The sequence below is a fragment of the Phodopus roborovskii genome, unplaced genomic scaffold (assembly GCF_943737965.1).
Source record: "Phodopus roborovskii unplaced genomic scaffold, PHOROB, whole genome shotgun sequence".
Lineage (NCBI taxonomy): Eukaryota > Metazoa > Chordata > Mammalia > Rodentia > Cricetidae > Phodopus > Phodopus roborovskii.
In genome coordinates this window covers 35,212,842-35,278,756 of record NW_026126480.1, presented here as the reverse complement: position 1 = coordinate 35,278,756, position 65,915 = coordinate 35,212,842, and the positions used below count along the sequence as shown (strand labels likewise).

The 65,915-nt window shown below is 43.0% G+C and overlaps 2 protein-coding genes across 3 annotated transcripts; one reads left to right on the top strand and one right to left on the bottom strand.

Moving 5' to 3' along the window:
- Positions 1-21,852: 21,852 nt before the first annotated feature.
- LOC127228335 (sulfotransferase 1A1) lies at positions 21,853-26,187 on the top strand. The gene is made up of 9 exons (XM_051192967.1): positions 21,853-22,000; positions 23,540-23,691; positions 23,785-23,910; positions 23,994-24,091; positions 24,726-24,852; positions 24,945-25,039; positions 25,507-25,687; positions 25,809-25,917; positions 26,016-26,187. Exons 2-9 carry the CDS (start codon positions 23,544-23,546, stop codon positions 26,035-26,037), a joined length of 906 nt encoding a protein of 301 aa, XP_051048924.1. The 5' UTR covers positions 21,853-22,000; positions 23,540-23,543; the 3' UTR covers positions 26,038-26,187.
- A 90-nt stretch (positions 26,188-26,277) lies between these two features.
- Positions 26,278-65,650, bottom strand: Sgf29 (SAGA complex associated factor 29). Of its 2 annotated transcripts, XM_051192969.1 has the most exons (11): positions 65,468-65,650; positions 38,625-38,667; positions 36,995-37,091; positions 34,231-34,306; positions 33,216-33,288; positions 28,350-28,414; positions 27,432-27,561; positions 27,219-27,365; positions 26,994-27,029; positions 26,749-26,911; positions 26,278-26,487 (listed from the first exon to the last, which is right to left on the bottom strand). In XM_051192969.1, exons 3-11 carry the CDS (start codon positions 37,067-37,069, stop codon positions 26,371-26,373), a joined length of 882 nt encoding a protein of 293 aa, XP_051048926.1. In that variant the 5' UTR covers positions 37,070-37,091; positions 38,625-38,667; positions 65,468-65,650; the 3' UTR covers positions 26,278-26,370. The 2 variants fall into 2 exon arrangements, with proteins under 2 accessions (XP_051048926.1, XP_051048925.1); XM_051192968.1 differs by lacking the exon at positions 38,625-38,667.
- Between the last annotated feature and the right edge of the window lie 265 nt (positions 65,651-65,915).

Below are 65,915 nucleotides of genomic sequence, written 5' to 3'. Positions count from 1 at the left end.
GGGCTACAGAAAACTGATTGGTCTATAAAGTGCTGGCTTGGATAGTTTAAATTGATTGGTCTGCACCATGCGTGCACTGGATGCTATGAGATGATTGGTTTACGATGCGCGGGCTTTGTTTTAACCCTCTAAAAACTGTCTCAATTCTGCACTCAGGGTCCTCAGTCCTTTACCCCTGCGTGGCACATGACTGTGGACCCCAGAGCACTTTGAATATAAAAGACCTCATGCTTTTCCATCAAGACCGCATTACAAGAGATTTCAATTAAAGATGTTCTATTTCCACAAACGAATCTTGGTCTAAAGAAAAGGAGAGCTGAAAGATGTATGTATGTTCTGTATGTATGGTGTGGCCACACATGAGTGTCTGAAGTGTGATTGTGAATGTGTGAATCCCAACAATAGGTACTACTTGAATTGCTTAGGATACAGTAAAAAAAAGAGACATCAGGTCACTGTCTTAATTGAAAGGGTTGGAGATCTGTGCCTCCCGTGACTGTCTTGCAGAGTGGAACAGCGGGAAATGGTCAAAGCCAGCATGGCTTGAGAGCCAGAGAAATCTGTATGGATGGTTCAAAAGAGTTTAGCAGAGGAGAGAATACAGAAATCTTCCTAAATTTTGGTGGTTAAAAAAGAAATCCAAATGGAGGTTAATATAAGATTTGAAAAAAGCTATTGAGAAAAAGCCTCAGGGAATTGCAGCCCTGTTAGGCCCCACCTAGAAAGGTGTCAGTGAAAATGCAAATGAGACCATATCAGCTAATGAAAGCTTTACAGGTCAGAGTAAAAAGTTTTCAAAAGTATTGGGGACTTATGTTACATCCTAAAGAAATTAGGCCTCAAAAATTAGAAATTAGAAAAGATAGCTTATGATCATTGAATGATTTTCAGAAGTTATTAGGAAATATTCCAATGGTTACGTCCTTTTTTAAAAGCACCTACTGGTGATTTGAAACCTTTACGAGATATCCTGAAAGGAGATAGTGGTCCCAATTCACCCAGATAGCTAACTGAAGAGAGTAGACAAGTTCTCTTACAATTGGAGAATGCAGTCCAGCATCAGCAGATATGTTATATTGACTATGCAAAACCATGGGAGGCTTATGTGCTTCCCACAAAGCATAGTCAGACTTCTGTTGGGGGGACCATTGTTATGGTTGCATTTACCTGTTTCCCCAGCCAAAGTGTTAAATCCTTATTTTGAAGCAGTTATGTAGTACAAAAATGCCATATGGAGTCTAGGAGATATTTTGGCAGGGAACCAAATGTAATTCATGTTCTCTATACCAAACAGCAAGTTGATTGGTTATTTCAAAACAATGATTCATGAACAACTGCTTTTACTCAGTTTTTGGGAATAATTGATAATCAGTTTCCAGTTCATAGACTGTTGCAATTTGCGTTAATGCATCCTTTTGTATTCCCTAAAATTGTAAGGAGTAATCCTGTTTAAAATGCTATATTAGTTTTTACTGATGGTTCTTCTAATAGAAAAGCAGCTTATGCTATTGATGGAAAAATATGTAGTATGGACAGATCCAGCTTCAGCTCAGATAGTTGAATTATGAGCTGTTGCAATAGTTTTTCAGCTTCTAATGAATGATTCATTTAACTCATAAACTGATAGTCATTCTGTTTTCAGAGCTCTTCAAGTTATAGAGAGGGTTCCATATATTGGAACTAGTAATAATCAGGTTAAATTACTGTTTGAGCAAATTCAAAGTGCCATTCATCAAAGAAAGGCACCGTGCTTTGTGGGTCATATAAGAGCTCATTCCAACCTTCCCGGCCCACTGGCTGAAGGTAATGAATGAGACAGTTGATAGACTGACAAAAATGGTCACTTTATCTCAGGCAGAATTAGTTCAGCAGTCACACAGCTTTCATCATCAAACTAGTAATAGTCTAAGAAAACAGTTTGATTTAACTAGAGAGTTGTGGAGGGCCATTGAGGTTACTTCCAGTCCTATAACCTGGCCGGCTTTTACCACTAATTTGTGGGGACAAGACCTCTTACAAGAGATGGGAGTTGTCCTTACTACCCAAACCCTTGCCCAAGGCACTCCGCCAAGAAACAAAGCTCTCGGGATGATGTGTAAAATGGGCTGGGACAAAGGATGAAGGTAAGCTGGAGCAAGGAGAAGTTCGCCCTGTGGCCACTCTTCCATTAGAAACTCAGGCTCCAGGCAATAGAAAAGGATTTGGCCATTTTTAAGGAGGGTTGCTTTTGCACCGTCAGCCCCCATTCCTATTACATAGTTTTCTGACGATCCAGTGTGGAAAAACTTCTGGCGGCTTCCCAGCTAGTTCAAGAACAATTAGATGCAGGACATGTGATCCCCTTCACCTGCCCCTGGAATTCCACTATATTTGTGATTAAAAAGGCTTCAGGAAAATGGAGATTGCTCCAGGATTTGAGGGCCATTAATGCAACAATGCAGCCTATGGGAACCCTTCAGCCTGGCTTGCCCTCGCCCATGGCTATTGCTAAAGATTGGCATCTAATTGTTATTGATTAAAAGGATTAACTCTTTTCCCATCCGCTGCACTCCTGAGATAGCCCCAGGTTTACATTTAGCCTTCCTTCAATTAATTTTCAGGAACCACTCTTCCCTTTCAATGGGTGGTGCTCACCCAGGGATGGCTAATAGTACTACAATATGCCAGGCTTATGTGGCTGCCTGCCTGGATCCTAACAGGCACAAGTTTTCTGATCTTTACATTATCCATTATATGGATTATATTCTGCTGGCAGTGTAAGGATGGAAAAATTTAGCCTAACTCTCCCCAGACCCTATCCCCTAGCAATGAGTAGGCAAAAGGTCACATTCTTGACTGTTTACGACATGGCTGTTTACGACAGCACTTATGAGTGAGTGAACACAGGAAATGAGCCTTGTCACCTCACCCAGAAGCCTGCACAAAAGCAGACTTCCTGGGCTTGGACAGTTCAAATTGATTGGTCCGCACTGGATGCTATGAGATGATTGGTTTGTGGTGCGCGGGCTTTGTTGTAATCCTATAAAGGCTGTCTGAACCTTGTACCAAGGTTCCTAGTCCTCTACCCCCACGTGGAGTATGGCTGCAGCCCCCAGTGCACTGGAATATAAAGACCTCATGCTTTTGCATCAGGACCATTTCTAGTGAGTGATTGGTGGGGGGGCGCCTTTCCTGAGTCGGGGCGTGAGGCTCCACGTGCTCTGTGGGTCTTTCAGCAGCACTTGCTGAGGAGAGATGTCTTGAAGCGTTTGCTAAATTGCAGGAGCTCCTGGAGGCTCACGGATTTATTTCGGCCCCAGAGACGGTTCAAAAGAAACCTCATTACACCTATCTAGGCCATCAAATCCATCAGACCAGCCTCCGGCCTCAAAGACTCCAAATTGAATGTTCAAATTTAAAAACTCTTCATGATTGGCAAAAGTTTTTGGGAGATGTTCAATGGATCTGCCCCTATCTTTCCATTAAAACAAGAGAGCTTAGACCACTTTATGATATTCTTCCGTGGGATCCAGCTCCAACCTCTCCCAGACAAATTACACCGGAGGCCAAGGGGGCCATCCAATTGCTATTAAAAAGCATTGAAAAAGCCCATCTTTGCCGTCTAGATTATGAACAACCCCTCCTCTAGTTTTTCACCCACTGCTGTTTTTTGGCAAAATGGCCCTATATATTGGATTAATTTGTCAGCCTCCCCTAAGAAGGTAGTGTCCCCCTATTACAATTGTTGACCACTGGACTGAACTTAACCCATAATTTGTCAGTAGAGATTAAGGAGATTCTGGCAGACTTTTGTGCCTGAGTTGGCGGACATTTGATGTTTGATGGCGTTTAATTCTGAGATTATCCAAGCTGTTAAGGCAACTGTTTTTCAGGACCTGGCTCTCATCCTGACCCACTGCCAGAGAGCATTGATGCCGGTCCATCTTTGGGGCCTGGAAGACATAGCGAGAATGTAAATGTGCGGGTGTCCCACCCCCTGGAGCTTGCCGCCCAGCTGCCAAGAGGTTGTGGGCCAGGTAGCAGGGGCGGAGCCACACCGGAATGGATGGGCAGGGTTATGACCCTGCCACTGTGCATATTTGGCTCCCCCCAGTGTCGGGTGGCCAGATTACAACCTCCAGTGCTGTGCCTCAGATCTTTGTAATTGGAAAGCTAGATCTTTGTAATTAAAAACTAACCACCCCCACCCCCTCACCCCTGTCTCAGAGGGTCGCCAACGCCTCACGGGGCTGATAGAGTCGCTTATGTTTTCTCAACAGTCAACAGTCTGCTGCAGATGCTCTTCACAACTGAGGAGTGGGATACTATTGACTTGGGATTTCCTTTGGCTCGCCCCAATTGGGACTGCAACACCACAAAAGGTAGGGAGAGCTTGAAAGTCTATCACCGGGCTCTGATGGCGGGTCTCCGAGGTGCCGTGAGACAGCCCACCAATTTGGCTAAGGTGAGAGAAGTAATTCAGGGACCAACCAAATCTCCCTCGTTGTTTCTTGAAAGGCTCTCATGGAGTCCTTCAGGCAGTTTACTCCCTTTGGCCCTACCACAGTAGCCCAGAGAGCTTCGATGACTCTGGCCTTTAGAGGGAAAACAGGCATGACAGAAGTCAGGAAAGAAATTTGACTAAAATCTTGGCCGCAGTAATTAAAAAATTTTAGAGCAGGCCCTAGACTGTCAGAAAGCCTGGGCAACAGGACCCCTCCTGACAAAGACTAATGTGCATATTGTAATGGGTGCCACAGGGCAATAGCAGTATTCATGGACTACCCGAAGAACAGTGGACCTTGGCGAGGGCCGGGTATCCCACTCATTCCTGGTTATCCCAGAATGCCCTTACCCTCCATTAGGAAGAGACATTCTGTTAAAAGCAGGAGCCCGGATTCATTTTGACTCTGAATAGCCATCAGTAACCGATAAACAGGGAAGGAGCTTGATCCTGTAGCCAGTGGATGGTCTGGCTGTCTAAAAGCTATGGCAGCCATGGCTGTACTGGTCAAAGATGCTGACAAGTTAACTTTGGGGGCAGAAAGTAACTACAATAGCCCCCCATGCACTGGAGAGCATTGTCTGGCAGCCCCCAGACCGATGGATGACCAACTCCTGCGTGACTCACTGACGCACTCACTACCTACCACTCTTCTGCCTGAGGAGACTGATGAACCGGTGATTCATGACTGCCATCAACTGCTGGTTAAAGACAGTGGAGTTCGCAAAGATCTTACGGAGTTCCCTCTGGCAGGGAAAGCACTGACCTGGTTCACTGATGGGAGCAATTACCTTCTAAAAGGTAAAGAAAGGGCTGGGGTGACGGTGTAGATGGAGCCCACACTGTTTGGGCCAGAAGCCTACCAGGAGAAACCTCAGCACAAAAAGCTGAGCTCATGGCCTTAACACAGGCCTTGCAGCTGGCCAAAGGAAAAAAATCCATAAACATCTACACACATCTACACGGGCAGCAGTTATGCTTTTGTAACTGTACATGTGCACAGGGTTATCTGTAAACAAAGGGGACTTGCTATACCTCAGATGGAAAGAAGATTTTACCCTACTCAGAAGGGTTAGAGTATGTCCAGCAGATACATCGTCTAACCCACCCAGGGGCTAAACATCTGCAGAGACTGGTTAGAACATCCCCTTATCATGTTCTGAGACTATGGGAGGTGGCCGACTCAGTAGTAAAACACTGTGTGCCTTGTCAGCTGGTTAATGCTAACCCTGCAAGAATGCCTCCTGTGAAGAGACTGAGGGGAAGCCATCCAGACGCTCACTGGGAAATGGATTTCACGGAAGTAAAGCCTGCCAAATATGGTAACAAATACTTATTAGTTTTATAGACACCTTTTCAGGATGGATAGAGGTTTACCCTACCAAGAAGGAGACCTCAACCATGGCTAAGAAAATACTGGGGGAAATCTTCCCAAGATTTAGAATACCTAAGGTACTAAGATCAGACAATGGTCTAGTTTTCGTTGCCCAGGTAGGTCAGGGACTGGCCAAGACGGTGGGGGTTGATTGAAAATTACATTGTGCATACAGACCCCAAAGTTCAGAGCAGGTAAAAAGGATAAATAGAACCAGTAGAGACCCTCACTAAATTGACCGCAGATACTGGCATTAATGACTGGATAGCTCTCCTAACCTTTGTGCTTTTCAGGGTTAGAAACACCCCTGGACCATTTGGGCTGACACCCTATAAATGGCTCTATGGGAGGGGGCCCTCCACTGATAAAAATTGCCTCTGTACATAGTGCTGATGTGCTATTTTCCAAGCCTCTGTTTGCTAGGCTTAAGGTGCTCCAATGGGCAAGTCAGCGAGCATGAAAGCGGCTCCGGGAGGCCTACTCGGTGGAAGGAGACTTGGAAGTTCCACATCACTTCCAAATTGGAGATTCAGTCTACGACAGATGTCACCACACTATCACCCAGGAAACCTTGACACTCAGAGAAAAGGCCCACTTTGTGATCATTTCTCCCTGTGCCACTGGAGGTTATAAGACCCAGGAACAGCCTCTTACAACTGCTCATTTTTATTCCTATCTTGTTGCTCACTGTTAAAAAATGTTACTTTTGTTAGGGAGTGAATGAATGCGGTCCAAATTATAGCCTTTTAGTCCTCCCAGTTCTAAGATTAGAACTATTAACAAGAGAAAAAGCCTAACTCTCCCTAGACTCTGCCCCATAGCAGTGAGTAGGCAAAAGGTCATGCTTGACTGTTTATGACATGACGGTTTACAACAGAGAATGAACACAAGAAATAAGCCTTGTCACACTCCCCAGAAGCCCTAGGGAAAGCAGACTTCCTGGGCTAAGTGTGGGCTTGGATAGTTCAAATTGATTGGTCCGCATTGGATGCTATGAAATGATTGGTTTGTGATGCGCGGGCTTTGTTGTAACCCTATAAAAGCTGTCTAAACCCTGTACCCAGGGTTCCCTGTCCTCTACCCCACGTGGAGTAAGGCTGTGAACCCCAGTGCACTGGAATATAAAAGACCTCATGCTTTTGCATCAAGACCGCTTCTCGTGAGTGATTTTGGGGGGGGGGCGCCTTTCCTGAGTCGGGGCGTGAGGGCCCACGCGCTCTGTGGGTCTTTCACTATGTGGCCCCTAAATCTGGGCCCCTATGCTGGAAGTTCCCCAAAATTTTGACTTGCATAGGCCCTTGCCTTGGGGACACTGTGCTCCACATTTAATGGGTCCTTGGGGAACCCATCTCTCAATTGTTCTTCCAGAACCTGCTTCCTGAGCAACTGCTGACCCCCGACGGACACCGGTGTCCAGGTAGTTTGAGTTCCTGCCCTCACCCTCATGGTGATGGAAGACAGACATGGGGAAGAAGAGATTACCCTCTACCACCAAGAAGGGACTTTGATATTACTACTGCCATCATTTCTGCAGGGGTTGCTGTCCCTCAGTCCGCCACCAACGCAGAGACTGTTAGCCACCTGGTGGGCAGAATCAGCGAAGCTCTAGCTAGGTAGAATGTCCTGCCTGAATGCTCATATTCAGTTTGGACTCTCATATTCAGCTCGGACTCCTTAAGTCAGCAAACTTCAGGAACAAGTTGGTGTATTGTGGTTGGTGTAGCAGGCTTCCTGCTCACACTTTGTCACTCCTCTTGTGTCACCTTGTTTGAAATGCAGATGTCTCTGTAGGGGTCAACCACCTCAATGCGTACTCGGTGGGCCTTGTCTTTTGTAAACTTTACCAATGTTTTGGCTCATCAGATAGTAGAGGTCAATAAGACCCAAGAATTATCCTATTTCAGCAGAGGGCTGGTGGAATGCCATGGCCCAGATTGGAGGTTGGATACAGCTTTGGGGTGGCGCATTGTCTCTAGGGGACTTGGGGTTGGTAGTGGCCGGGGCAAGGATTCTTGTGCTATGAAAGATCTGACAGTCCTTTTCACAAAAGGAACTCAGTCTGGCCCGTGGCTCTCCCAACAGTCATGAGCTCTAGTTACAGATACTGCAGAAATGAGGATCTCCTATGATGGGCAACTTGTAGGAAAACCTCCTGGCTAAGACATGGGGTCGCCAGGTCCTTCAAGGATGGGTAAGGGATGGCACACCCTACAGGGGTCTCTCATAGAAAATAAAAAAGGGGGAATTGTAGAAATTAAGACCTTGGCTAAGAATTCACTTCCCCCTGCTGCCCTCAGGGCAGGCAGCTGTAACCGCAGGAAAACAAAAAACATGTTTTCTAAGGCAAAATTCTCCTTTGGTTTCCACAATCCTGAATGCGCCCTAACCGGTCTTTGGAACCTGAGATGACTAACTGCCCCCCTCTGCTTCCCCCTCCTCCATCTGGTGCTGGGGTATATAAGCCCACCCCCCGCCCAGAGTAAAAGAAAAAGCCTTCCTAACATCAAGGAAGAGTCCCATGTTGTTAGTCCCGATACCCTCCGCAGAAGCTCGGTACCCTTGTCGTGCAGGAACGGCAGTTAAGACTGTGTTTATTAGCACACACAGAGCAGGAAATGGAGGGCAAAAAGCTAGTAGCTAGGGCGCTTTACAGAGCCTTGAGAACGAGGGCGTTGATGCAGCTGTGGGGCTATTTTGGAGCTTGAAGTCTCTTTTCCCTGGAGTTGTTAGCTTTGGACAAGATGATTATCTTGGGACACAGGCTCTCTCTGTAAACATTCCTAACTGAGCTGAGTAAAGTTGAGCAAGGTCAGCTATAATCTCTTTTTAAAATTATTTTTAATTTATGTGCATAGTTGTTTTGCCTGTATGTGTGTGAAAGTGTTAAGATTCTTGGTGCTTGAGTTCAGACAGTGGTTAGCTACCATGTGCTGGGAATTGAACCCACATCCTCTGGAAGAGCAGCCAGTGCTCTTAACCATAGAGCCATCTATCTCTCTGGGTCCCTACTGTAATTTCTTAAGAATCCCACTTTTTTACAAAGCAGGAGGCACTCACTCTGTCACAGTGAGTGTGCTGTTTACCTGGGCATGGCCATATCAAGGACTCATGGGAGAGGCAGGTTCAGCTGATGCCAAAGCCTTCCTCCAGAGGGCAAATGTTGACACTGTTTGCAGAAAATGTCCACTCCGACATGTTTACAGCCTGCAGTCAGACCTCTTACAGAATGTTCCTACTATGATTAGCTAACCCTGCCTCCCTGTTTATCTGATGTAATAATAACCCACCTCCTTGTTCAATTGTAATAAACATGCTGATCTGGAGTTTTAGCTAGATCCAACGCTAGCTTTTCCATACATTTTTCCAGGGTCCTTTATTTACTCCCTCAAAAGTACTTAGGGACTTAAGCATCCTTAGAGGAGCATAGCTTGGCAAACCACAGGACCATAAAGCCACTATAAAGAAATCTATGCATGACTAGTTTTTAAGTAGCTCACACCCAGGTCCTGGGACTTCTATTATCCTTTTCCTATGCAACTGTCTCAATACTTTATAAATTCACTAACTGCTTCATTCTTCTGACTCACCCTAAAATTCTTTCCTGGAGCAGTCAAGGGTCTGACCTTACTTAGTGGTCATCCTTAAGGTTGAAAGCAGCACCTCAGGGTATGGTGGCTGTGTTGGGATATCCTCTACCAGTACTGACAAATCCTTACATTTACTTGAGCCCTCTCTTTCTCTCTCTCTCTCTCTCTCTCTCTCTCTCTCTCTGTCTGTCTGTCTCTCTCTCTCCTAGAGGTTTGTCAATCTTGTCTCTTCATAACCAACCACTGGCAGTTTCATCGACTCTGTTCTTCCAGGCTCTATGTCTTTAATCCCTGTTTTCTTCTTTCCCCCTACCATTTGTGGGTGAACTTCTTTCTAAGCCTTGGGATGCATGAATTCAGAGCCTCATGAATGCTAGGCAAGAACTCTACCAATTAGCCATATTCCCAGCCCCAATATTTAGGAATTTTTAAATGTCCCTGTTCAGTTGGTACCTCCAGCTCCTTCTGCATGATCTGGAAAGCCCCATTCCTGTCTCTCTTCAACCCCCACCCCCTCAGAGAGACTCTGAAGTACCAGTGAAAGACTTAAACAAACAAAGAAATGAAATGGAGCCCAAACGAGGGAACTCCCCCAATTGGAGGGAACTCCCCCAATTGGAATGCAGGGCAGTCTGACCCAGAAAGCTGACCAAGGCACTGTGACTCAGTTCCTGGAATTTGCTAACCAGCTGCTACCTCTCCCTTACAAGGCCCTAAAATAGCCAGATACCAAGAATTTCCAGATGGTCACCCTCCCCCAGGGAACTCAAGGGGGAACAAACTGCCCCTCCAATCATTGTGTCAGCAGATAACAAATAGGGTCCTTGAGAAACAAAGAGATAGCTGCAACTCCTGTTTGCTTAGGCAAGATTTATTAGCATACCCTGAGGTCTGCTGAGACCTCTGGCCTCAAAAAGATAAGGAGCATGCTAGAGCCCAAGACTCTGGTCACTACTCAATGGTCAGATGGTCATGGCCCCTCCCTAAGCTTGTGGGTTTTGCCTTTAAAAATGCTTGTGCCTGGAGATCTACGCTTATCTCTAGCCTGCGTGCTGAGAGGGCCTGTTTGAGCAAATACTTCCCATTTATTAAAGCCTCTTGCCTGTTGCATCAACTGGACTGGTCATTGAGTTCTTGAGGGAACAGACCAGAACGGGGAGACTCCTCATTCTGAGGGTTTTACACTAGTACCAAAAGCCCAGTTTCAAATTTTTAGTGGCTACTGCAGCTTCCTCCCCTGGAGGTGCTCTAGCTAACCAAGTCCCTGCTAAAGTGCTCAGCTTTTGACCACCCTTGGGCACAAATCCAGCTTGTGGTAGACAAGTCATCACTTCTCATCTACCACCTGTATTCTCCCTGTTTTTGTTTATGGGTAGATCTTCTCCAGCCTCGACCTCTAGACTGGAGAACACACCTTGGAGTTTTTTTTTTTTTTTTTTTTTTTTTGCTCAAATAAACCTCTTGTTATAATTTTTCAATTTGTCTTCATCCTATTATTGAGTCAATGGAGAAACCTACTATGGGCGTAGGGGAGCAGAAAACCTATTAGTCCTCTTGGATTTCTTCAATGAACATTGGTGATTCCAAAATCTATTGTTCAATTTCCATGTATCTGTATAGTTCCTTTGTTTGAGACAGGGTATTTTTTAAGGCAGGACTAGAACTTTTTTTTTTTGTAGAACAGACTGGCCTTTAACTCAGAGATCCACTTACATGTGCCTCCCAAATGCTAGGATAAAAGGTGTGCACTATCTCACTTGGCCTGTACAGTTTCTGTAATCTCTTGTCATTTACCTTGTTTGATTTCCATTCTGATCTTAGAAAATACAAAAGAATAAAAAACAAAAAACCACCACCAACAACAAAAAACAAAACAAAAACTTTAACCAACCAACCAAACCAGGTCACTGAGATGGCTCAATGGGTGAAGGCACTTGTCCCCAAGCCAGACAATGTGATTTCAACTCCATGACCCACACGGTGGGACCTACTTCTGCCAGATGTCCTAACCTCTTGTACATGTGCTCCTGTGCTGGCCTTCATGTACACACAATATAGTAAGATTCATTTTGAGAGACACAAAAAAAATTGTTCTAATTATTCTTTATTAAGGCTAGCTTTCAGACTAAGATGTTTTAGAGATCCCATGGGTTGCTGAGAACGTGTATTCTACAGATTTGGGCTGGAATTTTGTATAGTATAGATGTCATTTACATGTAACCCTTAATTTTTCTTGTTCATTTTTAGTCTGGATGCCATAGCTACTGGTAAGACTGGGTATTGAAGTCATCTACTATGGACCCATCTGTCCTTTTATACCCATTAGTACCTATTAAACCGGAAGGCCCAACATTCGGTGCATATACATTTGCAATTGTTGTATTTTCTTTATTAATACATACTGGCTTCTTAACCTCATCCTTTCACATTCAGTCTCTGTGTATGTCATTGCCAATGAGGCGTTTCTTAAAAACCAAATCTTATTTATTTATTTATATATATATTTTTAAGACACAGCCTCAGATGTAGTGGCACACAACTGCCTGCACTTGGGCAGGCAGATCTCTGTGAGTTTGGGGCAGCCTGGTCTACATAATAGTTCCAGAGCTACAGAGACCTTGTTGGGGAAAAAAGGACAAGAGTCTCACTATGTCACCCTACCTGCCTCTTCCTGAGTGCTGGGATTATATGCATGCTCCCCTTGCCTGATTATAGTTTCAGAGTGCTGACTGCTAGTCTAGACAGGTTGTTGCTTGATCCCCCCAAACCCACATGGCAGTTCACAACCATCTGTAATCCCAACATCCTTTTCTGGCCTCTGCAGGCACCAGGCATACACAGGCCAAATAACCATACAGACATAAGAAAGCTAGCTCAGTAGGGCTGTGGTGGCGCACACCTTTAACCCCAGCACTGGGGAGGCAGAGATAGGAGGATCTCTGTGAGTTTGAGGTCAGCCTGGTCTACAGAGTGAGTTCCAGGACACCAAGGATACAGAGAAATCAAAATAACAACGAAAAAAGCTAGTTAAGCTTGAGCCAGAGTGAAGCCAGTCAGCAGCACTGTTCCACAGTTTCTGCCTCTGTACTACTTGAATTCCTTCCCAGAATTCCCTTAGTGACAGGTTATGACCTGAAAGAGTAAGGGAAACAAACCCCTTCCTCCTCAAGTTGCTTTTGGTCATGGTGTTTATCCCAGTAGCAGAAAGTAAACTAGGACAGTTCCTCTCATGCATGCTGCTTTTTTTTTCTTTCTGTGCTCTCATGAGTGGCACTATCTTCCTCCTCTGTGTTTAGGAGTCCTTCTAAGTGTCTTCTGCAGTGCTGACTTAATAGTCATTAACTGCTTTAACTTGTACTTCACTTAAAATATCTACACCTCCATTATAAAGGATAACTTTGTTGGACACGGTGTTCGGTGTTCCTTTATTCCATCAACCAGTAGGATACAATGATTCCAATGACATCTTAGGGTACATTTATTTCAACTAATATTCAATTTTTCCTAAGATTTACTTGGAATACAATCACTCAAGTGAATTCTTCTGTCTCTGCTTCTCAGGAATTAAAGGTATGCAACAGTATACTGTCAGGTTTGGTTTCTTGACATTATCCCAAAGTTCTTGTAAGCTGTGGTTATCCATATATATTTTTTACTCTTTATTGCTAACAATAGTATTCCTTTGACCTTGTCGTCCATTCCTGATAAGTCTTTATCATTGGTCTGTTACTTGGCAGTACTTTCTACTATTTTTATTTGATTCATCCATTTTTCATTTCTAACATCTATGTTCTTCATCCACAACATGCCTTGCTGAGTTTTGTATCCACACAGCTAACTCTGTTCAACTCCTGAATTATTTTCTTTCTTTGTCTTCTGTTTTATTTTACTTATTTTTACAAGTAAACTTAATTCTTTTTCTAAAACCAGGACATATCCCTGGTGCACGAAAGGACTTTGGGAGCACATTCCCCATGGAGGGATACTCCCTTTGACTAGAGGCAGGAGGGAGGGCCTAGAACCTACTCCAAATGACTTGACAGATTTTGATGATCCCTCCTGGAAGGCATCACCCTCCGTGTGGAGTGTGTGTGGGGGTAATGGGAAGGGAGGGGGAGCCTGGGGGGGCATGGGAGGGAGGGGGAACTGGTATCGATATACAAAATAAGAAACAATTATACATATTAAAAAAACAAAAAAATTTAAAAACAATTATGTGTAGAAATGTGTGTCTGCATGTGAGTGCAGGTTCCCACAAGAGAAGCAGCATCAACTCCCTGAACTATGATGTGAATTGAACTCAGATCTTCTGGAAAAGCAAGTGCTCTTAACTACTCAACCACTGCTCTAATCTGAATTCTTCCTGTAGCACTTTACCCCAGTTTCAGTATCTTGGATCTGACAGTGGAGGTATTATGTTCCTTTAAAGGGATCATGCCACCTTGTTTTTCATGTTTTTTGGTTCTGATCTGTGAGTCTGTTGGGATGGATGTGACCTCCATCTGAGGACTCAATCTTCAGTATTCCTCAGAAAAAACATAACAGTTGAACAACCAACCAACAACAATAGCAAGTCAAGCCAGATAGAGAAATGCACTTTAGCTGGGAGGTGGTGGTGCATGCCTTTAATCCCAGCACCCAGGAGCAGAAGCAGGTGAATCACTGAGTTGGAGGCCAGCCTTGTCTACACAGTAAGTTCCAGGACAGACAGGGCTGCTACACAAAGACACTGTCTCTGGGCAAAAAAGAAAGTACTTAAACCTACTAAAGTCAACTATGACACCACTAATAACTACAGAAAATAAACTGCCAAAAATCAGTGTAACTGGACATGGTGGTATATGCTTTAATCCCAGCACTCAAGAGGCAGAGGTAGGGATATCTTTGAGTAGCCAGGACTACATAACAGACTGTCCCAAAATACAATTAAAAGATAAAATAGGGTAAAGGTAGAAACAAGAATTGAGTCAATAAAATTGAAGGGTCCAGAAATAGGACTACAGAAACGAAGGGTCCAGGAATATGGAAATACAAAATTTGTAGGCCTAAACAAAAAGCTGACAGCCACTGTTAACCTTTAAGAACCACTTTCTGCCTTAAGAGCAGACATCCCAACAGCCACTGTGTACAGATAAACTTTTAACAATTGTCACCCACCTCCCAGCTTCCAGCTAGGCTGGTATGGCAGACAAAGGTTGGCTTCTAACTATTGCCTCTGTGCTGTATTCCCTTAATTTTTAACTGTCCTCCTAAGTGACACTAGTCCTCCTGTATTCTTTCAGGTACAGTGAAAAGCAGCTGTGTCAGCCACAGGCTTTTACAAGTATCCTAAGTTAATGTCCTAACATCCTAGAAACAAAAGTTGTAAAATTAACAATGCAATGTGACTTTAAGCCTGACCTCCAGGTTGTAAAAGCTCTTTGACCCAAACCAGTCCCCAATGCCACACCTTCAGAAGCCAGAACTCTGACTGTGCTCATGGCTACAGCTGACAGGTTTTTGTCCTCATGGAGACTTTTTTTTTTCTTTTCCTAGAATAAAGCTTGCTTCTGGTTTAATAGACTTTGGTGGCCTGTCCCCCATCATTGTACAACCCCAGACCCCACATTTTTTTGGTGCCAAAACTGGGACCTTTAGCAATCCTGGTTCTGGGGGGACACATCCCAGTCTCTGGCAAACTTTATTCTTCTGGTTTTGACCAACTAGTAACCTTTCTCTGGTTTCTGGTGTACTGACAAAGGAAGGCTCAATAAAAGTAGGCAGGACATACCAAGACCTCTGAGCTGGAGGGGACCTGGGATGCCTTGACTCCTCTTCTGGCCATTGGGTCGCTCATCTGCTGCCCTTGGGGACTGGTTTGGGATTCTAAGTCCCTATGCTCAGCGTTCTTCCTCCTGTCTGTCTGTCAATTCTGTTTAATTGTAGTATTGTCTATAGTCAGTCTCTTTGTGGTGACTGTCAGTAAATTAATGTCTACTACAGGCTAAGGTTCTTCTGAGCCTCAAGCCATGTTCTCTAACTTCCAGGATTTCAGGAAAGCAACAGAAGTTTTTTTTTATTTTATTTTTTTTATTTTATTTATTTATTTTTTTTTTTGTCAGCTTTCCCTGCCTCTCTCTGCCTCAGGAGTCCAGGTTCCCCAAGGTGGGGGGGGGGTCCTGCTTGTACAAGCAGTGTTGGCAGCCAGGGAGAGGACTGCCCTCCCCTGCAGATACCACAGTCCCTGGTGACCGGGCAGATGCATAACTGCAAGGCCAGGCACCTAAGGTGTTCACTGCCAGCTACTTCTCCGGGATGACAATTTTTTTTAGAACTCACAAAATGACACATGCTCCAAAGATGTACAGTGAAAACCACCAAGGCCGACCAGCGGTGGGAGCAGATCCTTCAGGAAAGTACAGAGGCCAGTTGCCCTTGCCCCTGCCTAAAAATTCAGCTGGAGAAAGTAAGAAAAGTATATACGTCCATATGGCCACTAAATGCTAATTCCTAAATGTATGAGTCAATCATGTTCAATGCGTTCCGGCTGCAGCCTTTACTTACAACCCAAACTTAAAATTTATCTCTGGATGTTCTGGTTATTATATCTGACATAATCATAATAAGGATTAATAATAAAATATCTTTTTTTTTTTTTGAGGCAGAGTTTCTCTGTGTAGCTTTTTAGACCAGACTGGCCTCAAACTCAGAGATCCACCTGCCTCTGCCCCGAGTGCTGGGATGAAAGGTGTATGCCACCACTGCCCGGCTTAATATCTTAAAATTATACTATAATCTCTTATCTCAGGACTTGTAGATTATTCATGACATATGGGTTAAAATCTATATAATTTATAACAAAATTTGGCTTTAAGCTTATAACAAGTTTATTTATAAACTTTCATGCATGAATGGATGGATGAATATATATATATATATATATATATGGTTCAACTCCTGTTTAATAAACACATATACATATATGACAAATTTAACTCTCTCTGTATATATATAAATATGAGCTGGATTTAATTATGCATATATATGCTTATAATTTAGATCCAACTATTGCTTTAAATATGTGTATGTTATTTAACATTACTGGGTCTTAATAAGCTCTCTGTGTATTATGTCTCCTCCTAGACTAAGAAAGCAACAAGTCTCAAATGTTTTAAACTGATATGAACTTTTATATGATAATATAAATATATGGTTAAATGCATTACAACACACAGTATATGTAATTCAATTCTGGCTTAAAATATATTCAATGTAATGATAAAAATTTAAGGTTATAAAGGTCTATTCAGATTAACAGAAGCTGACTCAGAGATTTACACCTAAATATTTATGTCTTTGCCAAATGTTCAACACCAAGCTTCTAAAGAATTTAAGTAAATGGTACCATATAGCTGATAAATAAAATATACAATAAATATGTTTTATAGTAAGATATCTGGTTCCCCAAGAGGGGCCCCCTTTTTTTTTTTTTTCAGAGCAATGCTGGCCTCTGGGCTCCCTCAGTCCCCAACCCATAAGCTCATTTTTCTCCTGTCCCCATTTTCACCCTGAGGACCTTGCCCTTGTCACTTTTCTATGCCTTCCCAGGAGACAGTCTTAACAGCTTGGTACAAACTTGTTCTGTTTTTACTCATGGAATGGCTATTTTGGTTTCTTTACTAAGCCTATTATCTATGATTAAAATTTTTCATTTTGATACTAAAAGAGTTTCAATTCAAAATCACTGGGCAGAAGAAAAATGTACATGCTTCTAACCCAAATCTGTAGTTTTTGCTAGGACTCAAAGGTATAAGTCTATTTCTGCTGTTTTACAGATACCCATTATCTTCTTTTTCTATAATAAAGATTTCAATACAGATTGGTAATACTATCTAAAATTTTTATGTCTTTTTGTGAAATAAAAATTCATATAGGCTTCAGAGGATCAAAAAGTCATAAAGCTTGGATCCACTTCTCATAAGTCAAAAGGACTCCAGATAAGTACAGTGTGAGTTTTCCCCACCTGTATGTTCCTGAGGATGGAATTTTCTCTCTCCTGAACTTGGGACTCATGCCCTTCCCGATTGCCAAGACTATGGGACTAGAAGTTCTAATTAAGTCCGAATGCTGAGCCCTGGACTTGCTAAAAGCTGATGTGGACCAATCCAGCTGTTATCAGTGCTCCTTGTCGCCAACTGGGACTTATCAGGTGCTTCTGATAAGCGTCCCATTGCTTAAATTCCCACCATAACTTTGACTGGCCTTTCAGCCTTTCTGGGCCCTGATCATCTATGCCCTGTTTCAGCTTGAAGCAGCTATAGAACAACAGAGTACATCATCCCTGCCCCCAAAACAGGCTGAAAAAAGCCAAGTCCAGGCTTTATGATGATCAAAATGAATTAAAGATTTGATTCTGGTTATAATTCAAGGGGGAAATGAAGAGTCCAGAAATAGAAATATAGAAATGAAGGGTCCAGGAATATGGAAATACAAAATTTGTAGGCCTAAACAAAAAGCTGACAGCCACTGTTAACCTTTAAGAACCACTTTCTGCCTTAAGAGCAGACATCCCAACAGCCACTGTGTACAGATAAACTTTTAACAATTGTCACCCACCTCCCAGCTTCCAGCTAGGCTGGTATGGCAGACAAAGGTTGGCTTCTAACTATTGCCTCTGTGCTGTATTCCCTTAATTTTTAACTGTCCTCCTAAGTGACACTAGTCCTCCTGTATTCTTTCAGGTACAGTGAAAAGCAGCTGTGTCAGCCACAGGCTTTCACAAGTATCCTAAGTTAATGTCCTAACATCCTAGAAACAAAAGTTGTAAAATTAACAATGCAATGTGACTTTAAGCCTGACCTCCAGGTTATAAAAGCTCTTTGACCCAAACCAGTCCCCAATGCCACACCTTCAGAAGCCAGAACTCTGGCTGTGTTCATGGCTACAGCTGACAGGCGTTTGTGCCTCATGGAGACTTTTTTTTCTTTTCCTAGAATAAAGCTTGCTTCTGGTTTAATAGACTTTGGTGGTCTGTCCCCCATCATTGCACAACCCTGAACCCAACAAAATAAAGGAAGCATAGAAAAGAAATTAGAATCTATAGTTAAATCAAACAAAGAGATAAGAGAAGCATGTTATGAAGCAGGAGAAGAAACAGCAAATCATAAAATAAATGCACAATAAAGGAGAGGTATGTGAGCAAAATTAGAAACAATAACAAAACCCTATACTTAACAAAAAATAATAAGATCAAACTGGGAGTGGTGTCACATGCCTAGAATCCCAGCAGTTGGTAGTAGTAGCAGGAGGATCAAGAACTCAAGACCATCCTCAGCATATGCTACACAACACCCAAAAAAAAAAAAAAAAAAAAAATCAAGAGTGTAGAAAAAGGGAAAACACAAGGGTGGAAGGGTGGAGGGAAATATAATGCAAAAAAATAATGCAAAAAAGTGTCCTGGAATGAGCAGCTGCTGCTCTTAAATTTGGAATGTGGAACAGACTAGACAGGAAAGGCAGGCAGTTACTTTAGAGATTTTCCTGTTTTATCCTGTTTAAACTGGTACTGAGCCCTGAGTGTTCAGAGGTTAGCTGCTCAGCAAAGCTAAAATTCCTCAGACTTCCCTTCTTTGTATACTATGAGAAACTGGATTCTCATTCCATTTGACTCCGAAGTTTGTACACTTCAAGGCTGCTGATGTCTAAGCCAAAGTGTGCTCGTCTCAAGTGACTGAGACCTATTCTTAATGCTCTCCACTCTAGCTGAGCAGGAAACACCCCTGCAGGAAGGTACTCCCTGAAGTGACCTAGAAATCTGCACAGCTAAGGTAGTCCTGGAGTTTATGCCATCTGTTGCCCTCTGTCTTCATGCTTCTGGCCTCCAGATTTATCCAGCTCCCTTTCCTACAAAACTGTATATATATATAAATAAAAAGTTAGGTGATGTCCCTCCTCCCCCCCCCTAAAGCTGGCAGTCTTCAATTGTCAGGCTACCAACAGTCAAGCTTCTCATCGAAGCTGTCCAGCTTTCCCCTAAGCCACAACTCCTTGTACAGCCACTCTCCTCCAGGAGCTGAGGCTGGGAAAACCCTGGGACAATTGACTTGTGATTATTTCCTGGTTTTAGTTCCAAAGTATCTTGGTCCCAAGCAACATGGCTCTTCTAAGACAGAACCAGGGTACAGACCTTTATGTATGCACAGTGCCAGGATGTACTTCCAAGTTTTGCCTTGTCACACAGTTCTCTCATACAAAATGCTACAGCTGGATTTAAGGTTTAAACTTTTTCTGGGGCTAGGAGAGACTGTTTTCAAATTTTTAAAAAAGTACATACACAGCACACATATGTTGTGTGTGTGTGTATAGGCATGTGCATTCATGCCATGTGTAGGTCAGAAAACAACTTGTAGGAGTTAGTTCTCTCCTTTCACTGTAAGAGTCCCGGGGATTAAAAAAGCTTGGCAGCAAGTGCCTCCTTCCTCTGAGCCATCTTGCTGGCCCAAACTACCTTTTTGGTCCTCAGTCTTCTAATTCCTCCCTGTTCATTGGCAGCAGGTGTACTGGCAAGGAAACTTCCCAGAGTCAGTAACCTGCACGCAAAATGTTGGGACTGCTATAGTTTTGAGTTGCAACTAGACACTGTCCCTCCACAGATGCAATGTTGTTAGTAACTATCTCCACAGGCACCAAGTTCTGAGAGGGGACCCTCTCTGCACAGATGTCAAGTTCTGAGAGGGGATTCTCCCTTCTAGGTGCCAAGTTTTGTTAGGTGCGCCCCTCTCTACAGGTTCCTGTTAGTGGATCCCATGCCTCTAAGGCCTGGCAATGGATCTGAATGCCCACCCACAAGAAAAAAAATGACATAATATATGAAGAAATGAATTTACAGTCGTCTATAGACTGGAGGAGCCAGAGCTAGGAGAGCACATAGTATGGCGGTCTCTCTCCTGGGACACTTGTGTTCCCATGCCAGGGCTCCTCCAGCAGTCCATCTTCATTCAAAGCATGGAACTTTCCCGATGAGATGGTGTGTGGTGCTACATACCTGTGACCCTAGCACTTGGGAGCTGGGGCAGAACTGACACAAGTCCAAGGCCACCTGGATCACATTGTGAAATTCCTGACCAGCACAGGCTGCAGTGTGAGACCTTGTCCCTGTCAGGTCCAAATTCTGGTCCAAAGCCAGAATTCCTTAGGAACCTGTAAAGCAGTTCCCTTATAGCAAAGGAGCCATTTCCTTACCCCTGGCAGAAGGGACAAATGGCTGCTGCCTGTGGCACCTCTTAGCACACCAGAGCACACTGGCCTCCAGGCTCCCTCAGTGTCACAAGTTCCCGTGACACATTTCAGAGTCCACGCCAGCGTCCCAGCCCTTCTTATCGCAAAACCGACCCTAACCTTCCAAACCCAGAAGCTCCCTCGGCCTTTCATTGTCCTCACAGCCCTGCTACTTGTGCTGTGCACGTGCCCTGTCTTCCTCTCTTCTGTCTTCATTCCTTGCTGTCTCACCCCAAACCCTACTGCCAAGTCCAGTCTACTTCTTTCTCTCTGGACTCTCCTACATGCCTGACTGTACTCTCCCTCACATCTACAATAAAATCCTCCCCCCTCCAGTCATACCTTGGAACAGTTTTTAGACAGTTGCAAACAAACAAGCTTTGCCCTAGAGAAATGGAAATTCCTGTCATCCTGGAGGACTCCGTCACCTGCCTTTCCAGAGCTCTCCTGAGATGACAGCTTTGTAGGGGTCTGTAGATGTTAGATGTGCACCTGTGATGCAGTGCCTCTAAAGCCCCAGGGCAGCCTCATGCAGTTTCTTCCCTCCAACAGGAAACAAAGATCAAGAGGGTGGGGTTCTTCTCCTTCCAGAGGCCTTAACACTCTCCCAGCTGCAGCCTTTTCCTGTCTTTGTAGGACTGCGTGCAAGTCCAGAATTGGGTGAAAGCCCTCTAGAGATTGTTTACCAGTCATGTGTGGTACTGGGTGAAGTAGCCCAGCAGCTGTGAGGCAGGTGCATGCTCCAGGGCCTTTAGACCCCAGGTCTTTCCCCTGAGCAGCTTTCCCTACTCTGCTGTACCTCCAGTTCACTGACCTTGGTGCCTCTCACCATTCTGGATTTTCCCTGAGGTCAGCCAGAACTTCCAGTTCTGTGGGTGATCTGATTAAACCCAAGGTGTCCTCAAGGTTGGCTTGAAGCCAAGCAGGAATGTGAGCAGCTCTGTCCCCATCTATGCACTGTCTTCCCTCTGCTACACTGTCAACTGTCTACTGATTTACCCCGAAGTTTAGTTAAGGAGGAAGAAACCACAAACAGTGCGAAAGTGAAACTCCCTTCTGGCTTTCCCCTTGTTTTCTACAGTCCATTGTGGGAGTAACAGAGTTCTGCCCCATCTCCACCCACTTCCACCCCACTTTTTTTTAGCTCAGCCAGTCCTAGCACTGCTTCCACTCCCTCCCACTCGGGACCTACAAAATCTTCATCCGCTCAAAGACCAATTCTAGGTTCCCTACGCTGCAACACCCACACAAAGATCCCTACCACTGTGCACCGGGGAGGAGCTCAGAACGCAGGATCAGGTGAGTGGCAGAGTGGGGTGGCCACCATTGCCCTGCCCAGCTACAAGTTCCAGTATTCAAAGCCAGCTAGTCCCTATATCTTGACTAGTCTATTTGACCAGAGGCCTCTAGCCTGCCTGCTCTTTCCCCTTGCAAACTCTACCTCAGAAGAGCAACTGTAGCTTGTTAGAGCTCCCTGTCTTCTCTCTTCCCTGGCTGGTTTTAGAATTCTTTTTAATAGAAAATCTTTCTCCTGCAACAAGCTTAGTAGCTAAACTGGCATGCTTGCCTTAGAGCAAAATAGGATATCAGGTTTGAGGCATTTCTTCCTTCCTTCCTTCCTTCTTTTTTTTTTTTTTTTTGGTTTTATTGCTTTGGATCCTATCCTGAAACTAGTTCTGTAGATCAGGCTGGCCTCGAACTCACAGAGATTCACCTGCCTCTGCCTCCCAAGTGCTAGGATTAAAGGCATGCACCACCACCTCCTGGCTAGGTTTAGATGGTTTGGGGCATTTCTGAAGGTAATAGGAACCCCAAGGAGGAAAGTGGGGAGAGGCACCCATATGCCATAGGCTGGCACCAGTAAGTATAAGAGACACATGGCTAAATACTGAGCCGAACTCCTGAAATCCAATTGCAGAGAGGGAGGAGTGATAAGCAAAGGGATCAAGACCAGGCTACAGAAATCCACAGAGACAGCTGACCTGAACAAGGGGGAGCTCATGGACCCTAGACTGATAGCTGGGAAACCAGCATTAGACTGACTCAGACCCCCTGAACATGGGTCTTAATTAGAAGGCCTGGGCAATCTACAGGACCTCTGATACTGGAACCAGGATGTATCCCTGGTGTAGAAAAGGACTTTGGGAGGATAGTCCCCATGGAGGGATACTCCCTTAACCTAGAGACAGGAGGAAGGGCTTAGACCCTACTCCAAATGACTTGACAGATTTTAATGATCCCTTCTGGAAGGCCTCACCCTTCCTGTGGAGTGGGTGAGGAATGGGATGGGAGAGGGAATTAGGGAGGATAGGAGTGAGAGGGAATTGGGATCAATATGTAAAATAAGAAAAAATAATTACGAGAGAGAGACATAGCTGGTGCCTAGAGTTACCTGAGTACATGCTGGTATCTACCCGAAAATACCAAACACTGTATTGGTTCTACCTCAGAGTGCTTAGACATCTGGACTATGCTTGGGCACCAAGTTCTGTAGGTGAGGATCAATGTAGCCACTGGAGTTAGACTTGCCTTTGATGCCAGGTCTACCTGCCATCTCAGTGAGCTGTCAGAGCCTCAGGAGCCCAATTTTTGTTTGTTTGTTTTTTCGGGACAGGGTTTCTGTGCAATTTTGGAGCCTAGTTCTGTAGGAACTAGTTCTGTAGCCCAGGCTGGCCTTGAACTCACAGAAATCTGCCTGCCTCTGCCTCCTGAGTACAGGGATTAAAGGCATACCCTACCACCGCCTGACTGGCCAGGATAAAAATCTTAAAGCAAGAATTCAGCACAATATTGTGAACTTGTTAGAAATAAGTGAGCTTTACTCTGTTCTCAATGCAGCAACATGGAGTTGATTAATGATGTTTTGCGTCCACCACTGGTGCATGTGAAGGGCATCCCGCTCATCAAATATTTTGCAGAGGCTCTTGGGCCACTGCAGAACTTCACACCCTGTCCTGATGACTTGCTTATCAGCACATACCCAAAGTCTGGTAAGCGGGTGGGGGGGGGCCCTAATGTCATATAGACCTCATTTTGGAAAACAGGTCCAGACTCCTGCTCACTTCTTGTTCCCTTCTTTACAGGTACTACCTGGATTAGTGAGATCCTGGACATGATCTACCAGGATGGCAAGCTAGAAAATTGTCGTCGGGCCCCCATCTATGCCCGGGTGCCCTTCCTTGAGTTCAAATGCCCAGGAGTTCCCTCAGGTATGAGCACCGGGGTGTTAAGACACAAATAGAGAGAGATAGGACCAGGCCCCATCTTAACAAAGTTTTCTGCTCAACTGTAGGTCTTGAATCTTTGGAAGAGACACCATCCCCACGGCTCATTAAGACACATCTGCCCCTGGCCTTGCTTCCTCAGAGTTTTCTGGATCAGAAGATAAAGGTAAAAACAAACAAAAACAAAAACCACAGTTATAGTGGTACCTTCCAGTATTTGGGAAGTAGAGGCAGAAGGATCAGGAGTTTAGGGCTAGCCTTTGCTACACTGCAAGGTCAAGACTAGTCTGAGCTGTTTCAAACACACAGGGAAAAAGAAAGGGAGGGAGAGAGGGAAAAGGGGGTAAAGTGAGAGGGTGTAAGGGTCCCTGGGGTTAGCCTAGCTTTGATTTATTCTGCTGGGAATTATGGGGCTACTCAAGTCCTCTTTCATCTTGTATGAAGGATCTCTGGCTGTCAACCTGGGACTCAGATAACAAGGCAAATAGAAGATGCAGAGTCCAGGTGCTCACAGGACATAGATGAAGGGACTGGTGGAACTCTGACCTACCATGTGGATGTGTTGACAATAAAGGAGTCAGATAAAATAGTTTATGGAATAGCCAGGACTTGGGCATCAAAGGTGTAATCTTAGGTCAGTGGTACCCTACTATGAAATCTCAGTAAGTCAACTTCTAGTACTGTTTTCTCTACTGCCACCCCAAAGAGTTCTTGAGTGCTAGAAGGTACCACACCTCACTGGCTCCTGTGGTGACAGGAAAACAGGAGGAACCAGAACTAGGGATTGTCTGCCCCCACAGACGATCTACATTGCCCGAAATGCAAAGGATGTGGTCGTCTCCTATTATAACTTCTACAACATGGCCAAGGTGCACCCTGAGCCAGGCACTTGGGACAGCTTCCTGGAGAACTTCATGGATGGGAAAGGTGAATCTGAGTCTGTAGCAAGGAGGGGGCTGGAGCTGAGGGGCACAGCTGGAGCTAACCAGGCCTGTGTCTGTGCCTGTCCTCTTTCCCAGTGTCCTATGGGTCCTGGTACCAGCATGTGAAGGAGTGGTGGGAACTGACACGCACTCACCCTGTTCTCTATCTCTTCTATGAAGACATGAAGGAGGTGAGATTGCCTGCCCCCCTTCCTTCTGTGTCACACAGGCAGGAACCTCATTCCCCTGGCCCTGAGCCCATCCCTATCCCAACCCCACCCAAGACCAGCACCTCCCATTACCTCCTGGCTCAGGACCTTGGCACAGCTCAGGGGAAGACATTGCACAGCTCTTTTCTTGGGGTAGTGTTGATCATGTGCCATTATTGATCTGGTGGCTTGCTGCTCTTGCTTCTCCCTGCTCCAGAGGTACCAAGTGTGGGTACCAGAGATCAAAGTCTGTCCCTGTCCTCTCCCAGAATGAACCCACTGGGATAATGCCAAGATGGCAGGGTAGGAAACTACCTATTTTGCATCAGGGTAAGAGATTCAGAGTCAAGGTATCAGGTGAAAATTCCTTGGTAGAAGTGGCCCACTCTCTGTGGGTGATTCTCTAACCTTATCCCAACGAGCATCCAAAGATCATCTCTATGCTCCAGAACCCCAAAAGGGAGATCAAGAAGATCCTAGAGTTTTTGGGACGCTCTCTGCCTGAGGAGACTGTGGATATCATTGTTAACCATACATCCTTCAAGAAGATGAAGGAGAACCCCATGGCTAACTACAGTACTCTCCCCTCTGAAGTCATGGACCATGATGTTTCTCCCTTCATGAGGAAAGGTAGGTAGCAGCTTGGATGGGTATTTGGAGGATTTGGGGAAGAGAGGTTAGATGCAGCCAACAAAACCTGAAGTCACATGGGTCCTATAGCTGGGACTGTAGAATCTCTCTCCCTCTTCAGGTATCACTGGGGACTGGAAAAACACCTTCACTGTAGCTCAGAATGAGCTCTTTGATGCCCACTACACCAAGGTGATGGCAGGCTGCAACCTCAAGTTCCGTTTCAATCTGTAAGTGCATATGGTTATACTGGGAATGAAGGTAAGCTAACATAACCCAATATGACCTCAAGAATAAAATATGATGCATCCATGTTCTATGCCTACAGGAAATCTGAGCTCAGAGAATGAACAGGTCTTGGGCAGTTCCTGAATGAAGAGGATTTTATCAACATGTATCAGGAAGGAATCGATCCGTGCACTGAAAAGGAATCCAGACATGCAAGAACAGAAGACATACATTGTATTTTACCTGAAAGAATAAATGTCACTGAGAGCTGACTGGGCCTTCTCCCTCTAGCAGCCATCAATCCCATGTGCCTGATAGAGGAAGGCCAGAGGGTCTGAAGCAGTGAGGCCCAGGAGACTTGGTGAGAGGGAAGAGTATTTATTTGATTACAGGAACTCCTTTGTTGCCTTCTCCCATGAGGTCGGCAGTGGCAGACTCAAGCCTGCCAGCCAGCTTCACTTTTTCTTGGGCTCCTTACAAGCCACCACGTACCTCTGCGCCACATTGAGAGGCGGGGAGTAGCCATCTGCATAGGAGGTGTCTTCAAACAGGACTGAGTAGTCATCCTGAGGCTGTAGGACACACACAGGAAGAACTGATCAAAATGCTTCTAGGCCAGGGCAGCCTCTCCTTGCCCAGAGCCCCAGATGCATCTCCTTGCTTCTCCTGCTCTCCTAGCTACCGTGGAGTCAAGGGGTCTAGTGCTACCAGGAAAGCCTATGTTTAGGAGATGAAGGACAACAAGAAGGTAGCAAGCAGGCATTCTGAAGAATGATGGGGACCAACCCTTAAGATTCTGGTGTCATCAAAGGCCTTTCATGGTGGCTCCTTACCCGCTGTGGGGGGGTGTGGATCAGAGCACGGTAGAAGCAGGTGGTCTGGGGATATAGGGCCAGCACCAGCTGCTCCTTCTGAAACAAGGCCTCAGGGTCTGTCTCAGGGTTAGCTTTCCACTGGGGCAGTGGGATGATGCGCCGCCGACTCAGGGTGTGTCTCCTGGGGGAACAATATAGGCCATGACCAGGAGGGTTTCTCCCAGAATCTTGGTGACTCCACTGTTCCCCACCTGGACACTCACTCTTTGCCTTCTTCATCAATGTCGTCTACCTCATATCTGTGGGCAAACAAAAAGGGAAACAGTGCTGGGACAAAGGGTGCAGTTTGCATCAGGCATAAGGATGAGGGAGGACGTAAGGGGATGGAGAAGCTTGACAGAGCACCACCCAGCACCCTCTGGGGGGAGTTTTCCTCCCAAGCTGCAGAAGGTGGAGTGGTGAGGATGCAAAGCCAGGCACACACTCACTTGTTGGTAGCATGGCTGTAGCTGACGACTTCAGCTAGGATCCACTGCTCATCCCCATCCACAGCCTTCACTCTAGCAGCCACTTTGTCTCCAGGTTTGGCCACGTAGTCCCCTGAGGCTGGAATGGCTCCACAGAGGGGTGGGGGCCTGTGAGAGACAGCCTGTTAGTCTGGCCCCCTGACACCAGCCCTCTCTGGCAGTTCCTGCCCTCACTTGTCACCAGGCTTCCCGATCCAGAGGGGCAGGGTCATGGCTGACTGCTGCAGCAGTGTCATCAGCACCCCTCTGCGCATGGTCTTCCGTGGGGGCTCCGAGTCATTGTAGAGACCTGCGATCTTGGCCGCTGTGGGAAGCAAGTGAACCCCTGAGGCCATGTGGGTGATGCCTGACCCAGTCACACCCCAGAAACTGCTCTGAGCTGGAGAACTTTATCCCAGGATCCAAAAACCACCCATGCCCCTTCTTAAGGTCAGGAACTGACAGGCCTAACTCAATGGGTGAGATGTCAGGACAGTGGCCACCATGGTAGAGAGGAACTAAAAAGGAGGGTTTCCAGGATGCAGGTTACATTATGCTTCCTGTCCAGGGTGCTGGGTCAATGAAAATTCCTAGAGTGAGATATTTATATATATATCTCCTTTCTACTAGTGTGTAATTTCAGCAAAAGTTACACAAATTATCTAGTGTAGATCCTTGGCCTCATCAGTCATGGCTTATCACACTCTTCAACTGAAAACAAAAAATGGTACCATGATCATGCTATGTGGTAAAGAGTTGCATCTGGGGCAAGACAGAAGCCAGGAAGCCAATGGCACCTGAGGAGACCTACAAGGTAAGGGGCTAAGCCAGCTTACATGTGGCCACCAAAGCACGCCACAGAGGGAGCAGTGGTAAGAAGGAGAGATGACCAGCCCTGGCTAGAGTGAGCAGAGCAGTGTGAGTAGCGGAACAAAATTTCCTGGGTCTGGATGGGAACTAGGCAAACCCTTTGCCTCTGAGTCTGTCTCAGACAGCTCTGTCAGGTGACTCCACCAAGTTATGTCCCATGCTCCCCTGCCGATGCCATGACTACTTTCCCCCAAGCCCCCACCTTGCCTGGTCAAGAAATACCTTGCATTTTCTCCCACTCACCTATCCGTCTCTCTTCCAACAGAGACTTGATCTCAGCTATCTTATCCAGTGCTTTTCGGAGGATGCTAGGCAGGGAAGGGAGAAAAGAGTGCTGGGTGAGGCATCAGCATATGCTTCTTGGCAATCTGGGTTCCCCAGATCACATCTATGGTGAAAAGTACAGATCCTGTTGGGTGTGGTGGCTGACACCTGTTATCCTACCATGTAGGAGACTGCAGTAGTCCTGCAGTGAATTTGATGCCATCTTAGCTACACAATGAGCTCTGGGTTTGCCTGGGCTTGAGTAAGACCTTACTTCAAACAAAAAAGGAGAGGCTATAAAGATGGCCCAGTGAATTAAGTACCTGTTGTACAAGCCAGAGGATCTGACTTAGATTCCAAACACCTATCTGAGAGGCAGACATGGTGGTGTGTGCCTGCAACCCCAGCACTGGGTTACTGAGGAGACAGCTGGATCCTTGGAGTTCACTGGCCAAACAGCCTAGCCAAATCAATCAGTTCCAGGTTCAGTGAGAAACCCTGTCTCAAAAACTAAAGTGGACAATAATGAAGGAAGACATCCAGTATCAAGCACTGGCCTATTACATGCACTCTCACCCATGTGCATGCACACTTACATGCCTGAGAACCTACACAAATATATGTACGTACTTCATAAACATATGTATATCACATGCATATACAAAATATTAATAAAGACAAAGAAAGAAATAAAAGAAACTATAGCCCCTAGACAGAAATAGGCACTACCCCAGACATCTCAATTAACAGGTCTGTATGTGTCACAATTCTAAGATAGTGGCCCACAGGATTATGAAGGGTTGAACAAATTTTACTGCCTCATGGCACCACTGCCAGCTTAATGTCACAGTGCAACATGTTACACTCTCTGCACTGACAGTCATATATAAGCAGGGCACATACAATCATATACACTCAATCACACTTGACTATAATAATGACTATGCCACTGATTTAAAATGTTACTAAGGATGGAGAGATGGTTCAGTAGTTAAGAGCACTGGCTGCTCTTCTAAAGGGCCTGAGTTCAGTTCCCAGCACTCACATGGTGGTGGCTCATAACAACCTATAATGGGATCTGATGCCCTCTTCTGGCTGCATATATTATCTGCAGATAGACCACTCAAATACATAAATAACAAAATTTAGCTGGGTAGTGGTGGTGCATGCCTTTAATTACAGAACTTGGAGGGCAGACACAGGTTTTCTCTGAGTTTGAAGCCAGACTGGTCTACAGAGAGAGTTCCAGGACAGTCAAGGTTACACAGAGAAACCCTGTCTCAAAAACAAAACAACAACAACAAAGCCACTCAAAATAAAACAAAACTTACTAAATTATACTTCTGACAAAATACATGTGACACTGGTAGCTACATTACACATTTCATGTTCACAGAGTGTCTTTACTGATAAGAGGCCACAGTGAGTGTCAACGCTACGGTATTCACAGTGGGGTTCATCAATGACAGGTTTCAGAATGTTAACTAACCAATAACTGAATTTTTTTCAGTGCTCAAGATGAAACCAAGGGCCACTTGAAAGCTAGGCAACAGCTGTACCACTAAGAGACATCCTCAGCCCTGTTTTTCAACTGTAAAAGCACAAATGGCAGTGTGGTAGGAAGTGGCAGGACAACCCCTTGAGAAAGTAGGTGCACTGAGAGGTCACTGATACTGCTTGCCCGATTCTGTAGAAATCCTGCCAAAGCTCTGACCCCATCCTGAGGTGACAGGAATGGAAGTTCAGATTTGAGTATGCCATGTCTCTAATACTCATGTGCTTGAGCAGGTGGTCCTTAGTTGGTGGAGCTTTTTGCAGAGTTGTGGATCTTTTAGAAGGTGGGCCTTGCTAAAGGAAGTGGGCTGGGAGGGGCAGATCTTCTGTGCTTCCTCAGCAAAATGCCATGTAACCAGAAGCCATGCCTTCCCTTCCAAGACAGACAACCTTCTCAAAGTATGAAGCCAAAATAAACCTCTCTTCCCTTAAGCTGCTTTCTTCTGGGAGTTTTATTACAGTAAGAAGTAAATAACAGTGAAGCTCCAGGGCTGTTCCAGGAAGTGGAGGGAGAAGCAGAACCCCAAAGGCCTAGACAGACCAGGCAAGCTCAGAGCAGCCCCTGTAAGACTGAAGCCATTCCTTCTCCTGTGGTCCTGTAGCCTGAACCTCCAAAAGTTAATTTACAGAGGGGTTTCAGGCTGGCTGGCTGGCTGGCAGGCAGGCAGGCAGGCAGGCCAGCAGTGGCTATCACTACACAGGTTCTCCAAGTCTCCCAGAAAAGGCTTCAACCTTAATCAGCAGGAACAATGCCACTGTGGGTCATTTTATTCTGTTTCCACAGCAAACCCTTAGCAAAGCTTTAGCTTGGGAGTGCTAAGACTCAGACAGTGAGGTTCCCAGAAAGCAGACAAAGAATGATAGTCAGGAGGCCAAAGATACTGTGGAAAGGCTGCTATTGCTGTTGGGCCTGTTTGGAGGGTGTAGTTTCATGTCCTGCATTGAAAGTTGCAGTCCACATGATATCAAAAGAAACAGCAAAAACAAAAATCACCAAGAACCCAGCCCAGTGCTTCAGGAAAACAAAACAAAACAAAGTGATACTCAAACTAATCGGTGACATGAAATGGGATATTCAAACAGTCACAAAGCATCTCCCACAAGACACTTGCTGATTATACAGCAGAAAACAGAAACCTGGGAGATCCCACATCAAGTAATGAGACATAGTATCTGGGCTTTCTAATAGAAGGCTACTACTGTGCTACCAATGCTTGAAGTGTCAAACCTGAATCTAGAAGGCAGGAAGCACTAAATACACCCATGGGAGGGTCATGCTACAGAATAACTAACCTATAAACCTTCAAAATGGCTAAGAGATTGAAAACTGGTCAGCTCACAGAAGACTGGACACCAATGGAGATGCACACTAGAACAGGGCCCCTTTCATGATTAAATATGAATAAGCTCTCTGGGTCACAGTTTTCTATCTGAACTGATATCCTAATTTACATGAAATATAACAAACACTATGGTGTTTATTACTTATCACCCAGATGAATTCAGTAACACCCAGTGGGTTGGATTTGTCTGACCTAGATGGAGTAGCTTCATATCTCTTGCTTGCTTTCTCTCTCTCGGCTGCTGGGTTGGGACGATCTGGTTGGTGTTTATAGGGTGACAAAAATCTGAATTAGCAAAAGGATTTCAGTGCAGGCCAAGGTTTACCAAACAGGCTTCTAAGTGTTGAATGCTGGGTAAGTCATGCCAGGGTCATTCCATATCAAACTCGTTTGAGTCTTCACTCTGCCAGCAGTTAGGACAGAAAGGGTGGTTTACTTTTTACTTTCAAATGAAGATCTAGGGTAGAACTCAGTGTACAGAACTTGCCTACTAAGCTTTCCTACTATACAGAAGGAACTGGGTCCCATCTTCTGTACTACAAAAGGAAAAAACCACAAAATCCAGAAAAACAAGCACATGCAGCACTGAGTCTTTTGTTCTGTGTCCCAGCACCACATGGGGAGCCACGCCAGATCCCTTCATCCAAACTAGGAACTTTGTCATCTTGAACCTCCCTTCCGCCAACTAGTTCCCTACATAGATCTCAAACACTGCTGTTCTTGAGCTGGGTTTTGCTCTCTATCCTTCTACCATGTTCCACTCACCTCCATCTCCACTGTGGGCCTGGTCTCTAACTGGCTTTGATCCTCTTCCAACTCTTTTTTTTTTTATTGCAACCTTAAGGCTTCATTGGCTCCCGAGGCCTCTAGAGTGAGGGCTGTGGTGCTCAAGGCCCTTGTGAGTACCACATAGGCTACTCTTGTTCTTCTCCCACAGCTGGCATCCTTAGGCACCCTCATCACGCAGCCATTATTAAAAACAGCAGACTAAGATTTATTAGGAAGGCTTAAGATTAATTTTCTGCTTAAAAGTTACATTAAAAAGTGAGGAGAATTGGCTACACATAATGACATATTAACTGTAATTTCTGTCAGAACCCTGTGACATGTGTTCATAAAAATAAGAAGAGCTGTAGAAAGGCCCTGTTCAGCATCTAGCAGAGTACTAACTGTGGACTTTTGCCTTAGAAACCAGACTTCCCTTTTTTACTAGTTGTATGAGTTTTGGCAGATTTTATTACCCCTCTATGAGTCAGTTTCCTTAATTGTAAATTGTGACAATACTAAAAACTACATCTAAGGAATGCTCTGAGGGTCAAGTGAAGTAAATAAACACATAAAGTATTTGGGCCAGCTATGGTGGAACATGTCTTTAATCCTAGCACTGGGGAGGCAAAGGCAGGCCAATCTCTGAGTTGGGGGCCAGCCTGGTCTACATAGTGAGTTCCAGGCCACCAAGAGCTACAATGTGGGACTCTGTTTCAAAACATAAAAAGTTAATTAAGTACTTGGAATACTAACAGGTAGTGATCTTTGTTACCATTATAAGATGCAATAGTCAGCATATTCCCATGGCAGGGAGTTTATAGAACCTGGCATTCTCTCCACATAATCCTACTGTATGTTCACAATCCAGTAAGGAGTTATTACCATGATTTTAATGACAAAACAATGGGATTTCAATTGAATTGACTGCCATGTCATATGACTAGGAAATAAATGGTATGCACGGACATGTCACTGCTTTACTGCCACCTATAAAGCAATAAACTAAAGGAGAAGAATGGGTAAAGAAGGAAGAGCTTAGAAGGTTCAAGAAATGGGAGGGGCAGAGCAGAGGACCCTCTTCACAGACAGAAGGCAAACTGGGGCTGTGGCCTCAGGAACATGTGGTCCAGCACTAAACATCAGGGAACAGAGCAGCAACAGCCCTGTGGATGGTACTCACTTGCACTCAGCCTCTGCATCAGCCTTGGCGGTTGTGTAGAGGCCACGTAGTTTTGTCCGGTAATAAGGAGAAACTATAAATACAAGCATGAGGAGGCATTGAGTCAGAGGAGGTGGCAGCACGTAATCCCGATTCCAGGACATCAGAATCAGCTTAAAGAGGCCCAGAGGCTGGGATCTGGGCTTTATGAGTTCAAACATGCTCCCCGAAGTTAGTAAGATGATTCAGTATGCAAAGTACTTGAAGTACTTGATTTGAAAGTACCAGGAACCAAGCTCTATCCCAGATCCTAAGTTAAAAAAAAAAAAAAAAAAAAAAAAAAAAAAAGCCAGGCATGCCAGATATGGTAGCATTTGATTTAATCTCAGCACTTGCAGAGGCAGGTGGATATCTATAAGCTGAAAGCCAGCCTGGCCCACACAGTGAGTTCTAAGACAGCCAGGGCTACATATATATTTGACTGTTTCAAAAAAAAAAAAAAAAGTGATTGGTACCTGAGGCACAAAACATGAGGTTGGCCTTGCACACATACACATGTGCATGCACGTACTTCCAACACACATTAAAAGTATTCCCTGTTCAACAGGGTCACATTTCCATATGGTAAAGACACCACCATTCTTAAAAAGCACTTTCTAACCTGCCACTGGTCCATACCATGACCAAGGAGACGCAAGTACTGTCCAAAGCTATTTATTCTGAGTTAGAAAACACCAGGCACAGGGGGTGACCTGCCTTAGAATATATGCAGAGGCCATGGGAAAACTGTGCTCTAAGGTAAGAGTGAGTTTTCCTGCATTCAAGGCTGCCTTTCTAGTCTGAGTAACTCTAAGCTCCTTTGGTGCGAGGCTGTCTGTCATCAGCCCCTGACACTTTAGGTCATCATTCAACCAAAGGAACAATGACCCTAAAGAGCAACTTTAAGATATGCAGATACAAGCAAAAATCCCCTGTGAAGACAGAGTAAGGCCATGTTCCTGGTCTTAGCCCTTTCCAGCTGCCCTCAGTTACTCACTCTTGTTCTCAGTCTGCATTCGCTCGTGGGTTTTCTGGATGTTCACCAAGTTGTGCTCACTCCTCGAACGTTCTTCCTGGAAGGATGAGGTCAAGAGGTCATGAGGTAGACCCTTTACCCTTTACAAAAGCCCACTGTTTACACGAAGGCTCCCTCAGTGTTATTCTGTCCTGTGGGTTTTGACAGACACTTCAATTATATACCTATCATTATAGTATCATAAACAAGAGTCCTGCCTCCCTAGATATTCTCCATGCTCTTCTTACCCTTGCATCCCATCCCAACTATCCCAAGGCTCTGCCAATAACATCCTTTTACTTTTACTTTCTCTAGTTTGTCTTTTCTGGAATTTGTCACACAGTTGGAAAGAAGCATTGAATATGTAACCTACTGGGATCTTTCATTTAGCAATTATGTGCCAATATTTTATGATTCTTATTTTTCAGGGTATACCAACTAGAAAGGGTATGTTCTGGAGAGGAATTTCTGGGAATTACTCCCTACTGGTTCACTAGACAGTGTGGTCCAGCAGAACAACCAGTGTGTGACTATAAACATCAATAAGCTGGACATGGTGACACACGCTTTTAATCACAGCACTCAGGAAGCAGATAGGTCTCTATGAGTTCTAGGCTGGCCTGCTTTATATAGCAAGTTCCAGGCTAGTCAGAGCTACATAGAGAGACCCTGTCTCAAAAAAAAAAAAAAAAACAAACAAACAAACAAACAAAAAAAAAAAACCACACACACTTCAATAAACAAATGCTTGGAATGGTAATAATGGACAAAATAGAGCAATAGCATGCTCAACGTGACATGATATACTACAGGCACAAACACATACCATGCTTTATTTATCAATGAAAGAAAAGCTATTTTAATATATAGGAGGAAATGAGATTTAGAGCACTCGGGGCTGAAGAGATAGCTCAGTGGTTAAGTGCACTGGCTGCTATTCCAGAGGACCCAGGTTCTAGTCCTAGCACCCATGTGGCAGCTCACAACTGTCTATAACTAGAGCTCCAAGGGACCTGACAACATCTTCTGGCCTCTAGGGGCACCAAGTACGCATGCAGTGAACAAACATACATGGAGGCACTTACACATAATCATATAATAAAAATTAGTCTGGGGAAAAAAGTAGAGTACTAGGTATCACCTGGCAGATCCAATCCCTTTGTACTACATGCAGAACAAATAAACATACATGTGACTATCACCTTTTAGTCCGAGAATGCAGCACTGTACATCTTCTGGTATGAAACTTTACTATACCTATGCTACCAGTATATATCTACAACATGAGGGGTAGAGTAAACACTGACCACAGACAGTAAGGGCTTTGGGAAGAGGCAGATGATGACCTTGTGGGATAAGACAAATTCATGATAAATTAGGACCTGCATTCAGAGGAAAAGTATTTTTTAGTTAGAATAAGAACATCAACGTGAGTTCTCTTATAGGAAAAAGGCCAATGGAAGTCAATCTAGAAATAGTGAGGGCCTTTAGAGTCAGGCAGGACCAGCAAAAATGCTAAAACCATCCATCATGGGGAAAGAAAGGCCTTAAACACTGACCCAACAGAGCTGGTTAGCTATTTTGAACAACAGAGGCCAAAGAAGACAAGAGACAAAGGCCTTACACTATCACTGCTGTAGCCCATAGGCACATGTATGGTAGTCCTGTGGATCTTCACAGTACTTGTAGTACAGTGATACATCATGACTACTCCTGAACCAGTAACAGAGCAACCTAAGCTATGTTCTGAAGCACTATCAATATCAATAAGAATTATTCTAAATACCACCTGTGTCTGTCTCAAGGGAAGGTTAAGACTTAGTATGTAGTGCCATGGACTGAGGCAAGGTGACTGGCTTTGTTTTCAACTGAGTTGTAGCCCAGAAATAGGCAGCCGTGGGCCAGGATACTAATCTGGGCAGCAGAGGATTAACAGGGTTAACTCAGCAGGCTGGGTTGTCTAAACCCCACACATTTTAAAGTGCTTTATCCTTTGACCATATCCTGGAAGTTAACTATAAATCCTTTAACTATCTTGCCTAGTAAGGCTATCTGTGTTTACTTGGAGTTTGGGGATGAAGAAGAGTGATGGCTAATGGGTACGGGTCTAAAACTGATTGTGGTGACAGTTGTACAACTAAATTCCTAAAAATCACTAAATTGTACACTTTCAATAGGAGTCTTGGGTTGTTTGTGATCTTTTTTAGGACAGCTGTTAAAAAGAACCCTGAAATCTTTTACATGACAGAAAGCCCAAACAGAATGACAGTCAGATTCAAGACTCCCTCCTCCTATCTCAATAATACCTTAGCTCATGAAGGTCTCTCTGAACATAACCTCCACCTCCGATGGGAGGTGTCATTCTGTAAATATGTTTCTCTTATTGGTTAATGAATAAAGCACTGTTGGCAAATAGGAAAGCAAGATAGGCGGGACTAGGAGACAAGGAGGAATCTGGGAGGTGTAGTAAGAGTCAAGATGTAGGGACTTGAGAGAAAAAGGTCTGGACCCTCCAGTAAGATAAGATCATGTGGAAACACTTAGATTGATAAAAATGAGTTGATATTTAAGACAGCGCTAACCAATAAGAAATACTAGTAACTGGCCAACAGCGTTATATCTAATACAGCATCTCTGTGTATTATTTGGGGCTGATGCAGTTCTGGGACCAAGCTGGCAGGAAAACTGCTTGTAACACATCTCCATACAGCTTACCACCACAGCCCATGCTCCATTTCACTCTTACCTGGGTTTGCTTGATCAGCTGATGGAGCTCTGTGAGAAGCTCTGCAATTCGAGAATCAGCAGACACGAGGGCCATGGGATGGGCCTGTGAAGGACATCTGGTGAGAAGGAAGAATAGAGGGAAAGTTGTCATTGTCTGCTGTGGGTTGAGTGTATTTCTAACATGTGAAATCCTATTATCCTATCCCTTGGTGCATCTGAATAATGTATTTGGAAACATGGTCTTTGCAGGTGTAATTCAGAAGTAAGATACAACCTTAAACTGGAGTGACAGTGTCCTCATAAGAGACAAACATGCCAGGTGGTGGTCATGCACACCTTTAGACCCAGCACTCAGAAGGCAGGGGCAGAGGGATAGCTATGAATTTGAAGCCAGCCTGGTCTACAGAGCGAGCTCCAGGACAGGCTCCAAAGCTGCACAGCGAAACAAACAAACAAGCAAAAGGGACAAAGGGAAGATAACTGCCGAAGCAGAGACTGGAATGATATAGCAAGCAACTGTTGGCCTTAAACTTGAAAGCTTTTGCCTTCACCTTCAGAGTGGCCAGAGTCAAGCACCACTACACTCTACTTTAAATAAGACTTTATATGAAAAGGGACATTATTTCCTTACTAGAAAGGAAAAAGAAATCACATATATATATATATTTTCAAGGTAAGATAAATATAATAACAAAATGTTTTATGTAACAAAAAGTAACTAGAAAAATGAAAGATGATCAAAAAAAGCAAAAAGAAAGTTATAGTTGAAGATAGACACATCTAAAATAAAGGTTTACTGGGATGAGAAATTTTTTTGTGGGGAAGGGTTGCTAGAATTTTGTATAATATCTTTCTCTTAGAAGGGTTATTCTGGTGCCAGGCATGGTGGTAGATACTTGAATTCTACCTTCTCAGGAGGCACAGGGGAAAATTCCACATTCCAGACCAGACTAAGCTACATAAAAACTTATTTCAAAAAAGGGAACAAATACTGGGGAATGTAGTGTGCTGGCCCACTCAGTGTCCATCTGGAGACTATTCTGACTTATAAGTCATTAGAGTTCAAGCTTGCTTGCTCCAGTCTCCTTGGGGGCTGTGAGAATATTCTGATTAAGCACGCAGGAAAGAGCACATTATCTAACTAATAAGTTTCTGATGTCAGCGGAAGACACACACAGATAGATAACGAAGCTGCTTGCTGCTAGCAAGACTCACGTAATGGATAGCCTGCCTGCTCCACTTGATTCAAGGACAGACAGGGGGGCTGGTTAACTGACTATGCTTTGCTCTGCTCGTTGCCTCTAGTCTGTATACAAGCAGGTTCTAAATTAAGCTTGGGACTATTCTACATTGACCCAGCAGTCCTCCTGACTCTGTACTTTCTGTCTCTGTTTCCTTTATTTGCTGTTTCTCAGTCCTAGAACCCCATTTCAGGTACCCTAGCTGTCTCGCTAGAGCAGTGTCTGTCAGTGTACTTCAGTGGCAGAGTGTTTGCTTAATGTACACAGGCCCTAGGTTCAATTCCTAGCACTGGGACAAGGGGGAAAGGGAGAAAATGGCTTTAATGATGAGCAAAAGGATGCCCATTGGAGATCCTGAGGAGGCAAGGGGCAAATGTCTTCATATCCATTTTTTTTGTATAAACTCACCTACTGGAATATAACTAGAAGCTCCAATCATGTCTCAGCATTTCTAAGAAGGGTTCAGAGAGGTAGAAGACCATGTGGGATAAAGACAAAAGAAAAGGTTTATCATGAGAAATGATCTGGTGGTACCAGAGGAGTCTGTGCAAAATACAAAGAACATCGTCCTAGGCGCTGGTGGTGTTACAAAGAAACAGAGAGATTTGTGGAACAACCCACTGCAGGTGACAAGCAGCCTTTTGAAAGATAAGATGCTGAGCTCAAAAGAATAACAGAGGCATATTGTTGCCTACTGGGCTATATATAGGAAAACCTTATGCAAAAAGAGGTGTGTGTGTGTGAGTGTGTGTGAGTGTGTGTGTGTGTGTGTGTGTGTGTGTGTGTGTGTGTAGGGTGCTGGAGAGATGAGCACTGGCTGCTCTTTTAGAAGACCTGGGTTCAGTTCCTATTATTTACATGATGACTCCACTCTCCAACTCTCTAACTCCAGTTGCAGGGGATCTGATGCTCTCTTCTGACCTCTGAGAGCACCAGGTATGTATATGGTCTACTTACATATAAGAAAAATACTCATACATATAAAAAAAATATTTTAAAATTTCAAAGGAAAAAAGCTCTCAAGAAAAAGAGGAGGACACAAAGGAATACAAAGACAAAGGTAAACCGGTTTGTTTTCTTTGTCTATAATGCATTTAATATTCCCAGACATAAGTCATTCTCAAAGAAAACAAAACTACAAAGCGGAGAGTGGTGGCACATACCTGCAGTACTTGGGAGTCAAATGCAAGAAGATCAAGAGTATAAGGCTAGATATGAGACCCTGTCTCAAAATGTTAAAAACTTAAAATTCCCACCAAATTAAAATTAGGCCGTAACTGTGTAGAGTCCCTTTTTGGCAGTTAGCATGTGTCTTGGCTACCACATGTCTTTAGATAACATGTCCTAGTGTTATTTTCAAGAGTCATTAATCTTTCCTGGTGAGATTGTGAACTGGCATGAACCTTGAAGCAAGTTCTTCTTGGTATACATCACAATTAATTAGCTTTAAATGAGGACAGTTTCTATTTTGTTTTGTTTTTCAAGACGGTTTCACTGTGTAGCCCTGGCTGTTTAAGAACTCACAGAGATCTGCCTGCTTCTGCCTCCCAATTGCTGGGATTAATGATAGGCACCACCACTGCCCTGGGAGACAGTTATTCTTGAATCTTAGGTTACAATACAACTTACATAAAACAGCTGGTCTATTACTTGAATGCCACTCTGTAATTGTAAAACAAATATGGCTATTCAGAGATAGATTTAGGTCAGCGGTACAGTGCTTGCTCAAAATCCTGGGTTCCTTGTGGGTTTTTTTTTTTTTTTTCATTAAAAAGTTTGTCATCTTATTGTATGTATATGGGTGGTTTTCTGGTATCTGTATTTATGCACCAATCACAAAGGGTTGTGAGCCATCATGTAGGTGCTGGAATTGAACTTGGGTCCCCTGGAGGAAAAGATAGTGCTCTTCTGCTGAGCCACTGCTAAAACTCTCCTTTCCTTTCTTTCTTTTTTTTTTTTTTTTCTTTTCTTCTTTCTTTCTTTCTTTCTTTCTTTCTTTCTTTCTTTCTTTCTTTCTTTCTTTCTTTAAGACAGTTATGCTATGTAGCCAGGTTCAACAAGAACTCACAAAGTGGTCTATAATGTTCTTGAATTTGTGATCTTCCTGCTCTGCCTTCTGAGTGCTAAGATTACTTACAGATATGTGCCATCATTCCTGGCCAAAGTTGATCCCCAAGTAAGGACTGGGGAAACAGCTCAGTGGGTAAAACTGCTTGCTGCACAGGCATATTGACCTGAGTTTAGATCCCCAGAACCCATGGAAAAGCTGCAGGCAGTAGTATAAGTGCCTGTAGTCCTAGCACACCTACAAGAAGGGAGAGAATGGACAGAAGAACCTCAAGGAGTGCACACAGCACAGAACAGGCCAACACAAACTAGTTTATATTGCTACAGAAACCCTGTCTTAAGGTGGAAACATAAACACCCAAAGATTATCCTCTGCCTTCCACATGCACACCATGGCATGCACTCATTCTCGCCTCTTCTCCCCCCACCCCCAAGACAGGGTTTCTCTGTAGTTTTGACGCCGATCCTGGAACTTGCTTGAAGCCAGGCTGGCTTTGAACTCACAGAGACCCACCTGCCTCTGCCTCCCAAGCGCTGGGATTAAAGGCACGAGTCACAAGAGCCTGGCTAGATTTCATTTTTATGGATGAGAAGACAAAATATTGTTCAGACAGCAACACTCCCCTGCTCATCTACAGGACTCAGTGTCTCAGCAACTGACAAACATCCTAAAGTTCACACAAAAAAATCATCTTGAGAATTTAAGCAAATATGAAGGACTAATGTTTCACAGTTACAAAGCCTAGCACAAAACCAATCATTAGAGGTGGTGTGGAACTATCTTAGTAAGGGTTTCCATTGCTGTGATAAAATACCCTTATCAAAAGCAATCTGGGGAGGAGAGGCTTTATTTCAGGTTATAGTCCATGATGAAGGAAAGTCAGGGCAGGAACTCAAGAACTGAAACAGAGGCCATGAATGAATGATGCTTAGAGCCTGCCATCCTGCTTCCTTATACAACCTAGGTGTGGCACCACCCACAATGGGCTAGGTCATCACAAATCAATCACCAAAAGCCAATCTTGTGGAGGCATTTTCTCAATTGTGGTTCCCTCTTCTCAGATGACTCTAGCTTGTTTCAAGTTGACAAAAAGAAAAAAGGCAAGCAAGCAAACAAACAGAAAACAACAAAACAACTATCTAGTACAACTGACCCCTCAATCACCCAACACACAAATCACATCACTATTCAACTCTAACTTCTTGTTCACGCACAAAAAGCTCATATTAATATCAACATCTCAACACAAACCACATTGCAACCTAAAAGGCCCATGTAGCACGAATTCTAGTTGGTATTAATAATAAAAAACCCAGAGACAGGCATTGGGGTGAAAGCAGTCAGCCACTAGAGAGCTCTCGCCTCTACCAATGCTCAGACTGAAGGGGCGATCCTGTCCTCAGACTGCATCTCCAGACTTTGCTACTCCTCAGACTGCACTGCTCTCCATCAAACCTCAGAATGCACTGAGCTCCTGTCTCCTCCTGACTTATATTCCTCTCTAGTGCTGGGATTAAAGGTGTGGGATCCCAAGTGCTGGGATCATCTTTGTGTGAGCTGTTTCTCTTTTAGTCTGGATTAATTTCGTGTAGTATAGGGTCTCCCGGAGTGCTGGGATTAAAGGTATGTGCCTCCACAGCCTCTATGGCTAACAGTGTGGCTAGCTTTGCATTCTGATCTTCAGGCATGCTTTATTTGCTAGATCACAAACAAAATATCACCATAGTCCCACAGTCCTTTAAAATTTTTTTTGTTTTGTTTTGTTTTCTGAGACAGGGTTTCTCTGTCGCTCTGGCTGTTCTGGAACTCATTTTACAGACCATGTCAGCCTCAATCTTAGTGATCTACCCACCTTTGCCTCTCGAATGCTGGGATTAAAGGTGAGAGCCATCATGCCTAGCAAGAAAATACATATGCATGTATACACACACACACACACACACACATTTTAAAAATATGTATTCTGTATAGAGCATTCTTTCTGCATGTTTGCCTGCACACCAGAAGAGAGCATCAGATCTCATTATAGGTATCTATGAGCCACTATGTGGTTGTTAGAAATTGAACTCAAGTCCTCTAGAAGAACAGTCAATGCTCTTAACCTCTAAGCCATTTCTCTAGCCCTAAAAGAATTTTCTTTTAATTTTTTTTTTAAATGGGAACCCACAGTTAAGAGACACTGGAATATTAGACGTTTGATTTTTTTTCCCTCCAAATGTACATAAGTTGCAAGAAACAGGGTTACAATGTACAGGCCCAAGAGTTCCTTCCCAGATCCCTCCTGGAGTTTTGCAGCTTCTCTATGCTCTCCTGGGCCTACATTGCTGTATTATGTGTGACCCTTCCCTCGCCTTCCTCTTGGAGCTGCCTGCTCTGTCTTCCTTACACCTCCTGGGCCTCTGCAGCACCAGACTCCTCCCTCTGGTGGAGAAGTCCGGTACTGCACTACTCCTTTTGTCTCAGCTCCCTCCTGGAGTCTCACTGCTTCCTGATCGTCTCTGGGCTCTAGGTTCCTATATCTTTCTGGACCTTATATGACCCCTTTCTTCCTCCCTGGGCCCAGAGATTTCATTAAAGCCTCACTGTCTTCCTGCAAATAACTCAGTCTGAGGACACTCAATCAACAGCCAAAGATGGCCCACTGAATTTTCAAATTCTCTTATATGATAACAACCTCTGCCCCTGCACAAACAAATGATCCCAAACTCTCCTATATCTAAACTTTCTGTTCTATACTTCCAAAGCCTTTATCTCTAAGGTTTTTCTACTTTCCACTCTTTATATCTATGATTTCTTTGCTCTCCTCTCTCAAAAAAAAGTTTTCTTAAGACTACGCTTTAAAACTAGCTCAGCATTTCTAAGTTCATTGGGTACAGATAGTTTAAAAAAAATCTATACATAGGTAATATTAATCTGACAAAGCATATTACATGAGATTCAACTCTTGTTTAGGAAAATAGATGTTTTTAAATAGCAAGTATGTGGCTTGTCTCCATCTTGGCCTATAACCTCATCAGTATGGAGGCAACCATGTGGTTGGTAGCCATCTTTACTAAGTTTAAAAGAATACATGCAATGTAACTTCACCACCATCTTGACTGATGATCCTATGGCATAAACCAACTATGGTAACAATCAAACTTCTTAATCCTTCTGCACTCTCTGTATATCATTGCATCTCCTTTTTAGACTAAGGAGGCAACAGCAGGTCTCTGCAATATTTTGGATCAGGGTGGATTTTTGTATGAGGATAGTAAATTCCTAAGTTTATAAATGTATGTTCAGGTTAACAGAAAAGAGTTGGAGTTCTCTGCCTGGGGTGAGAGTTTGGCCAGCTCTGGTTCAACACCCCCAAGTTCTCCTTGGAACATCCTGGGTCAGCTCTGTGCATAGTGGACTTGTCCCTCCACACAGGACTGTCAGGAGCCTGACCTCACCTGACCCTTGGTCCCCCTTAGACACCTGACCCTTGGTCTCCCTTCGACCCCTGCTCAAGGTGAGTCTGGGACCAGACACCAGACCATCCAGAGCCTTCTCTCTCCTCATCCTTGGCCCTGCTGGGACCTCTGCCTGGGGTGAGTCTGGAGCCAGCTCAGGTCCACCCCACCCCTAACCTTTCCCTGGAACTTCCTGAGTCTCAATTCTGAACATCTATGCGCCAAATACAAAGGCATCCACATTCATAAAAGAAACATTACTAAAACTCAAATCTCACGTAAAACCTCACACACTTATAGTGGGAGACTTCAACACCCTACTCTTACCACTAGACAGGACCACCAGACAGAAATTTAACAAAGAAACAAAAGAACTAACAGAAGTTATGTCTCAATTGGGTTTAACAGACATCTATAGATCATTCCATCCAAACACAAAAGAATATACCTTTATCTCAGCTCCACCTGGAACCTTTTCTAAAATCAACCACATACTCAGGAACATAACAAACCTCAACAGATACTAAAAAAAATGGAATAGCCACCTGTATCAGACCACCATGCTTTAAAGTGAGAATTCAACAACAACACAAATTGCAGAAACCCTACAAACTAATGGAAATTGAACACTGCACAATCACATCATTCCTGGGTCAAGGAAGGAATAAAGAAATTAAAGATATCCTAGAGTTCAATGAGAATGAAGACACAACATATTCAAACTTATGAGACACTTTGGAAGCAGTACTAAGAGGAAAGTTCACTGTACTAAGTGCCCACATAAAGAAAATGGAAGATTAGAGAATTAACAGCACCACTGAAAGGTCTAGAACAAAAAAGAAGCAAACTAACTCTGGAGGAGTAGATGCCAGGAAATAATCAATTTGAGGACTGAAATCAATAAAGTAGGAACAAAGAAAACAATACAAAGAAACAATGTAAGAAAGAGTTGGTTTTTCCAGAAAAAGCAACAAGGTAGACAAACCTTTATCCAAAAAGCAGAGAGAGAACATGCAAATTAGCAGAATTAGAAATGAAAAGGGGGGCATAACAACAGACACTGAGGAGATACAGACTCTTCAGGCCATACTTTGAAAACCTGTACTCCACAAAATTTGAAAATTTAAAGAAATGGACAAATTTCTGGATAGGTATCACTTACCAAAATTAAATCAAGAACAGATAAGCAATTTATATAGACCTATAACCCCTAATGAAATAGAAGCAGTCATCAAAAATCTCCCAACCAAAAAAAGCCCAGGGCCAAATAGCTTCAGTGCAGAATTCTACCAAAAATTCAAATAAGAGCTAATACCAATACTCCTCAAATTGTTCAACACAATAGAAGCAGAAAGTTCTTTGCCAACATTATTTTACAAGGCTACAATTACCTTGGTACCCAAGCCACACAAAGACACAACTAAGAAAAAGAACTACAGATCAATATCCCTGGTGAACACTGATGCAAAAATACTCAATAAAATACTGGCAAATCAAATCCAAGAACACATCAGAGAAATCATCCACCATGACCAAGTAGGCTTCATTCCAGGGATGCAGGGATGGGTCAACATATTCTATCAATGTAATCCACCATATAAACTGAAAAAGAAAAACCACATGATCTCACTAAATGCTGAAAAAGCCTTTGACAAAAAATCCAACACCTCTTCATGATAAAGGACCTGGAGAGATCAGGGATAACCTAAACATAATAAAAGCAATATACAGTAATCAAACAGCCAACATCAAACTAAATGGAGAGAAACTCAAAGCGATTCCTCTAAAATTAGGAACAAGACAAGGCTATCCACTCTCTCCATATCTCTTCAATATTGTACTTAAAGTTCTAACTAGAGCAATAAGACAACAAAAGGAGATCAAGGGGATACAAATTGGAAAAGAAGAGGTCAAACTCTCAGTATTTGCAGATGATAATTTACATAAGTGACCCAAAAAATTCTACCAAGGAACTCCTACAGCTGATAAACACCTTCAGTAAAGTGGCAGGATACAAGATTAACTCAACAAATCAATAGCCTTACTATATACAGACCATAAAGGGGCTAAGAAAGAAATCAAAAGGACACCATCCTTTACAATAGCCACAAACAACATATAATATCTTGGGGTAACACTAACCAAACAAGTGAAAGAAAGACCTGTATAACAAGAATTTTGCATCTTTAAAGAAAGAAATTAAAGAAGATACCAGAAAATGGAAACATCTATGCTCATGGATAAGCAGGTTCAACACGGTAAAAATGGCAATCTTGTCAAAAGCAACCTACAGATTCAATGCAATACCCATCAAAACCCCAAAAGAATTCTTCATAGAGCTTGAAAGAACAATACTCAACTTTATATGGAAAACCAAAGACCCAGGATAGCCAAAACAACCCTGTACAATAAAGGATCTTCTGGAGGCATAATCATCCCTGACTTCAAGCTCTACTATAGAGCTATAGTCCTGAAAACAGCTTAGTATTGGCACAAAAATAGACAGGTAGACCAATGGAATCAAATTAAAAACTGGATGCTGGTGTGTAGAAGACTGCAGATAGATCCATATCTATCAACATGCACAAAACTTAAGTCCAAATGGATTAAAGACCTCAACATAAATCCAACCACACTGAACCTCTTAGAAGAGAAAGTGGAAGGTACCCTTGAACAAATTGGTGAGACCGCTTCCTGAACATAACACCAGTAGCACAGACACTGAGATCGACAATTAATAAATGGGACCTCCTGAAACTGAGAAGCTTCTGTAAGACAAAGGACACAGCCGAGAAGACAAAAGGCAGCCCACAGACTGGGAAAAGATCTTCACCAACCCCACATCTGACAGAGGGCTGATCTCCAAAACACACAAAGCACTCACGAAGCTAGTCACCAAAACAACAAATAATCCAATTAAAAAGTGGGGTACAGAACTAAATAGAGAATTCTCAATAGAGGAATCTAAAATGGCTGAAAGACACTTAAAGTGCTCAACATCCTTAGCCATCACGGAAATGAAAATCAAAACAACTTTGAGAGACCATCTTATTCCTGTCAGAATAGGTAAAACAAAAATATCAAAGTCAGTTTATGCTAGAGAGGATGTGGAGAAAGGGGAACACTCCTCCACTGCTGATAGGAGTGCAAACTTATATAGCCACTTCAGATATCTGTATGGCGGTTCCTCAGGAAAATGGTAATCAGTCTACCACAAGATACAGCAATCCCACTCTTAAGCATATACTCAAAAGATGTACATTCATACAACAAAGACATCTGTTCAATTATATTCATTGCAGCATTATTTATAATAGCCAGAATCTGGAAGCAACCTAAATGTCCCTCAACTTAAGAATGGATAAAGAAAATGTGGTACATTTACACAATGGAGTACTACTCAGCAGAAAAGAAAAAAACAAAAACAAACAAACAAAAAAAATGGAATCTTGAAATTCACAAGTAAATGGATGGAACTAGAAAAAAACCATCCTGAGTGAGGTAACCCAGTCACAAAAAGACAAACATGGTATGTATTTACTCATATATGAATTTTAGACATAGAGCAAAGGGTCTCCAGCCTACAATCTACACCGCCAGAAAAGGTTGGAAACAAGGAGGACCCAAAGACAAACATACATCGTTCCTCACAGAAGGGGAAAAGGACAAGATCTCCTGAGCAAATAGGAGGCAGGTAGGGACATGGGGGGAGGGGAGGGGAGAGGAGAAGTTAGGAGAAAGAGAAGGGAAGAGGAAGGGAGAGGAGAAGGGAGTAGGAAAATTGAAGGGTAAAGAATAGAAAAAGAACAAGAAAAGAGATAACCATAAGAGAGGGAACCATTATAGGTTTAAAGAGAAATCTCACACTAGGAAAATGTCCAGAGATCTACAAGGATGACCCCAATTAACAATCTAAGCAATAGTGGAGAGGCTACCTTAAATGCCCTTCACCAATAGATTGATGACTACCTTATATGCCATCCTAGAGCCTTCATCCAATAGCTGATGGAAGCAGAAGCATACACCCACAGCTAAGTACTGAGCTGAACTCCTGGAATCCAGAGAGGGTCAAGTAAGGGAGAAGTGATGAGCAGAGGGGTCAAGACCAGGCTGGACCTGAACAAGGGAGAGCTCATGGACCTCAGACTATAGCTAGGAAACCAGCATGAGACTGACCCAGACCCCCTGAACCAGGATCTCAGTTAGGAGGCCTGGGATGTGTCTGATGCCCCTGATAGTGGAACCAGGATGTATCCCTAGTACAGGAACAGACTCCAGGAGCCCATTCCCCATGGAGGGTTACTCCCTTAGCCTAGAGACATGGAGGAGGGCCTAGACCCTACTCCAAATGATTTGATAGACTTTAATGACCCTTCATTGAAGGCCTCACCCTGGGGAGTAGATAGGGGATGGAAATTGGGGGGGGGGTTCTGTGGAAGGGAAGGGAGGATGGGAGGGAGAGGGAACTGGGATCGATATGAAAAATAATAAAAAAAATATTAATTTAAAAAAAGAAATGAGTTAGAGATTTATATCTAACTACTTATGTCTTTACTAACTGTTCAGGCTTCTAGAAAATTTTAAGTACAGAACAACATATATTTGATGAATAAGGTATACTTGATAAATAAGGTTTATAAATTCCTAAGGTTATAAAGGTCTACTCAAATTAATAGTAACTTACTTGAAGATATAAGTCAAGCCTCTTTGTCTTTGTTAACTTAGGTAAGCTTGAGCTATTTGGAAAAACTGAGTCATACAAGAAACTATAATATTCTCTAAGAAAGGACCAGGAAAGTAAAGTTCCCAGTCTCCCAATGGACTGTATTTATAGTTTAAAGTTTTATTTCAGTACTAAAGGGTCATCAATTAAATCTCCAACTCAAAATTTTTAAGTTAAAACTTAACAGGCATAAAACTGTAAAAGCCTAGTCTTATAAAAGCTACCAACTTGTTGTAAACTGTTAAAGATAACTAAAACTGCAAATCAATGGTCAGTCACTGTGCTCAGAACTATGCTCATAGTCATGCTAAGTACAACTATAATTCATTTACAATGACAAGCTTTATTTAGCCTCCTGTATGATTTCAAGGTTACTAAAGCAAGTTATTTAACTCATCACTGTTACAGATAATGTACTTTAGGTGTTGTTTTCAATAATTATAAAATTTTTATTTACAAAAACAAACAACTAATTAAACAATTAAAGTTCCTAGTACTATTTAAAAAAATAATTCATCTATTTTTATTTTGTGTGCATTGGTGTTTTGCCTGCATGTTAAGTCTGTGTGAGGGCAGTGGATCCTGGAGTAGCAGACAGTCTTGAGCTGCCATATAGATACTAGAAATTGAACCTGGGTCCTCTGGAATAGCAGTCAGTATTCTTAACCACTGAGCCACATCTCCAGCCCCTCCTAGTACTTTTTTAATGTATGGTACTGTGTAAAACATTTTCCACTATGAAGAGGAACCAACCAAAATTTATATAAGTATCCAGATTTACTCCTTTTTCCATGGGCAGCACAAACTCTGCAGGCTCTCATAGGAAATTTTTTCTTTCTACTCACTAGAATACATGTAGTTTCATGCTGCTTAGTACCACCTGACAACCTTTTGGATCATTTTGAGTGTTTTCCTTGTCCTCGCTCCCCCAGAAGCAGGGCTAGACCGATTGGTCTCTGGTTCTAGAGAGCTTTTATTACTGTCATCTGTTATCCAATCTCTTACCACCCATAGGAGAAAGTGTTTATACTTCATTTTTGCTTGTGAATTGAAGTTGTTGTATACTCTAAACTGAAAAGTCCACAATGTATAAGGTACAGTATACTTATTTTGTCCATTTCACCATTTTCCTTAGAGTGGAACAAGAAAGGAATTGGTCCATAGGATCAACACCTTTCATGTGGGCACTGTATTCCTTGATGCGGATAGGTTTTACATATTCTGCCCTATGTCCCTACCTCCCCCTCCCTGTTATGGATATTATTTTGACAACCTGCTTGTCCTTCCATGCTGGGAGAAGATTATCACCTTTTCTGGGAAATATCATGTCAGCTTTCTTCATTCTTGATGCTTTCACTTTCAGATTTGGTGGCTGTAGTGATATGTTGTTTAAGATTTATTAAAGCCACTGAAGATCAGAGAAGCAAAGCAGCCAAGCCAGTAGATTTTACCTCTACCCAGCTGAAATGCCAATCCTGTCCCACAAATCCTCAGAGGCAAAAGCTCTCAGTTCCTGTCTCCTCCTGCCTTTTATTGCTTTCTCCACCCAGCCATATCACTCTGTCTTCACCTGCCTAGTGCTGGGATTAAAGGTGTGTGATCCCAAGTGCTGGGATCACTGTCATGTAGCTGTTTCTTTTAGGACTGGATCACTTTTGTGTAGTCAGTGTGGCCTTGAACTAACAGAGCTCCATCTACCTGTTAATCCTGAGTCCTGAGATTAGAGGTGTGTGCCACCCCTGCTCAGCTTCTATAGCTAACTAGTATGGCTGCTTGGCCTTTTTGCTCTCCAGTGGCTTTAATAAATCATAAACAATGTATCACCACAGGTAGTGACCCTCTGCTTCCCTAGTAGTCCCACAGACCCTAGTTTTGTTCTGTAGCAGGAATTCAGCAGTAGATGCGACACTGTAATAATCATTCTGGTAAATACGATGCCATATGCCAGATAGGGTCCAAGACTGAAAGAACAGTTTCCTGCAATTCCTTTCCCTCCACAGTGCACATCTCCATATCGCAGATATAGCCAGTGTCACTCTTACACACAAGTAAACCGTATTTTGTTATTTTCACTGGGTTGTACGTGGGAAAATTTAAACATTCTCTATATGGAATCATTCCCTCGTCCAAAGATAACTGTTGCTTTGGTTTGTATACTGTTCAAATTTTATATAGGAAATAATCCAGCACAGCTTAGATCTTGAAAAGTCTCCCCGAGTGACTGTCCATTTTGGCACTATCATTGAAATGCCAGAATGTCCATATTTGCTCACATCTACAGTGACTCACTTGTCTGTGGAAATATAGAGGTACATTTCAGAGGATCTGTTGACCAATAGTCTTTCAAGCTATCTTTTTTTGTTTGATCCATCAGAATAATTTAGGCTAAGGATTTCTTGGTGTCATTCTGTATAATCGGAGACCATTTTAGTGTTCTAGACGGTGTTTTACATTTCATTGTAGTTTGATCATGATAGTTGGACAGCTCTTTGCACAACATCTCAAACCATTCATCACCAAAAAAAGAGATTAAATTCATCACCAAAAAAGATATTGGTCACATAGGGTACAGAGTCACATTGAGATGGAAATGTAGTGACCGACTCCAGCATGACCTTCAAACATTTGTAAGTGTGGTGGTGTGTCAATTTCAGACCAACAAATATCAGTAGCTTTGTCAGTGTTGGAATGAATCTGTTGAAAGCACCATCACCTAGCTCTTCCTTACAGGTCTAATAATTTCACTATTAGCAGAATCAGTAGAATTGTCAAAAAAGTCATCTGCATCTTCATTCTCACTAGGCATATCTGATAAAATATCATTAAATACTTCTGGAAGTGTATCAGTTTTGTTGGTTTCCCTCCTTATTCTGACTAAGGGCATTTCTAAAAGTGCCAGGAACTTGAAAACAATGACTATTTGAATGACCAAAATACAATGCAACTGCAATGCTTTATGGGTTCGTGTAATTATATAATTTTTCATAGATTAACCTGCATGGTTTCCACCAATGAGATTGCTTCATTTGATGTGCACAAGACAGTGTGTTGACATCTAAGGTCCATAACAGATGGCACATGAAAAATGAGAAAACTCTTGAATGGTCTTTAAATGATGGTGTGAGAAACGCAAGAAAACTCATGAGCCATATGAAATGTATTAATAGATAATGGTCCTCCTGTGGCAGACAGAAATGCCAGCTCCTAGCAGTGACCCTGAGGTCTCCAAAGGAGACGACAGGGCATAGACGACTCCACCCAGACTGTGGTAATGCTGACCACTAGAAAATGAACTACCCTATGCTTCACCCACTGCCAGGGCTCTGTCTAAACCGCAGACATTGTTGGATTGACTGCTCTATTCTACCTTATTAAACTAGGTCAGTTTTTCCAAGTTTCTCCTCCACAGGAAAAACTAAGACTTTCTGGGTCTGACACAGAAGGCTAGTGCTGTTCTGTGCAGCAGCTGAAGATTTAATGCTGTCCTGTGTGACAGCCGAACACCAACTACTTCTGCCCTCAACAAAGCCATTAAGATCACCATAGGAGTATAGGTTAATTATCCGGGTAGCTGGTAAGTCTGTCATTTCAACTGATATAGAGGCCATTTGGATTATACTCCTGGTTCTAATTTATCTTCCTCAGATGTGATGATATAGATGGCTAACTGTGGCTTTATCAGTTTAACAGATGCAAGCAAACCAGCTCCTCCTCCCACAGCTGCTGTTTCCTACTTAGTTCATGTGGTGGTCTGAAAGAAAATGGCCCCCAAAGGCAATGGCACTATTAGGAGGAATTGTGTCACTGTGGAGGCAGGCTTTGAGGTCTCATATATGCTCAAGCCATGCACAGTGAGACAGTTCACTTCCTGTTGTCTTTGGCTGAAGATAGAGAATTCTCCAGCACCACGTTTGCTTGCCACCATGATGATAATGGACTAAACCTCTGAAAGTGTAAACCACCACCCCAATTAAATGTTTTCCTTTATGAGAGTTGCCATGGTCATGGTGTCTCTTCACAGCAATAGAAATCCTAGCTAAAAGGTCTCCCTCTTCTAGAACTACATCTCCTGCTTAAAAAAAAAAAAAAAAAAAAAAAAAAAAGGCAGTTTACCTGTTGGCAGGCTTCACACTAAAAGAAACTCACAAAACAGGTTTCAATGTTATTATTCCTTTATTTAAAGGAACTTGCTTTACAATGACTGCTCTCAATAACCAACCACCTGTGATTCATGGCATTTGAATGGATGGAAAGAAAAGGTTTGAAGTTTATGTAAGTTGTGAGAATCTAAGAAAGTAAGTGAAAGCTGTAAAGGTCTGAGGATGTGCAAGTTTAAGTTGTGAAGGTATAAGAAAATGACTTAAAGCCATGTACATGAAAGTTATAAAGGTCTGAGAAAGTGATTTAAGGTATGTGGAAATGAGAAAGGTTTCAGATTTCTTTCCCTCTGTGCATTATTAGATTTCGAAAGCTCAGAGTTGTAATATTAGTCAATGGAGTTCTGATAGACTATTAATTTAGCCCTGGTAAAGCACTGACTATCAAGTCACAAGCTCAAATTTTAAATTTCCTTGTTGTCTTTAAGTATAGATCGAAAATATCTCTGCACATCCACCCTCTGGACAGAAGAAAGAGTGTCCACACTTTAAACCCAAAACCATAGCTTTTGCTATAACTCAAAGGTGTGGGTCTACTCCAGCTGTTTACAAACACAATGAGGACCTCAGTACAGAGGTAATGCTAATATATCCAAAACTTGTATCTTTTTTTGTAAAAAAAAAAAAAAAAAAAAAAAAAAAAAAGTTCAGCAGATGACAGTGGTGTACACCTGTAATCCCACCATTCGGGAGGCAGAAGCAGGTGGATCTCTGTGAGTTTGAGGTCGGCCTGGTCTACAGAATGCATTCCAGGACAACCAAGTCTACACAGAGAAACTCTGTCTTGAGAAACCAAAGAAAAAAGAAAAAAAAATCATCTCAAGCTCAACGAGATAAGGCTTGTATCTACCTGTCACAGGTGAAAGTGACTCCAGATAAGAACTCCTGTCAACCAACAGTCTACGCTTCCCTGACTCCTGCTATTCCTAAGGGTGGGATATCTATCTCTCTCCCTCCCAACCACCCCCACTCCCACTTCCCATCCCCAGCCTGCCTTAGACTACTTCCACACTCCCAACTACCAGAACCATGGGCCAAGAAATCTCAAATGTACACCCAAGATAAAAATCTTCCCCTAAACTTAACTTTAACTTCTGTCCCTACTTTATATCTGTCTCAGCAGGTTTCCAATCAGCTGAAGAGTGCAAACAGCTTCCAAACTGCCTTCAATGCTCCAGCTCCAGGTGTTCCTTCCGAGCCTGCATCCCAGACTGCTCCAAAGTGGCCTGCCCTTCAGGTAGCCAAGTGGTCCCTCAGAACCTGGGCAGTGATGGAAACAGATGTCCCCCAGCCTATACTTCTCTCTCCTTTCCTGGCCTTGAGCAGCACTCACTCCCCTGGGCCCTGAATATGACACCCCAATTTCAGATAAGAGTCAGGTACAGAAGAGACTATGTCACCTTTTATCATCAACAAAAGGTCTGGAATGTTAGTTCTCCAAGAAACTCAGCACAAATGGCTGTGTTGCCTATCAACAAACCAAAGTATCTGCTTGGGCTCAGACTCACTCAGTATCTGTGGCTCCTCTCAACACTACTCATCTCACCCCTATCTTAACCCTCTCTAACCCAGAGTCTTCTCTTCCCTTCTCCCAGCTTCTCTTACATATATCCATGCCATTTTGGTCACATGCTCTTATTAATTAGTTGATTCTTTGGCTCCAGCTGACCAGACACCATAGAGTCTTAATTCAAATATATCACACAAACTGTCCTGAAAGTTGAGGGTCTCTCAAGCTTTACAAGTCATGCCTCCATCATCTGCATTTCTCCAGAACTCCTTATCTCCCAAGTTCCACACAGCCCATCAAGCTCTAAGCACCCAACAGCTTTTCCAGCCCAAAGTTCCTAAGTCCACAATCCTCTTGAAAACATATACTTAGGTCTGTCACAGCAATACTCCACTCCTAATACCAATTTGTCTTAGTTAGGGTTCATATGTATGTAGTATGTATGATGGGAGATGCCATTCTGTAAATATGTTTCTCATACTGGTTAATGAATAATGCACTGTTGGCCAATAGGAAAGCAAGATAGGTGGACCAGGAGAAAAGGAGAAGAGAGGAAGTAGTAAGGAGAGTCAAGATGGAAGATGGAGAGAGCAGAACACCGGCGGGCTCGCTCTCTGGTAAAACCATGTGGAGATTAATAGAAATGGGTTAATACTTAAGAGCTAGCTGATAAGAAACAAGTAACTAGCCAACAGCATTATATCAAATACAGAGTCTCAGTGTTATTTGGGGCGGCGGGCAGAAAAAAAACCCTACCGGTTACAGTATGTATGTATGTACATATGTATGTATGTATATGAGTGCTCTATATGAATGTGTACCTACATGTCAGAAGAGGGCATCAGATCCTACTATAGATGGCTATGAGCCACCATGTGGTTGCTGGGAATTAAACTCAGGACCTCCGGAAGAGCAGCAGGTGCTCTAACTGCTGAGCCATCTCTCCAGCCCCATAAGTTAGGGTATTATTACTGTGATAAAAACATCTACAACAAAAACAACTTAGGGGCCGGGTAGTGGTGATTCATACCATTAACCCCAGCATTCAGGAGGCAGAGGCAGGGGGATCTCTGTGAGTTTCAGGCCAGCCTGGCCTGGAGTTGTAGGATAGGTTCCAAAGCTACACAGAGAAATCCCATCTCAAAAAACCCCAGAAAACAAAACAACAAACTAAAACTAAAAAGAACTCAGGGAAGAAAAGGTTTATTTCAGCTTACAGTCAATGATAAAGGGAAGGCAGGCCAGGAACCTGGAGTGAGGCTCACTGGCTTGGTTGCCATGGCTTGCTCAGCCTCAAACATGCCAGGCCTGGCATTACCAGATGGGGCTGGGCACTCCTACATTAATTAGTAATTAAGAAAATGCCCTACAGGTTTTGCCCACAGGCCAAAATTATAGAAGTATTTTCTCAACTGAGTTTCCTTTTTATCAGATTATTCTACCATGAATCAAGTTGATAGAAACAAAAACCACAAAAACAAACCAAGACAAATGGTAATTGAGATAGCAAGGTAGTACTAGTACTAGTGAAAAACATCTAGACTAATAAAACAGAACACAAAGACAAAAAAAAAAATTCAGTGTTGGGGCTGGAGAGATAGCTCAGTAGATAAAAGCACTAGCTGCTCTTTCAGAGGACCCTGACTCTATCCTCAGCTCACAAGTATCTGTAACGCCAGTACCAGGGGATCCCATGACTTCTCTCATCTCCTTGGGCACCAGACACACATGTGATACACAGACATACCTGCCGACAAGATACCCATGCACAGAAAATAAATAAAAGTAAAATAAAACCAATCTTCATATCCATAACTGATTTTCAACAACAATAAGTGATGCTAGAGACAACTGAAAATCTGAAATAAGAAGAATGGATTTAGATTGCTATCTGAGTAAGACCAAAAGCAAAAACAACACCCCCCCCCCACCAAATAACCCAGAACAACAAAAAAACCACACCCAAATGATAGGAAAATAAAATCTCTGAAAGACACAGCTTTCCATCACTATGACAAAATACCTAATTATAAATCTGCTTACAAGGAGGAAAAGTTTATTTTGATTCAACTTCAGACTTTCAGTTCATAGTCACATGGCTATGTTGCTCTGGGCCCGTGATAGCACAGTATATCATAGTGGTGGACAAATGACACAGGGGGTCTGATCACCTCATGACAGTCAGGAAATAGAAAAGATAGGAGGAGTCGAGGTCCCAATATCCCTTTCTACTGTGCTCTGGTTCTTCCTTCCTGGATGACCTGTTCTGTCTAGTCTGGAGATGACCTTTGTCAAGTAGGAGCAGCACGCAGCAAACATCATCAGTGGATTCTAAAACACCATCAGAGAGGACTGGAGTAGTCCAACTGAGAGAGCAAACAAGTGGTTACATCAACTGGGTACATATGAGTTTCTAGCAGAAACTGACTGGGGAAGTTGAGGCAGTCAGCTGGAGTTCCCGGGTGAATGGTTCTCTCATGAATGAGTTTCCCAGGGCTGAACTTCTAGCTCACAGTTCCCATTTGGGCACTTATGTGATAGAACTGTAGTAGTCCGCGAAGAGAACATTCACCTTCTAGCTGTTCTCCTCTCTACCTGTCGTAGGGTTAGAGAGACCAGCCATCCCCAGACAAGAGACTTTAGTGGACAACGAGACAGGCATGCTTGGGTCTGAAATGGAGGAGCCAACCCCAATTTCAGGGCCAGCCTCTCAGTAAGATCAAACAGCACATGACAACTGACCTATTTTAATATCAAGCTTATGTCCTAATGACTCCACCACCTGGCTATACAGGGACATCCAAGCCTTTAACATGTGGGCCTTTCTGGACATGGTCAAGAGTGAAACTAAGTATGGGGTACACACTTGCAATCTTAGTACTCAGATCAAGCAAGAGGATTGCAAGTTCAGGGCTCTAACAGGACCTAGTTTTTAAATAGTTTTTAAATAAATATATAAATAAATGTAGCCAGCACTAAGGAGGTAGAAGCTGATGGATCTCTCTGAGTTCCAGAGCAGCCAAAGCTGCTCAAAAAATATAACCTAACCTATAGTAATATAAATGTCCAACAAACTGTAACATCCTCCCCTTTAAAAAAAAAAATCCAAAAAAGCAAATAAAAAAAAAAAAAATCACAAGAAGAGCCCAGTATACATGTCTGAGTATATGTCATCTGTAATTCTAGCTAAGGCAGGAATGATGTGGATTCTGAGTTCAGCCTGTGCATAGAGAGAACCTGTCTCAAAATAAAAAGTTAAAAAGAAGTTGTAGATGTAATTCAGTGCAAGAGAGCTTTCCTAGAGACAACTCCAGGGTTCAGTCTCTAGCACTGCAAAAAGGGAAAGAAACCACAATATTACACAGCATGTGCACAAGAATCCAAAGAAGACCTAAAGGAAACAAGAACTTAAGTGACAGCATGTGAATACAACAAAGACAGCATTTTGTATTATTCAGACAATCATCAGAGGATGGAAAACAAATCCAACCAAACTTCAAGGGCTTTCAATCTCAGTGAAATTCTTAAGAGTCCAGTGGTGTGGGGCATGCAGAGATAGTCCTTCCAAGGTGAAGGATAAATTATTGCACCTGCCCCCTCCCATCACCAAGAAAGCAGCACAAATGTTTATTGGGCTATTTGGATTCTAGAGACAGTACATCCTTGAGTGTTACTTTGAACTGTATATCAAGTGACTCAGAAAGCTGCTAGCTTTGAGTGGGGCCTGGAACATTCAATCAAAAGGTAGTTTAAGCAGAAGTTTATTTAGCAAAGCAGAACTTAGTAAACTAAACAGCACTTCAAAGAGAGATTAGAGTGGGCAAACTAAAGGGTTTGCGCTGGAGATTTTAAAGTTTTGTATGTTAGAGAATCCAGGCCCTCTTGACCCTAAGCAGAAAATGTAGTTAAGCTTTGTACCAGTCTTTGTTGCTACCAGGAATAGGGCAGATGCAGCCTAGCCTCCTCCTATGTTCCAGGTATGAGACAACTTAAGTATAGTTGCATATTGACCAGCTCTTCCCTGATGAGTTTGCTGTTTCCTACCCTGCAGTAAACCTTCTAATTTGTCTTCCTCAGTGCTTCTAGACTCACTTTTTTAACCCTAGCATTCCTTTTAACTCTAAGATCTGTTTTTACCATATCAATAACAAAACTGTCTTTATTTTTTTTATACAAGTTTTCATAGGTACATTATTTATAGTAGCCAAAAAGTGAGCACAAATCAAATGTCCATAGTTGACAAACTGATAGAATATTATATATCAAAATAATGCAATATTACTCTACAGTACAAAGAAATTAAGTATGTCCCCAGTTTGTGTCCATACACCATACCAGAACAAAGACTGAGCAAAGACCTACATAAACACATCCAGACTCACTGATTGATAGAGAGCAGAATGTGCTCTCCTAATGTTCTACTAGTAAATTTGGGGGTTCCCAGATTTCTCGTACAATGTACCAAATGTAGGGTCCAAGGAAACATTAAAGGAAGACCCCCAGAGTGAAATAGTATGTAAGATCAAAGAGCTTTTATTAATATTCCAGCATGCATGTGGGGTCATCCACCTGTACAAAATGTGGATGGCCCTGAGAGGAGCATGCAGGCTCTTTTTCAGCACAGCTGGGGGAATTTCAGGAGTATTAGGTCATCTCAAACATAATTGGTTAAGCAAGCATCAGTTACACTAGTATACTTTTAATAGGCTGAAGGGGCCACTAGATTTGTCATTGAGACATTGTGAGATTGGCTTAGCCATTGTCCCTGAATGCAAGGGCATTGTGGATAAATGGCCCTTTATGGGAGAGACACTTGTTTTGCCCTCTAAGTTATGACACAGGGCTGGAGAGTTAATATATCCTTGAGGTAAAACTGTAAAGGTATACTGCTAGCCTTGCCAATGGAAAGCAAATTGCTTCTGGTGGTCCTTATGGACTGGACTGAGAAAAAGGCATTTGCTAGATCAAGAGCTGCATACCATGTCCCAAGAGATATGTGAGTTTGCTCAAGTAAGGACAGAGATTGAATTAATTCCTTCAAGGAGACAAGATCTAAGGGATCCCAAAATATCTGCCACACTATGAAGACAAAATGGACTTAAACTCACAGTTGCAAATGTGTGACACTGCAACCAGCCTGTTTTCTGTAAAATTTTTACTATGTTTGTGGGCCCCTTAAATCTTTGGGCTGAAGTAATCCACCTAACTCAGCACCCAAGGAGCTGGTATTATGGTGTACACCCCACGACACAGCTTACACAAGCTTTTGTATTGAAATATATTTTCATTTCCCCAGTTTTATTCACAGGAGTGGAATTATTGAATCCTTTCTGTGTAGCCTTTAAGAACAGCCAGATTACTTTCACAGTGGCTGTGCCATGTTACTGCCAGTAATGAGATTCTAGAATGTCTGTTTCTGTGCCAATATATGCATTACTGTCCTATTGCTATAGGGATCCTAGTGAGTCTGACATGCTATCTCACTGCTGTATGTTTTTGTGCAGTGTAAGGCTCTAGTGATGACCCAGGGCCCTGCACACACTAGGCAAGTGATTGACCACCTTACTACTTCTCTGGCCCTGGTTGCTTTAATTTGCACGTGATTAGTGATAATTTATATTATTTTCTTTTAGCAAACTGCTTCTTTTCCATTTCTAAGTTCAGTTATTTCTCTTTTTTATTACTGAACTGCACTCTTGGAAGCACAAGTCTTAAACATTTAGGAAGTGCAACTTGTTTTTCCTACAAACTTGAGTCTTGGAGACATGACTTCAACAAGGTCTGCAAGATAATCTTTTCCTCCATATTTATGACACTATTTTTGTTTATTTGTTTGTTTGGCTTTTGAGACAGGGTTTCTCTGTATAATCCTGGCTATCCTGGAATTTGCTCTGTAGTAGACCAGGGAAGCCTCAAACTCAGAGATCCATCTGCCTCTGCCTACTGAGTGCTGGAATTAAAGGCATGTGCCACAATGTCCAGCACATTATTTTTTAATATTACTTTTACGTGTGCCTGAGTATATGTATATGTACCATGCCCCGACATGCAGGGCAGTCAATGACAAAATGGAAGACACCTGGGGGAACTGAAGGGTAAGGGATAAGAAGAACAACAGCAAGTCCATATTCTGATCAAGCTGTCAAATTTTACTTTCTCAGGGGAGGCTTATATAGGACCATGGGCAGGATGTGAGCAGGGTTTGCAAGTGGGCAGGGTGAAAGGGTCAGTAGAAGGAACGCCCTGAACTAATCTTTAACTGGCTGTAAAACTGCAACAGGAAGGCTATCCTGAGCTATTCTTTAACTGGTTGTAAAACCACAAGCCTGTATCTAGGAATGTTCTGCTGAACATTTTGCTTATTTCTTAAGAGGCAGTAATTTTCTATCTCAGAGGCCTGAGGTAGTGAGTATGGTGATGATCCCCAACAGTACCACATGGATGAAGGAGCCTTCAGAGGTCAGAAGAGGTGTCAGATTCTCTAGAATTGTAATTAAAGACAGTTTGTTAGCTGCCATGTGAGTGCTGGGAAGAGAACCCCAGTCTCTGTAAGAACAAATGTTTTTTAACTGATAAGCCACCTCTCCAGCCCCTACAACACTATTTTTAGCACCACAGAATGATTCATTTTCACATAAAGAAGAACATGTGCCAGAAAAAGAGCTGGGTGTCCTAGGACCTTTAGTCCTAGGAGTCCGGAGGCAGAGGTAGGCATATTTCTGTGAGTTCAGGTCTAGCCTGATCTACATACTGAGTTACAGAAGAGACAGAGCTACATAGAGAGACCCTGTATCCAAAAAGAGGAAGGAAGGAAGGAAGGAAGGAAGGAAGGAAGGAAGGAAGGAAGGAAAAAGAGCCATGATGGTATGCCTGTAATCCCAACACAACAGACGCAGGGACAGGAGTAATTTGAATTCAAGGCTTAATTGGGGCTATTAAATACTGAGAACCTGTCCAAATCTGACTATTCCCAAAATGCAAATTTCAAAAAAATATAAAAAAATCTAGGTATGAGGCTGGAGAGACAGCTCAGCAGTTAGGAGCATTTGCTACTTTTGTAGAGGAACTGGTGTAAGGAGTACAGTTACTGGCTTCAGTTCCAGTATCCACACGATGTCTCACAACTGTAACACCAATTCCAAGAGATCAGATATCCTCTTCTAGCCTCCAAGGGCACCAGACATGCACATGATACACATACACACATGAAGGTAAAACACTCACACACATAAATAAATCCTGGGAGAGAAAAAAAGCCTAGTTATGCTAGTCATGGAGACATGCTCCTTTAATTCCAGCATTCTGGAGGAAGAGGAAGGCAGATTTCTATGTGTTTGAGGCCAACCTGGTCTACAAAGCAAGTTTCAGGTCACTCAGGAGAGTATAAGTTGTAAAAATGGTTGATGAGACTCTGATTAAAGAAAAAAAAATTCTTGTATTATCTGGGATCATAGGACATAGTGAATCAGGAGCTTAGATTAGCGATGACTGAGGTAAATGTAAGAACAGTCAACCTACAGGCTGTTGCAAAAGTCTTTAAGACTAGTGAGAAGTGGCTTAGAAAAAAGGAGCTCAGGAAAGGCCCCTCTTGGAACTCCCAGAGTTTCACCTCCCTCTACTACTAGGATTAAAGGTTTGTGCCACCATGCCCAGCTTATTTTATTGCTTTTGAGATCAGGTCTCACTGTAGGCCAGGTTGGCACTAAACTCACACTTGTCCAGCCTCAGGCTTAGTGACAAGTGACTTTATCCTCTGAACCATTTTACTGGCCCTCACCTAGTATTTTTATTGAACCTTTTCTGTGTAGATACACAAATATTTTTCATTTTATGAAAACTACTTATAGTATTTGTTATATAACATGCTATATATTGGTATAGCCCAGGAGTAACAGATATGTAGTAGGCTACACAATCTAGGATTATATAAAAACATTCCATAATGGTCATATGACAAATTACCTAACTGTATTTCTTACCCATCATTATGTAATGCACATGTTCTATATATTTATTCTTATGGTGAAATAAGCACTAAAGATAAGCATAGTTGATGATTAGTTTGTTTTTTTTTTTTTTTTTTTTTTTTTTTTTGCTTGTTTGTTTTTTGGTTTTTCGACACAGGGTTTCTCTCTTGCTTTGGAGCCTGTCCTGGCACTTACTCTATAGGCCAGGCTAGCCTTGAACTCACAGAGATCTGCCTGTCTCTGCCTCCCAAGTGCTGGGATTAAAGGCATGTATAGCCACAGCCTGGTCTATGATGATTAGGTTTTTTTTTTTTTTTTTTAAGACAGGGTTTCCCCATATTGCTTTGGAGACTGCCCTGTAGACCAGGCTGGCTTTGAACTCACAGAGATCACCTGCCTCTGCCTCCTGACTGTAGGACTAAAGGCATGTGCCACCAACACTCAGCCAATGATGATTAGTTTTAACCTGACATATACATCACTTGGGAAGATTCTCAATGGCTAGGTCAGGTTGGCCTGTGAGAGATTATCTTGCGTTAACTGAGATGGGAAAAACCACTCATTCTTGATGGCATCATTCCCTGGATTTAGGTCCTGGACTGTGTACTGTGTAGAGGGGGCTGAACACAAGTAGACATTCTTGTACTCATCTCTTTCTGCTCCTGACTGTAGCTGTGATGAGCTACTCAAGAGTTCCTGCCTTGGCTTCCTCATAATGATGTCCTATAATCCAGACTGATGAGCCAAACCAACACTTTCTTTTCCAAGTGGACTTTTGTCTGCGTGTTTATCTCTACATCAGAAGGGAAACTAGTGCAACATATAAATGTGTAAAATCAGAATACAAAATGAGAATATACAATTAGGCACTGAAGAAAATTACACCCCAAAGCCTCCGGAATAATTATGTTCTAATGTACTGATGGAGAAGTGGGGGAGCACCACAAATAACTCCCACGTTCCTAGTAGTCTGAGTATCTCTGAGTATCTGGAGGAATGGGAACACCCATGAAAGTATGAGCATGTGAGGGTAAAACTAACAATTTCTGTTTGGACCACATTTGAAATGTCTATTAGACATTCAAGAGGAGATATATGCTAGAGTTGAATATAAAACTATGTATCCAAATAATAATAATAATAATAGAACAATGGCTCAGTTGTCAAGAGCACTGACTCTTCTTCTAGAGGACCCAGGTTCAATTCCTAGCACCTGCACAGTGACTAGTTCCAGTTCCAGGACCTCTTGTGGTCTCTGCATGTGGTGTATAAATGTACATCAAGCAAAATACTCTTACTAATAAAAATAAATAATCTTTAAGAAATAAAACGTTGTCAGGTATAGTGGCCCTTGAGGTTAATCCCAGCACTGGGAGGCAGAAGCAGGCAGATCTCTGTGAGTTAGAGGCCAGCCTGGTCTACATAATGACTTCAAGGACAGGTAGTGGTACATAGGGAGACTAGTCACAAAAAACTAATTAAAAATATTTAAAATGTTGTAAAATATTTTTAAATTAATAATACAAGTAAACATATTTAAATTAATAATTATAATATACAAGTAAACATAAAAATAAATCTTAAGTTCAATGTAGAATTGTGGGGATGTGACAGCTAGTACTAACCTGATGGCACTGTGTTATTGCCCGCTCTATCCCAGTCAATTGGTGACACTTCTCCCAGAGTGCTCTGACCTGTGTAATAATGTATACATAGCTACCCTGTGATAGCCAAATAAATTTAATATGGTACCAGCCATCCCTTATGGCCCTTTATCTTCTCTTTCTGCTTTTGTAAACTCCATATTTGATGTGGGGCTGGGATGAAGCGTTCTTTTTATTAGTATACAATGGGAAAGAGGAACGATTGAGGGTTGTTAATTTTCTTGCTCAGCTGTGGATTACATAAGTAATTGTAATGTACACCTTTGATATCCACCTTTATAAACACTTCCTTTAGCCCCTTCTGCTCATCCTTCTGCTAGTAGCAAGAATAAACTTCTTTAATCTAAATTTGAATTGAGTGTAAGTCTTTGGTCTTTCCCAGTAGATTTGAACACCACAACAGAATATTTAGCTAAGCGGCCAATGAGATAGCCCAGCAGATGCAACTGCTTTCACCAAGCCTGATGACCTGAATTCAATCCTAGAAGCCCACTGGTGGAAGGAGAGACCAATGCCTGAAAGCTGTTTTTTGACCTCCACACAAGTGGCATGGCACATACAGGACTGCCTTCACACACACACTACATACGGTAGCCAGGTTGTGGTGGCACACGCCTTTAATCCCAGCACTCAGGAGGCAGAGGCAGGTGGAAATTTGTGTCAGAAGCCTGGTCTACAAAGCGAGTTCCAGGATACCCAGGGCTATTATTTAGAGAAATCCTATCTCGAAAAACAAAAGATAGAAAGAGTTAGCACCAAATAAATGTTATTTATATTGAAACTGTGAAACTGTAAATGCCCATGGAATAAACTGAAAGAAAGGCAAGATGTACTGTTTATGTATTTCGATGGTACAACCACTAAAGATAATGAAATGGAGCAAAAGTTTTAAGCAATGAAAGTGGATATTTATGCCAGGGCATCGGTGGTGCATGCCTTTAATCCCAGCACTCAGGAGGCAGAGGCAAGCTGATCTCTGTGAGTTCAAGGCCAACCTGGTCTTCTACAAAGCTACACAGAGAGAACCTGTCTCGAAAAACCAAAAAAAAAAAAAAAAAAAAAAAAAAAAAGGAAGGAAGGGGATATTCCCAACCCTTCATCACTAAACTTGGCAACCTAGAAGTCAAGGTGGCTTTGGTAGAGCTGTTTCTCTGGAATGACAGGGCTTGCCTGGAGAAATCTAAACAGAGAATGCAGAGAATGGTGGGGGAAGATACTAATGAGTAGAAGCTGATGTCTGCCCTAGGATGCATGTATGAGCTGACAGGAGGGTGGATGAAGTTACTCTTAAATTACTCTGTTGTGTAAATGGACTCCTCTAGGGAATGTGTGGCTCCAGTCTGTAATCTCAGCACTTAGGGCTGGGGCAGGGTGATTTCGAGCTCAAGGCCAGGCTGAGCGAGACCGTCTCAAAAACCAAAAAGCTTTTGCACAAGTAGCAAAAAGTGCAGGTGTCTGGAGCTCACTCTCAGGCCAAGTACCTCACCAGATGCTGTCCCAAGGTAAGCCAGCTCCAGCGGCTTCCCACCTCGCCAGGGACGCAGGGCGCACGCGCAGGCCCAAGGAGCCGGGGCGCAGGCACCCACAGCCCCGCCCCCTTCCCCGTCTAGGGCGCTTGCGCGTCTCCTCCGAAGCCGCCTGAGCGAGCCGGGCGCCGGGCAGGAACGCTGGCCCTTCGTTCCCGCGCTGCTTGGAAGTGCTTTGCCATGGTCCCGTCCCACCTACCGAGTCTGGGGCGAAAAAGCACGTCGCGCTGGTAACTGCGATGGTGGGAACAGGAGAGTCGCTGGAACGCCTCCTCACAGGATAGTATCGCACTTGTGTTCGAAGGTTCGCGGGACGTCAAGAACCACACACGCTGTTTCTCTTATGAGCGCGGTCGAGCGCGGAGGACTTCTTTGCGCATGTCCGATACTTCTCTGTGACGTGCTGCATTGCACCCTGGGAAACGTAGTTTTTACTTTGACACCTGTTCCCTAATCTATTTAACCATGACTTAATAAATCAGAGTGCTGGTTTGTTTTTCTGTGTCTTTATATACTACCCCGAAAACTTTCGTATAAATAAAACGAACCAAAAAGCATGTATGGAGCCTTGCCTAGCATGTGGGAGGTGATGGAACCGGAAAAAAACAAAACCATCAGATTGTTGGGAAGTTCTCATATGCCTCTGT

Bases quoted from the DNA above. Each gene is read 5' to 3' on its own strand.
- LOC127228335 (XM_051192967.1), top strand. From the start codon at position 23,544: ATGGAGTTGATTAATGATGTTTTGCGTCCACCACTGGTGCATGTGAAG. The intron at 23,692-23,784 runs GTAAGCGGGTGG...CCTTCTTTACAG, and splicing joins CAGCACATACCCAAAGTCTG to GTACTACCTGGATTAGTGAG. The intron at 25,918-26,015 runs GTAAGTGCATAT...CTATGCCTACAG, and splicing joins CTCAAGTTCCGTTTCAATCT to GAAATCTGAGCTCAGAGAAT.
- Sgf29 (XM_051192969.1), bottom strand. From the start codon at position 37,069: ATGGCCCTCGTGTCTGCTGATTCTCGAATTGCAGAGCTTCTCACAGAG. The intron at 28,415-33,215 runs GTGAGTACCATC...TTCCCTGCCTAG, and splicing joins GATGCAGAGGCTGAGTGCAA to CATCCTCCGAAAAGCACTGG. The intron at 27,030-27,218 runs GTGAGTGTGTGC...GTTTGCCCACAG, and splicing joins TACAGCCATGCTACCAACAA to ATATGAGGTAGACGACATTG.